Genomic DNA, 60948 nt, shown 5'->3' with positions numbered 1-60948 from the left:
ATCTCCATCTTATCTGCTTCTTACTTCTCTAACTATATCTCCGGTTTATACCCGACTGGGATTTCATAAATTGACGAACAAAAACATTATTTCTGCTTCAGGCGCCCAATGGGTCAATGGGTCCTATCAGGATATCGAGCAGAGAAAAAATTCACACGTGAATGATAGCCACACACTGTGGCGGCAGAATAACAAAATGCCCGAGCCCAGTTGTGCCTGGGCTTTCGGTGGAGTGGGGGTGGGGGGTGTTAACTTTACCAATGCCGCGTAAATTGGGTAAACGCTTTAACGCCACATGAGGTGTAAAACTAAAACGGCATAAACAATGCATTCTGGGCAATCAATGCGCTCTCGAATTGATCTCTTTGTTCTGAACTGCAGGAGAGGCCATTAGGGCTCGTTTTTTTTCAATGGTGATGATGCATGCGTGAAATCAAGTGTGACTTGGAAAGGAGGGTTGGTGAATCGCACAAGAGTTGGAACCCATGTGAGACACACATCTTGTCGGGCAATGGATGTGAAAAGGACTTTATCCAGCAGTGGATTGAAAGGGAACTGTAAATTATTTATATTATAATAGGCTGTAAAATGTTAGTAATTATTATTGTTACAATAATAATAACAATAATAATAAGTATTATAGTCTTTGCCAATTGCCACTACATTGGGGGAAGCAAAGGTTACAAGGCGAAAGCCTAGGTGTTAAACTGATAGGTCACAAGGTTCATCTGCCATGAGTTAGCCACTGTCTTTATTAAGAAGTGCATCTCAAATGAGTTCTGCTTTTGGCGTCCTCTGGTCGAACACCGTTTGAGACGAGGCTCAAAAGAAAGCTGTCTGGTGTGGACCAATCAGTTTCAATGACAATGCATATATTATCAGAGTATGTTTTTGTTTGCATTCTGACCACAAGTACTGTGGTTAATGCAGACATTATTCCTTGTAAAAAGGTTTCAGTTTGGTGTTTTAACAACTTAACACCGGTTTTGTTGCCAGAAAAAAGGGGAAAATCCTATTATTTAATTATGGATGTTGCCACGGTGCAATGGATAGTACACTTGACACCACGACTCTTTCCCTTAAGATTGGTAATAGGTATGGCACTCTTTACTTTTTTAAATGGAATTAAAAGAGCAATTTGTGATCGTGAGCTTCTGAGGCAGTTTCCATTTGCTCGGCAATCCACGACCACCACTCATTCTTGCAGCGCCACACAGCTCTCAGAACCTCTGAACGAAGATTAACTTCAGTCTCAGAAGTGGGACATTGTATGTGTGTAGAACTTCTTTCTTCGTACGTATGTAGTATTCTTGAATGAGGCAGAGACTTCGTAGAGGCCACACGCTTTTATTCCAATAACACTAGTCCTCCGGACTCACTGGGGGAACAGCCCAACCACACAACCTAGGGAGGTACAGCCTCCGGCTCTCTTCTCCTTACTCCCCTTCCCTAGCCTACAGCTACCCAGTTACTCTCCTTCCCTAGCCTATAGCTACTCAGCCCACTCAGTCCCAGCGGGGCGGCATCCTCGAGGCTTGGGGGTCCAGGATCTCCGGCCGCACCTCCTTCAGCTTCTCCTGAGATTGACCCCCTCCGCTCTCCGGGAGCCGTCTTATATCTCCTCCCTCTGAGGGGCGGGGGTGTCTCGGGGCCCTGGCTCTTGCCAGCCCCCTCCCCTCAGAGCGGTTCCAACCACCTCTCGTCCCTGCCGGTCCGGACCGGTCCAGACCAGTACGTACCTCTCCCCTAGCTTGTGTGACCTGTGTGACCTGTGTCAACCTTGGTGTCAACCTTGACCACGACATCACCCCCCCCTACACAGCACGCAGCCGTCCCGGCTGCATCACTATCCACATCCCAACCCTAACTCGCGAACCAGGAATTCTGAACACGACAAGAACAATGCGTGAGCCTCAACACAACAGTAACAACAACAGAACAGCAACCACAACCGTCCCCAATAATTTACCCCAACCCCCCTGTACACAAGAACACCGCGGACACACCACACCAACGAACAAGGTGACTCGAACACCCAGGCTCCGCGAGGAGGCAGTGTGTCTGCGACAGGTCTCAGGAGAACCTGAGACCCTTCGAACGAGTCCGTGTGGCGGGTCCATCGCCAGAGGCCAGCGTTCCTTGCGGAGGGTCAGGAGGGCCCAAATGACGGGCGTCCGGCACGTCCCGAGGCCCCGGGGACAAAGCCCGCGAGCCGTCTTCCTGCTGGACAGGCGGCCGGCTCGCTTCCCGCTCCTCCGGTGAGGCCACCCTAGGTGGACTCACACCTGCAGCATCCGAAAGAGTGGCAGGGGGTGTCGGAACAACAAGGGGGTCGCGAGGCCCTTCCCCCAACCTGCCGGACACGTCACGCGGCCGGCCCCTGCGAGATGAAGATGTGTGAGTGCGTGGTGTGACATAGGGCTTCAGGCGCGAGGGGTGCACGTACCAAGAACGCCGTCCGCACGCGACCCTAACACACTGGTCCCGAACGACCCGAATAATGTCGACCGGCCCCCGCCAGGGCCGCAGCAATTTCGATGACGTTGACAGCGGCACCTGCGGGCAGTGCAGCCACGCCTTATCCCCTACCGCCCATTTATACCCCGTAACCCGGCGATCATACAGACGCTCATTGGCCCGTTGCCTTGCCCTGGAATTTTCCTGCGCGGCCACCCTCGCCTCGACCAACTTCCGAATATTGAACTGAGCGTGTTCGGACAGTTTCGAGCGAGACGCCGCCGACTGGACCCGCAATTGCACCTCCATGGGGGGGTCGACATCCCTGCCGTACATTAAGTAGAAGGGCGAATAGCCCGTGGCCGCGTGAGGCGCCAACCTATATGCGGCCAGAACTCCGGGAATCCTCAGGTCCCAATCCAACTGTGTGTCGTCTACCTGATGACACAACATAGAGGTAATGGTCCGGTGTAGACGTTCGACCATACCATCGGTCTGCGGGTGGTAGGGGGAAGTCCGGACCTTCTGCGTGCACAAAAGGTCACAAACCTCCCGCAGAAGATTGGACGAAAAGTTCTTTCCCTGGTCGGTTAGCAGCCGTTCCGGGGCGCCCTTATCCAGGACGTAGCCCTGGAGAAACGCCTCCGCAATGGCTGCCGCCGACTGGTTGGGGAGGGGCCAGGCCATAGGCCAACGGGTGAAATATTCAACCCCAACCAGCAGGTACTTATTACCCCGAGCGGTGACAGGGAAGGGACCCAGAATGTCAAGGGCCACCAGCTCGTTAACCCGGGACACCTGAATGGACTGAAGGGGTGGGCAAGCCGCCCTAGCCGGGTGTTTCCGCCGCGCACACTGCGTGCAACTATTCAAAAGGTCGGCGACATCGCGCGCCATTCCCGGCCAAAAAAAATCCAATTGCAGTGTAGCGAGCGTTTTGTGAATACCCAAATGCAGGATGCGTTCGTGCGCCGCCCACACGGCCCTGCCCCGCAGAGCGGTGGGGACGACGATTTTGTAACGCCCCGAGCTGGCGTCCCATGACATGAGGAGACCCTCCCGCAAGCTGACAGTACCTACCTTTCCCTGACAATCTCCCCCTCTCTCCGCACGACGGCGTAACCTGAGGAGGGAATTGTCTTCCATCTGGAACCGTCCCCATTCGTCCAGAGGCAGATCGAGGAGCGAGTCGCGAGCGACCAACACCTGTGAGTCCCCCTCGGTGACAGGTTCCCCATCGACCACCCCTGCTGCCGCCGCCAAGGGGGAAGCCGGAGCGGTACTCGTGGCCGATTTGCATCTCCCCGAACCCATAAAACATGCGCACCCATCACCCGGAGGGAGGCGTGACAAGCCATCCGCGTTTGAATGTTGTGTCCCCTTCCGGTACACCACCGTGAACGTGTAGTCCTGTAGGACCTCAAGCCAACGTGACAGCTGGCCGGACGGCTGGTCTATTTTCAACGCATACTGTAGCGCGGCGTGATCTGAACGAACCGTAAAATGCCTACCGTATAGGTACGGTCGATATTGTTGAACAAACACGACAATCGCGAGCAGTTCACGGCGGGTGACGCAATAACGTTGTTCTGCCGGAGACAGGACTCTACTGCCGTAGGCAACGACCCGTTCGGCCCCGTTGACCACCTGCGAAAGCACCGCGCCGATGCCGGTATTGCTGGCATCGGTGTCCAGGATGAAGGGCAATGTGAAATCGGGATAGCATAAGGGAGGAGCTCGGACAAGGGCATCGCGAAGCGCCCTGAACGCCCTGTCTTCCTCTTCCCCCCAATGGAATTTAGCCCCCTTAGCCGTCAGAGCATGAAGGGGTTTGGCGATCGTCGCAAACCCCTCAACAAACCGGCGGTAATAGGACGCAAAGCCTATAAAGCTGCGGACTTCCCCCACAGACGTGGGCGTGGGCCACGTTCTTACACAGTCAGTTTTAGCAGGATCGGTGGCTATACCCGTAGAACTGACAACGTGGCCGAGGTACCGCACCGATTCACGCAACAGAAAACATTTCTGAGGCTTAAATTTAAGGTTAGCCGATCGCACTCTGAGAAATACAGCCCGCAGTCTGTCCAGATGTTCCTCAAACGTACGGCTGAAAATAATCACGTCGTCCAGATATATAAGACAAGAGTCCCACTGCAGGCCAGCGAGGACCAGTTCCATCAATCTCTGGAACGTCGCTGGAGCTGAGTGCAATCCCATGGGCAACCGATTGAACTGATAAAGGCCCTGTGGCGTACGAAACGCGGTCTTAGGTTTGGAAGCATCATCCAAGGGCAGTTGCCAAAACCCCGACAAAAGGTCCAAGGTTGAAAAATACCGTGCCCCCGCCAAGGCATCGAGCGACTCGTCCATGCGAGGGAGCGGATACGCGTCCGCCAGCGAAACCTTGTTAAGCTTCCGAAAATCCACACAAAACCTCAAACTGCCATCATGTTTTTTAACAAGCACAATCGGCGCACCCCATGGGCTGTTGGAGGGAGCCACAATGTCAGCGGCAAGCATGTCATTCACTGCCAACCGGACATGTTCCTTCTCTGCCGGACTCAATCGGAACGGATTTTGCCGAATGGGAGCGGAATCTCCCGTATCAATGTGGTGTTTCAATAGATTAGTGCACCCAACATCGAATTTGTGTTTGCTAAAAACATCGGGAAATTCACGAAGCAACATGCGCAGCTTTAATCTTTGTGACTCTGAAAGATTTTCAGCCCCTGAACAGAGAGAATCCATCCATGCCTCATCGACACCCACCTGCGTCCCGAACGCCGGTGCCTCACCGACATGAGCCGCGACGGAGTCAGTGTGCAGCGGCAGCGACGCATGTGCAATGACAGCCCCTCGGTGCACGACCTTCGTCCGCAACCCCGCATTCAGCACCTGAATGAAGGGCTGTCCATCTCTAGGCACAAGCGTTTGTGCACCCACCAGGTCCAACCCTCGCTCGGTCGTATTGGAAGGAGACAACAAAACCCCCGACGTAGCGTCTGCCTCCAGTGGTTTGCGTAACTGAAGCGGTATTAGCATCTGCGCACCCGGCGGAATCCGCACGGTTTCAGACGCCATAGCCGGAACAGTCGTGCAAGCTGTGCGCAGCCGGTTTGGTGAGGGCAGAAACGCCATCCGGCGGCCCGAAGGAAGCTCGATGCAGCCTTTGTCAATTAAAATTTTGATGGGCATCCTCCCCAAGAAGTCCGTACCCAACAAACAGGGAACGGCCAAGGCATCGGAAACCAAAACGGGACCAGATAATTTAATGTCGCCAATACAAATTTGTGCAGTTATTTGGCCAATAATCCCCAGGGAACCCCCATTCGCCGCAAAGCAAGGGACGGAGAACGGGGTGAGTGCCTGACATCTCTTTGGTAACACGTTGTATATGAGGTCTGAAATTATAGTAGCCGAAGCTCCCGTATCGACCAGCAATCGAAATTGAATTCCCTCAATATCCCCGAGAATAACCGACGAGCCCGTCGCCGCGGCCACGACCCTGTGGGCCAACTCGGACCACTGAACAGCGCGAAGTGGCCCCCGAACATCAGCCGCGTTCCGCTCCCCCCCCCTCAACGCAACGCGATTTAGTGGCGCGCCGATTGGCGGTGTATGCGGTGTATGAGATGCGGGCAGGGACCGTGTGCGTGAGGTGTCGCGACATGCCTGGGGTTCTTGTGGAGCGGCCGGTGGACGGGCGGACGATGGTGGACGACCCGGAGCTCGGCGCCGGGGTGCTGGGCAACCCGATGCCAGGTGACCCAGCTGGCCACAGTTGTAGCACGTGACGCGAGCCCACGCCCGCGGGGATCCGTGTCTCCTCCGGGTTTCCCCTTGGCGAGGCCGGTCGGCCCCCCTCCAACTGGCGGCCCGCTGCGACGCGAAGGCCTGGGTATCCGGGACCTCGTCAACTCTTGCAGCGGCGCACGCCGCCACCTGCCCATCCCGCTGGAGGAGCAACTCTGTGTGTAAGTAATGTGCCGCCCCCAGCGAGGAAAGGTTAGCTTCATCTTTGACGTGGACGGCAATCCTCAGTTCCCGAGCCAGCAGCAGCAACTTCTCAAGCACTATGGAGTCCAGGCCCACATCGTCCATTCGAGGATAGGCCGCTTGAGCCAACGCCATCAGTGCACTCTGATAGGCGAGGGGTGTCTCGTCCGCCTCCCTCCTCCGACTGGCGAAACGATGTCTTGTTTCGGATGGAGGTCCATACACTAAGGCCATCCGATTGAGGGCCTCCTGCAAGGTGGAGCGCTCCCTCCGTGGAATAAGGAGGAACGTGGCCAAGGCCACGTCGTCCAAGGCGGAAGGCAGGGCTCGGAGAGCGATGTCGGCAGACCACCCAGCCGTCTCGGCATTTGCCACGAAACGGCGTGAAAAAGCAGCCCAGTCCCCCCCCTTTGCCGCGAAAACCTGCAGCGAAGGCAAGCGCTGTTGCAGCGCCGGGATGTAGTCCCCCCTTGAAGACAGCAGCGTCCCAAGTGCAGTATTTGAAGCATCTTCCGGCGGCAAAATATCCGACCAAATCGGCGGGCACCTACCCGAAAACTCTGCTTCTCCCGATGTAAGGCCGCCGATGCCGGATGTGACGCGAGTCACCTGTGCCCCATGACCTCCTGGGCGGGTGACGTCATTTCCCCCGGAAGCGGTGACCCCCCCGGCGGAAGTGACGTCATCTCCGGCGGCCGCATTCCCAGCGGAAGTGACGTTTCCCCCTCCGGAGGCGATGTCAAAATTTTGCGCGGGAATGGCGCGTTTCTCGGCGGGAACCCGTCCCATCCTCCGGCCTGGTTCTCCACCCGGTGCTCCCGCTCCCCCCAGCGTGAGCTCGTCGAGGATGGAGGCAGCGGCATGGAGGAGATCGGCCAGCCGGGCATGGGCCGACTGGATCGCCCATCCCGACGTCGGCGGACTCCTGGAGGGCCCCGGAGAACCCGAGCCCGCCCCTGCAGACCCGTCCCCCGGAAATGGCGTTCCCGACTCCGGCTCAGCGTCGCCCTCGACGTCCTTCTCCTGGCCCCTGGTGAGCGCTTTCTGTCTTGTTTCCATGTTGGCGAGGTTCGTTGGCCGCTTCTGACACCAGTTGTAGTATTCTTGAATGAGGCAGAGACTTCGTAGAGGCCACACGCTTTTATTCCAATAACACTAGTCCTCCGGACTCACTGGGGGAACAGCCCAACCACACAACCTAGGGAGGTACAGCCTCCGGCTCTCTTCTCCTTACTCCCCTTCCCTAGCCTACAGCTACCCAGTTACTCTCCTTCCCTAGCCTATAGCTACTCAGCCCACTCAGTCCCAGCGGGGCGGCATCCTCGAGGCTTGGGGGTCCAGGATCTCCGGCCGCACCTCCTTCAGCTTCTCCTGAGATTGACCCCCTCCGCTCTCCGGGAGCCGTCTTATATCTCCTCCCTCTGAGGGGCGGGGGTGTCTCGGGGCCCTGGCTCTTGCCAGCCCCCTCCCCTCAGAGCGGTTCCAACCACCTCTCGTCCCTGCCGGTCCGGACCGGTCCAGACCAGTACGTACCTCTCCCCTAGCTTGTGTGACCTGTGTGACCTGTGTCAACCTTGGTGTCAACCTTGACCACGACACGTAGACAACGGTGCGAATCGAGGTGCAGACAGTGGGAGTGAGCCTGTTGCTTTCTCAGCTAGCCGGAAGACCTCCTCTGTCAGCCAGGGTCTCTGGTGTGGTCTGAACCGCATACCTAATGCAGCCTTTGCAGTGACATGAACCACAGTCCTGAACCTCACCAATTTCCATTGGCATTCGGAGGGGGGCAGTGCCGGATTATCCTAGTAGCAGAAGTAGCACTTTCAAGGGCCCCACGCTAACTGCTTTCAAGCTATCAATTCAGGTTTAGTGATTCTGTACTTGCTCTATTAATATAGTACTATACTGCCTTCGACTTTTATGAACTACTGGGTGTTTAAGGTTAGCGATTTGTCGTATTATCTGGCTGTATATCAAATGAAAAAATACAATTACTTTACTGTGCAAATACAATTTTTTTTTATATTTACGTTTTCTTTTATTTAGGGCCCCTTTATAACATATGTTACAGGACCCGCACTAGCTTAATCCGGCACTGGGGGGGGGGGGGGGGCGATGCAAACCCGTGCTGCAAACGATAATTACATTTTCATCAGCTAATCAAGACCAGGCAATTTTGGGTTTGAGCAGGGTGCTAGGTGGGTGCCCATCACCGCAAAGAATATCAGGCCCATCTTACAGCTGACAAGCCAAATGTCAGTGGGCAAATCCGCTCCACGGAAGGTTCTGGTGTCAAGGACATCGGCCCACATTCACGCTTCCATCACTATAGATTCCGGCAGATGTTCTTGCTTGAACCTGACAGCCATCAACGATGTTGTGTGGTTGCGCAGATGCCCGCAGAGCGTGTTGGTAATCACAAGCCCATGGGCTGGAGAGATGTCGAACAGCTTCCTACCGTTTGTTATTGACGTGATCTGGTTCATGCCTTCCAATCACTCCAACTTGTACATTCAAGTCACCCAACACTTCTTCTTGGTTCTTTCGGTAAAGTCACGTAGAATGGAAATAATAAAATAATAAAAATAAAACATAATAAAATAATTCTCACGACGTTTCGGCCACAACGCAAGCAGCCGTCCTCAGAAGAACAGGTCTGTCGAGAAGACAGAGTTTGAATGACACACCCCAGGCTTGGAGCGTCTATTTAAGCTGGGTTGGAGGGGGGGGGGGAGAGCGCCTCCCCCCCCTCCAACACTTTCAATAGCACAGAGGACAGGTCAGCTTGACTACATCCCTGCACTGATGTTCGTCTTTGGTGGAGGCATAAGCCACTACCACCATCACCACCAATTCCCCGCCTCCCATTGATGGAAAGAATAACCCATAGTATCCTTGGACTCAGTTTCCCAGACAAGTTATACTCACAGTAAGCCCCGGGCACTTCGTTTACTCACACAGGCTGTGTAGCCCGTTGGAGCGACCGGCTGAACATATATTTTCGTTAATAGTACTCCCAGGATCTTCTGTTCTCTACGGAGGCACTGTGTTTTTTTAATTGTCCCTCCATGGGATCAATTCGCTAATGGGCAACAACACCACTGGTCTCACCACATCCACCTTCCCCCAGCCTTATTGGCAATTACGCTAAGAAACAAAGGAGCAATAATGGCAATGGGCGCACACTCCACCAGTCCAACCGCATGCACGTGCTCCTCAGCCTGCCTTGCAATTCCACGCAGTTAATGGGGTAATTGGGATTTTCGGCTGAACATATTTTGGGAGTGCAACCTCTTCTCGACAATTATACTTAACCCCCCCCACCCCAATGGCCCATCTTGTGTAGGCCATTGTTCTCACGGCGAGGTGCCAACATAAGAGAACCCCGTTCATTCAGCTTGTATTCAGTTTCCTTAAAAGGCACCCGGTACAGTTAACGACACCGGTCTACAACACCCTGGATGATTACTGGGTTGCTTCTAATAGCCAGCTCGAGGACCACGGATGCTGAAACCGTGTCTATTGTTATTTCACTTTTAGGGCATTGATATGACGAATGTATTGAGTTTTTGTGAGGTGTGCTTATGCACCACCGCCAATGCGATATTGCAGATGCACGTTTTTTTTTCGCTACAGTACATATCGCCCATAAAGCAGCATCGTAACTCTCATCCATGAAGCAGCGTATGGTTGAGCCACTCTAAAGTGGAGCGTGTGCGGATGCATGCAGTGTACACGGAGCCGAGGAACCGCAATGGGACACGGGGAGCCCTGGGTCTCTCAATCAAGAGGCAACAAAAAACCGCTTGCGTCGCTTGCCACAAAGCCCTCGGCTAAACAATACAGATATAATATATTAGGTGCAAATTTTTTTTTTATTTTAATGCACACACTTTTATTTGCACTCAAAAGTAGAAAATAAATTATTTGACCCCAGAGTTAATCAAATTTGATGTGCTGAATAAAAGTGAGTGGTTTCCTTTCGATGTGATTAACTTTCTTTATGCAAGCCGTCCACTTTTATTCGGCACATCAAATTGTATTAATTTTGGGGTCAAAATATTTTTCTACTTTTGAGTGCAAATAAAAGTGTGCATGGAAAAAGTTTGTTTACCTAATTTATGACACAATTATATATTAATCTTGTATAAATTATTTGTATATGTACTTAATTCTAACATCTCACTCCAGACAATAACAATAGTTCATTTGTCTGGATAATTGTAATATATTTGAAATTGTGCAATAACATTTTCAGTTAAAAAAAGAGACCCAGGAAAGGCACCGATTCTTTGAATTAAATCTTGAATCCTCACGCGATAGGAGTCAGTGGACAAAAATTCAGCTCGTTAGGCTTCATAGATCTGAATATATCAAGCGTCAAAGATTTTAAAAAATATAAAAAGGGCAAGTTCAATAAAAGTGTGTAAAAAAAAAAGTGTGCGATACGGTGGCACCGTTTGTTCATTGGCAGCAGGGGACACCGAGACATGAAACTTGGCCAACAGCGATTTTTATCTTCAGGACTGACGGATAGAAGTGACCTGCGGAAAGGCATGGCCGAGTTGAAGCTAATTAACGGAAAGGTGGGTGTGGTTGGTGGTGTGCGCCTGTAACCGAGCAACTTAAATAAGCTGCGATGGTAGATCGTCCCGAGATTGGGCGTGCAAGACACAAAGGCACAGGCCAGGGAGGTGGTGTTTCGTTTTAAGGTGTGAAGGATGTTAAAGCTGCAGCCCGATAATTTCCTCCCAGCGTCGCATTTCCCAAGTCCTTGCTCAATGCAAGAGAATCATACTTTAATATCGGTTTTTGCGGGCTGCTTAGTCTTTTAGGTCTGTGCTCAGCAAATCAAACCAAACATACCTCACATGTATGACTCACAGCTTGCATGTGGGGTACACACACGTATAGACTGAAAACTTGTAATACATTTTACACCATGCCTGCTCGTTGGTCATGAACCTCAAGGAGTCATGTCCAATTGCTCAATAATAAATTGGTGAATCTGGACACAGACCACACGTGGTCAAATCTGCGAGGACGTATCCTGGGTTATAACATTTCAGACTTGTTTAGTAATGTCGGTAATGGCTGGCAACAACTTCAGGTATCTGCCTGCACGCCTTCTCTGGCTTTCACCAATGTACACGGGCAAGACAGTTTCTGCTGAAGATAAAGGCACACCACATTGATCATGGTAAACATTCACTCACATCTCACTTAGTCCCTGCGCAAAAGTGGGGCTTGGTGTGTGTACGGTATGTGCAAGTTCTGCAGCAGCTGGGATGCACATATTTGTTTTACCAGTCACAACGCTGCTTTCGATGATGTCTGCTGGAAGAACAACAAATGCTCTCAGAAACCAAGTTCTGGCAGCATATGCATAATCTACCCACCGTTGAATTCCATTACACCAGACTGCCGTGTGCGGTGAAATATTAATATTGTGAGAAAATAAATACATTATAGATCGCATGGGGTGAGCAGCTAAAAGTATTTTTGGATCACTGGGGCTATCGTATGCATTTTCAAGATGCAGCTTAACGGAGCGAGGTTGAATGGGTGAGTGGTCTTTAATAGTTGTTTTATAGAAAAGACAAGCTAAGCTTTCCTTGTACAGTAATTTAAACAAGTTCAGGATGGACAGCAGTAATGTTCGTAACTGCACGAACATTTGCTCAATTTTAGGTCATACGCTACTCTTAACGGTAATATTTAGTACATTCTTGAAAACTGGGATGTCATCAAAGTCCATTATTTAACCAGCATTTCCTCGGGTTGTGTAGTATTTTTACATGAAGCTGATCTTATTTGCGATTTCAATTTTTTGCAGTTAATGGCATACAAAGGTCAAAGATACCAGTGTCCGTATGTTGATAATTCTCTTGCAGATATAAGCAGAGGTTTACAAAAATCAAACCATAAAGCTTCAGCCCTGACCCAGTTGCAGATGAAACACAAAACAAATCCAGCCACCCAGGCCGATAACAATTATTACGAGTTACTGTAAAAATTCAAGACACTACAGCAGCCAAATATTACACTCGACTGAAGAGCACAATACGTGCATCAATACACATGTTTGGAGAATGACTATTAGCCATGATTTGTGAGCAGCCCCAATTCTGCCAACTCCAGCTCAACCTAAGATCCCATCAGTTCCCGTGACACTTAGCGTGGAAAATTGGCCACGAGATGTTCAGCAGGTTGTCAAGTTCGTTCGTTTCTCAATCCGCTTGCCCTTGAGGGTCGCGGCGGCATCATGTTGAGTAGGGCGGTCCAGACCTCCCGTTTCCTGGCGACAGACTCGAACACTACATTACTATCCACTACTACACTATACACAGACTCTAGCTCTTCCTGGGAAATTCCCAGGCGTTCCCAGGCCAGCCGAGCGACATAGTCCTGCCAGCGTCGCCTGGGCCGGGGGTCTTCACACGTTGCCAAGTACACCCATTGATTGCAAACATATACTGGTGACAAGTTCCTTTAAATTGAAACATAACCCAACACAAATGCACTTGTATAGTTTTTACTACAGGTTTACTTCAGCCACTACAAGACTTCAAAATACACAAAACACAATGCAAGCACTTGCATAATACAAAGCCTACGTGTTAAACTAAAAAAATACTACAAGTTCCACTAACATTTAAGCAAATACGTTTTAGTGATAGGGCACATATGGTTTAAGTCGGTTGGTGAACACCATATTTAGTCTAGTGTTAGCAAACACATGCATACAACCTTACGTGTTCAACACACAAACATGCAAATTTCATGGGACCTCCTCTGCCAGTACCAAAATATGAGAATAGGATTTCCCCTTTTTTCTGGCAAACAAACAAGTGTTGAGACGTTAAAACACCAAACTGAAACAATACTTGTGGTCAGAATGCAAACAAAAAACTCACTGATAATATATGCATTGTCTTTGAAACTGATGGGTCCACACTAGGTGAAACTGATTAAAAAACAATGCATATATTATCAGAGTATGTATTGTGTTTGCATTTTGACCACAAGTCTCGTGGTTAATGCAGACATGATTCCTTATAAAAGGTTTCAGTTTGGTGTTTTAACATCTTAACACAGCTGTTTTGTCAGAAAAAAGGGGAAAATGTATTCTCAAACATGCAAATTGTTGCGGCTATGATATTTCTATTCCAGAGCTGCAAAACGCAGTTGATTTACTTGATGTTGCAGGCCTTAGGGTGGTGTCAAGTTTGCCAACACCACAATGTAGTCTACAAGTCATTTGAAATGCACAGGAAGCAGGCGGCGATTCATTTTCAACTTCCTGGCAACACCTGGTGCTTGAAACTGCTCCTTTGGCAAAAGACACAGAAGTAACGTTACAATCCTGCAGTCCATTGTTATTACCTTTAAATATGTGAGTATACTCAATCATGGCTATGTCTAAACACACAATGTTTAAGAAATCCACCTACTTATTACGAAGTTTAAATGATTAAAACAAAAACCACATTCTTGAGTTAAACTTGAATCGACTGACATTTCCAAATCAAGGTAAAAAGGTCATTATGCACAATTCAATTGATGCCACCGCACACTGCAATTACCTCCCTCAACGCTAGAGCATTCAGCTGTTACCAAGTATTACACCACCTGGACATAGGTTTCCTGATCACCCAATAAAAAAAAAACCTCTGCAAGCCATTAAAACAGCAGCAAAGGGGCACAGAAACACAAAACACGCAGAAAATGACATCTTAAGACCTTATTTTTTAAAATATGAAGTAACAAATTTTGACAAAACCAATAATACTTATTCGGTCACGCGCCAGAGCTAAACTCGATTACAATTATGACGAGGTAAATGGCTAGCGTTACTGTTTATAACTCTCTTCTTCACGATTGTGTAATTTCTTAAGCATCACGGGCGCCCTCCAGTGACCAAATAAAGCCACACAATGATGGCCAGAATATGTCGGAAGGGCAAGTCTGAAATGGATGCGAGAAACAGATTTCTTAACATAACGCCAATTTTCTGAAAGAGCACAAATTCAATTCTACATCGTCCTCATTCACCTAACAAAACAGTAAATGCAACAAGTCATTTGATTCGTGTAGTGAGACAGAATGGCATTGAAAAGGAGAATGAAGCCACCTATCACCACATTAATTTGGCTGCAAATGTAGGATTAATAAATTATCTTTTAGCAGTAATAATTCACATTTATAATGCGCATTCCATCCTAAGATCCTAAAGCGCATACCGCCTTAGCACTACCTGGTGATGAAATATAGGCGATTTCTAAAAACAATGTCAATGCATACTCCATCACTTCAAAATCAACAAAGCACAATACGATTTTATCTGCCATTTGCTGCTTTTCTCCTGGCAAAGCTTCAATATAAAAAGCATATTACACATTTTGTTAGGGCTCTGCAATTATAAATTGTAAAAGGTTATAAAAGCCTTTCTGAGAAATTGTGGGTGTAATTATAATTATCCAACTAGCTGCACAGTTGATAAATGCCACGTTAAAACATAACAATCACATAGTCTGCAGTTATGTTTTATGACCATGTTTCTGGATTTTTTTTCTCACTTTCAAAAACCACAAATCTGGCTTCTGCACACCAATAAAGATGACCATAAAAGCTATGAGAGGTAACAGTGCTGTAGAACAAGCAGGTTATAGGACTTCTTTTTGATCCAGCTCCGCTCACTTAATTCTTGCAATCTGTAAAATAAACAGAGAAAGACTCGCATTTAGCTCTTAATTAGCACTAAACAGGTTGTTCATAGAATGCAATTGACGCATTTACAATGACAAACAACAGCTTGTCTGTATAAAGCATCTAAATCTCACACCGTATAATTACAAACGTGGGTTTTTTTTCTGGGTTCTCTCCGCTTTCCTCCCATGAAAATAAACACTCGTTAATTGGCTGAAAACATCTTGATACAAATAGGACGACAGAGCTCGTACAACTGTTGACACTGGCTCACCGCCTGGCTGCCTTCGAACTTGCATGTAGTTCCTCAACAATTATGAGAAGCAATTTGCATGAACGACGCTATATACAAACAATTATTATTTAAATATGTGTGGCTCGACAATTTTTTTGGGGGGGAGGGAAAGAAGGGTAGAATGCTACAGGCCGGAAAGGTAATTCAGACAGTATGGAAGAGAGCATATGGAAATCCTTCAAAAACAGAAAGTTATATGCATGCAAAAGGGTATTTAACAGTACCCATAACATTCATTATCTAAATGTATTCTGAAATGTAAAAACCATAAGATAATTTGGCTTTCACAACATATAAAAAAAATAGGTGTATTAGAGGTTTTTCAGACACTTGTAACGTTAGCAAAAAAAATAAGTGTAAACATATATTCAACACTTGCACAAAATCCCTTTCTTCATACACAACACTTGCACACTGTTACGTGTTGGTATGCACTCATTAAAGGAAATGCTATTACGAGATAAAGTTGAGGCAAATTATCTCTTGCCACAATAATAACACATTGCTCGACTTTACATCCACCGTGCACAAAGAAACCCATTTCTGCAGATAGCACTGCCAGACATTGGCAAGATGCCGGAAGAAAATTCGGCGCGCTCCGAACCTGCGAGATTTTCACGCCGGTCAGTCTCTCCACGCTCTCGGGCAGCTTGCTCATGATGTCCAGCACCTCGCTCGTCAGCTTTGAGGCTCCCACCTCCCCACCACCGCTGGAAATCATCGTCACCTTCCTTGCCTTGCTCAGTGGCTGGCTCACCTCTGTGGCAATCTGCAGGCCATCGCCGAGTCGGAGGAAAAAAAAAAGATAAACATAATTGGCAACGCTGAAATGCCGATAAGAATAACAAACATTCCCTACTGCTGCTGCTATTCCTGGCAAAGAAACATCGTAATTTTTGGCAGCGAGGTAGAATGTCTATACTGTACTGGTAATACTCAAATGGTACAACCGTAAATCATTCCTTTATGTTATTGGTAAGGAAGTTGTAAAATAAATTCATAGTAACTATTATAAATGTGCACCCTCAGTTAAGTTGTAAATTATTATGGGATTTTCATAAAGCTATTCGGCCTAAAACATTTTAATACAAGCATGAATTTGATCTAGTATGTTATATTTAAGGTGTCACCAATGGGGAATTTACTACACGAGATCTCCGTGCGATCCTGAGTCAGTGTGTGTATGTACGTGTGCATGTGTGTGCGAGCAGTAGTGTAATAGTCAGCGTGCAGTGCTACGAACCTGACAACCTTAGTTCCAATTCTTGCTCAGGGCCAACGTCGGTGGAAAGCGATATCAGAAATGATCCTGTGCCTTGCTTTGGTCAACTCAGCCTTAAATAAGTAGCTGGTACTATGTGTGAACGTTAGCACTGGCTCTGGGCATGGTGCTGGCCATATCATCTAATTTGATATGCAAGCCTTAATAGGTTCTCATTAACCGCACTTGCCTTCCCCCCCCACCCCCAATAGCCAATGAAGGCTATACGGGGGAACTTTGTTTGTGGGAGAGAACCTTAGGCAATGTCTCCAGCAGCAGGTCGACCATGGCAGCCTCTTCATAGTCCTTGAAGGCCTGGGCCTTCTGCATCATCTGCTCTGCCTCAGCCTTGGCCTTGGCCTCAATGGCATAAGCCTCTGCCTCCCCCTTGATCTGTGCACACACACAACGTGACAGGGAGCAGAACACAATATGAAGACGTCAACCATCCACCAAAACAAGTGCTGCTGGCATGCTTAGTGCAGCTTGAGACAATGGAAGGGGTGGGCACACAATTTGCTGTTCAAATATTTACCAACACACACCCACACCAAATACACTGGGCACTAATTATTGCCTAAACGTATATAGGAATCTCAGAAATGATAAAAACGATGTGCAGTTATCTTTGCATATCTCAACTGTTTTATTAAAAGCACTGCACAAATGGTGAAGGAAATATGAAACCTCTTACCTTTATGGACTCAGCCTCTGCTTCCGCTTCCATTATCACGCGAGCTCTGCAAATAAATAATTCCCAAGGGTCATTAACACAAGCATGGTAGCAGGGATATGCATTGAACTGCCCATATAGGAGTCACCACTGTGATCTCTACATTGAGTCAAACTTAACATCTCTTAATGTTCGACGGCTTGTGCACCAGATCTTATTTATTCACGATGCACTTACAAAAAAATCCGCAGACTACCTGCTGGATCTCCTCTCTGTTTCGAAGAACAAATGTGGCCTAAGGTCTTCGCTCATTTACCAGCTTCACATTCCTTATTGCCGTACAAATACTGGAGGAAGGGCCTTTGCTATTGAGGCCCCCAGGGTCTGGAATGCTATTGCCAATAAACTGCAACTTGAAACACTACCTTTGAGATCTTCACTCAAACATGCTCTAGAGGAGTTGTACACCCCTAGCTGCCACTGCTATTCAGTGGCCTAAAATCAAATGTTTTCGTTCCGGATGACAGCTGCAACGTATGATCTTGTGTTTTGATTTAGTGTGCTGATCTTTAAAGGTGCATTTGAAAAATGTTGATACTCTTACTGATGCTCCTGCTGTGGTGGAGTCACTCATGCAGCCAGCTATGGCTACAGGGTTTGGTGCTACATGTTGTTTATGTCGTTTATTGTGAAATTTCGGTCAGTTCCTATGATCACTGTTACATTGCTTTTATGGCTTTATTTTGGCAATTTCGAAAAGTTTTTTTGGTTTGGCCATGTTTGTTTGTTGTTGTACGGAGTTAGAATGATGGCTTTAATCTAAGTTGTCTTCTGGTTGTTGTTGTTGTTTGACTTGCATCCCACTGGGATTTTTGCACAGCGTTAGTGTACGGTGCTATTTTTCTGGAAGACATGGCAGCTTTTTCCTGTATTTTTCTGTTTCAGCATAGTCACAGTCACTTTAAGATGTTTCCTTGTTCATGTTTTTGTTTTTTGTTTGTTGCGGTTTAACCCAATTCAAGAGCCGAATGGCTCACAGGGCTATACCAAATAAATGAAAAATGAAATGAAAAAAAACTTTCAGAATGGCTGACCTTTGTCACTTTTAACGCTCAATCAGCCCGTGGTGATGGACCGTTGAGATTTGATAAAAACTTGATACATGATACCAAGAGCTAAGAAAAAGTATTCGTGAACACAAATATTATCTAAATGAATCAAACACCCTTCAACAAAAAATACAAACTTAACCACTTACGGGACTGCCGACATATTCCACTAACACAATCGTTTGATCGACAATCAAGTAATACTGTATACAAAAAATTCATACGAGTAAAAAGTACCATCGTAGTACGTATAACCCATGTGAGTTTTAACATGCCAAATTATAATCTGCATTCCTTACACGTGAAGTGACAGAATCGGTCACGTAGCAGCATAGTGCTGGCTGCTGGCAGGGAAGGGGATCTGCAGCTTACAGCAGCCCTGACTGACAGCAGGCCACGTGATAGGCCAGAGAGGGGTCTAGGGGAAAGGTCACGGAAGGGGCACACCGAGAACCCGCTAGTAGGTTCCAGAAGGGGGCGTGGCCGGGGGTGGAGCCTGGCCAGGCTGACAGTATAAGAAGGGCCCCGGGAGGGGAGCTCGGGGCTGTCGTGTGGAGTGGGGGGGTCCCCGTCGTACTGCTGCTGGAGTCTTCACCGTCGTCTCAGTCGTCACCATCTCGGCGTCGCCAGTCAGGAAGTCTACCAGCTGTCTGGACTGGGAGCCGTAGTTACCAAGTGTTAACTGTTAAGGTGTGTAAATAAACAGAGTGCCTCCTACTCTTAGTGTATCTGAGTCAGTCACTACACATGCATGCAGATGGCCTTTTTAGTATATATTTTGGGGCACATTGGTATGTTAATTTCATTATCAAGCACAGCTTTACAAACATATTTCAACCTTGCCCACATCCCCTATTAATTGGATATGATTTGTTTTTATGAAGATAAATCATCTTCCATGGCATGTGAATCTTTAACATACACTGACAAAGAAAATGGACAAATGACGAAATGTGTGCAAAGAAGCGGTGCATGCTTGAAATGACACTCGGGATGAAGAACACACGTGGATGAGGAAACACAAAACATATTGACTCTTAAGAAAGGTAAGTGGACTTGGACAGGACACCTGAAATAGATGGCAGGTAATCAAGAACAAAAATGGAGTGGTAACCAGAAGATGGAGAGTGTCCAAAAGGATGTTGCACTGCAGAGATAGAGCAGTGAAATTAGCTCATGTGCAGGAGCTGGGCGGATTTAGCATGGCAAGACTGTGGCAAAGGCTTGGGGAAATCTTCATCCAGCAGTGGATAGATTACATTGAAATTTCGGGGCTGGTACTGTGCGAGAGAAACTGCTATGACTTACAATCACACAGGGCTGGTAGGGGTCATCAAAATACACACCCAGCCTCCTTCGTCTCTGCATTTGTGCTGCCGATACTATGCCAGGAATCCCAGTCAACCTAAACGAGGCCCCATATCATCCGAATACATTTGCGAATGAAGTGTGTCGCAAGCAATTAAATGCAGACTGGTGCAACTATACGTGTCGCGTGATAAACACCACGCAACTACTCTTCAAACACACGTACACACACACCTTCCTGCCTCAGCCAATTTCTCCAAACGATACTTCTCCGCCTCAGCCGGTTTCTTGATCTTGGCATCCAACTCCTTCTCGCGTCTCAGAATCTCCTGCTCCTGCACCAGGATCTGCTGGGTGCGCTCCACCACCAGGATCTGCATTTTCTCCTCTTCGATCTTCTGCTTGGTCTTTGCCACCTGCGATGGCACATGATGCAGTTCCAGAATTCATATCAAGCTAGCACGTAAATCATGCCTCTCTGCGCCTTGCTGCGCCTTCCTTTCCAATGTAAGAATGATTGATAACTTAAAAACTAAACTAACCACATTTTTAATTTACCAGAAAAGGCCCAAAGCTATATAGCTCTTTTCCAGAAGCGTCCTGGCTACAAATGAAAGCTCAGCGAAGAGGCTAATCATGTAAAAATGTATCACAGCCAAATATTCTAAACGCATGTTTCTAAATGTGGAGGGAAAACCCGGAGGAACCAGATAAAAATCCACGCGACCATGGAGAGCACATTCAAACTCCAAATACACGCATCAGGGTTGGGATCAAACCCAGGTCCTCCTGTATACAAGGCCAGGGAGTAAACATCTCGCCACCGCGGCGCATGCATGCCATCTTCAATAACATAACTTTGTCACAAATGTCTTTAAACCATGAAATTGTTGTCAATATTGTTAAGTTTCAAGTGCTGAAATTTTATGATCCAGCCCGGTGGCTCGGCGGTAGAACGAGCAGCTTGCAATCAGAAGGTTGCGAGTTCAAATCCTGGTGAGGTGCTGACTCAACATATTATCCTTTCCAGGTCGATAAAATTAATACCAACTTTTCGCCAAGTCAACAGCATTTGTCCTGTGGATTAAATCACCTCTGACATAAGATTGTGGTATGTCCACCATTGGCTCAGTGCTATAAACAGGAGAACAGCACTGCCTCAATGCTTATTGGGCAGAACTTTTAAAACAGTATTGTCTGTCTTCTTGGTTCTCTGTTCATACCCACCTGCAGCTGAAAAGCCAGGTCCGCCTGTGCCTTTTGGGTATTGACTTCCATGTCATAGGCAGCAGTCTTCAGCTCGAACTCGAGCTGAGCTTTGGCGATTTCAATCTCGTTCAGGTACTGGGCAGCCACTTTCTGCTCCACCGCCATGGCTTCCTGCAAGGGCCCATGGACGCGCGTGACTTGTGGCATATGCATGGTCAGTTATCAGTTATGGGCAACCATAAAAAAACCAACATGTTTTGCAGGAAGATGACGCACACACGCATTCATCACTACTATATAAAGACTCCCCCACGCCCCAAAACCAACTTGTGCCTTGACACGAATATCCCAACAAGTGCACACTCCCACAGTTTTAGCTTATTGCTCAGCAAGTAAACCATGACAAATGCCCATTTTGCAAGTCTTAAAAATGGACCAAGAATAACATTTTGTAATGAAAAACATGTACATTACATGATTAACAATGGTTACCGGTTGGCTACGTACGGCGCGAAAGAAGTTCAACATATGTACGCACATACGTACATACTGCAGCTTTCAATTCCCATTCCGTGGTTGTTTTCTAAGCTGCGCGTCTCTCTGGTAACGCGCTTCGACCCACCTTGATGCCGGCATCTCGCTTCATTTCTGCCTCTCCGATGCGTGCGTCTCGCTGCACCTGGGCTGTACGTGCTTTGCCCAGTGACTTGAGGTAGTCCTGTGTGCCATCACACAGGCAAGCACGTGTGCGCGTTTGTCACTCACGCAACTTTAAACCGCAAGTGTGGTATGAATCGGTGTTAACTATTTAATACATATAAAACAACTTGAGAATAATTAAACTTCACTCAAAATTATATTAGATTACTATAGAGAATAGGTAGGCCCAAATAGACTCTCTAGAGCAGTGGTTCTCAACCGGGGGGTAGATGGCGTTGTCCCAGGGGCAAAGTGAGGTGACTAATAAATGTGTGAAATTATATTATACACGAGAGTCATTGGTGAATGATCACGTATGAATCTACGAATATAAAATGACTACAGCATTTTAATCCATATGGTAACATAGAACGATATAAAAAAATACTTTTCTAAACTCAATGATCGTAAACAATATGGTTTCCAAGAGTAACCAGCGAGGGCGAACAAATTACGTCACGTGTGCAGAGCGTCCATTTAAAAAATATATTATTCGCTTGCAGTAACTAGCCAGTTAGGATACCTCACAAAATTGAGAATTGGTTCAAATATTGATGTTCATCAATTCACGAATTTATTCTCAGAACCATGTTGGGTCAGGCAAGGGGGTACTCGGTTAAACCAAAATTCAACAAGGGGTACAGGAGCCAAAAGAGGTTGATAACCACTGCTCTCGTTGTCCTGCTATTGGAGGCTGTTCCATCAGCATGAGCCAGAAATTGCAAAGCTGCACATTTACCTCGTTAAGCATCTCATTACATTTAAGGCAAAAAAATACAATAAAACTTAAATTAAATTCAACTGATATTACAATACTGTAAAACAGATCAGCTAATAGTAAATTATGTTTTTTACTGGAGTGAAATAAGCAAGGGATTAAAATAATGAAATAAACTCAATTACAGTTGAGTCACGCAATAAACATGCAAGAATGAGTAGATTAACATCAATTCTTACGCTCACGATACGTTCGTGGAATAATTTGCACGACAGTGTGTTATTTATGGTTCATGCAAAGCATGTGCGTTTCATTCCATTTGGGTTAATGGAGTTAAACTGAAACAACAAAAGAAAAGGAATTGTTCGAATAAATACAACAAAACTACATTTTACAAAAAATGTATTATTCTTCAATAAATGTGACTATTTACCAAATTGCTGTGGTAGGTTAAAACTTCATATGCCAAGTATGCATCGTAGTCAAAAGCTACAAAATGTACATAAGTGTTACGAACCAAAATTACTCAATGGACAGGAACCAGAGAGAGCGCATGTTTCAAGAACCCAGAAAGAAAATGCCGCACCCTTACCTCATCGTCACGGACATCCTTGAGAGTGTAGCTCACCACGCTGATGCCCATGTTGAGGAGATCAGAAGAAGCCACGCGGAACACCTCCTGGGAGAACTTCTTACGATCCTTGTAGATTTCCTAAAAGCAGGAGCCAGTTTAATAACACTGGTCAACACAAAAAACACATTTTTTTCTGGCCTGGACTTTTGCAGCTGTTTTAGACTAATTTCAGGGTGCTGATTCCAAATCTGATCTCAGATTTGCTCTATCACATCTCATTTTATGCTATCGGCATACCCCACTTTCATTGATTTTACCCGAAATTAACTGTCACTTATGATTGTAAGTTGTTGCGAGTCAGTGACTGCTTTAGTGTTAAAATATGGTGCTGTATTTTTAGGATAGTGTGTTTATAATATTATTTTATGTAGATATCCACATTTATTTAATATTTTTCTTCTGCAGTTTTTATTGAAAATGCAATATTTGATATCTCAAAAACCTGATGTGATAGACAAAAACTGATGCCAGATTTTGAATCAGCACCCCAAAATTACCTTACAACCGTTGGAATACGTTATGCCAGAAAAAGTGTGTTGACCAGTGTAATGCATCATGATGTGCACTCCAAATAAATTAAGACAGACAGGAGAAACACTTGCACAGAAGAATGCCAAATGAGAGGCCACACCATGAATGCGAGTCCCGTGCCCGCAATGCCGCGAAAAGTACGTGGAACAAAAAGAAGCCAGACTAAAAGGACAGACAGAATCAGCAAAGGAGTGACAGTCGACCTCGCAGATAACAACGGCGGTGGAACGGTGACGCAATTGGGACACGTCTCAAGACTATGGCAGATTACAGCTGCACAGCATCAGGAACAGAAAGATGGAGCAGAAACACGCAGGACAGCGTTTCGCGCTGCCGTGCATGGAAAATGTTCCCATTGTAAAAAAAAAAATCCCCTCATCTGTCATTTTACCTAAATGGAAAACAGACATCTTACAATACAGCTCAGGTTCATGGTTGTTAATTAGAAATGGCAAAATGGCAGCTCAGGCTATTGATGCCTCACTGGCGGTTAGAAGAACCTAGTCCTTTATTAAAATTTGCACTTTGATATTTTATTCATGCATAATTTGAATAAGATAACGGATAATGGTGATTAATAAAGTCAGGGATTTATTTTTGGCATTAACTGCAGCTTTTAAAACACAGACACGAGTAACCTAGCCTGGTGACGATGAAGCTAGTCTCTTTAAGTGAAGTAAACCCACCTCCACGGTCATGTTGCCCATGATTGCACGCTGGTGTCCTTCCAGTGTCTCCAAAGCGATCTGGCTTATCTCCTCGTCCCCTTTCCCCAGAAACATCTGGCAAGCAGCTGCTAACATATCCTTGTTTTGTCCTTGTATCTTCACCTGCGAGCCAAGATACAACAGTTGTGACACAGTTGAACCCATTAAAGACACGTTATCACAGCTCGGGAATGGGCATCGTAAAGTGAAAAGCAGAAAAGAGCAATGTTTTTTCTGTTACAGATTTTTTTCAGTCCACGTGATGTCACCTGTTATGTATACCAATGCAAAATAATTTTGAGCTCATTAATGCCAAATGCTTACAATATCCTTAGGTGTACGTTTGTATGAACAAAGGCTGTTTTTGTTTCAAATAAGTTGCTGTTCAGTGATGCTTCTGCAACCGTTTAATCCACGAGTATTTTATGTTATAGGAGAAAGGAGATAAGGATAGCCTATAGCTTGTGTGTATAGACTGCATTGTTCCATTCCTGCAATGGCTCACAATTTAATTCAAGCAATTGCCCAGGTGTACTATCCATTGCAAAAATTAAGGCCTGATGATGTGGTAAAAGTAACCGTTTGTCAGGAGATGACAAGACAAAAAAACAATCTTAAAATTAACACTGTAAAATAACCATTTCAAAGCAGCATAGACCCCCCCCCCCATGTTAAGTTGATGCATTCTAATAAGCTTTGCCTGGTTAAAATTGGACAAATTGGTTAAAAAACAAGTAACCAAGATATAAAAACCCATCATTGCATGATATCACGAATGTCAAGAACATTAATAATATGTAATGAGTCACTAAAACGAAGTATTTTCTTCAAAAACATTCAATGGGTGCACTGGCTTGATTACTCATAAATAGGGGGACTATGGTAATACTTAAAAGAACCAGTGTCTGCATCGAATGTAAGCCCAAGTGAATGTCATGGCTAAATTAACTTCACACCAAAAACCTCTTAAATGGCTCTCTCCAAAACAAACTATGCCTCTAGGAGATGTTATAATCGCATCACTGGTGAAACGCTAAATGCTTTGAAAGCCCACACTGTGACTTTGCTCTTCGGGCAAAGCATTTGCTGAAACAGGCACCCCATACATACAAAGCCAAGGATCCCTTCTTTAAAAAGTAGGTGCAAGTGGTTTTAGAAAGCACCTATTAAGAATGGCACAACACATGAGAGCGGTGCGGTAAGCACCATGCTAAATTAACACTATATAGGCAAATAAAATATCCCTATGATCTTAATAGACTGATGGGAGTAAGTAATATTAGCGAACTCCTATTAACCATTTTCCGTTCCGAGATGTCTGAAAGTTGCAGGGTGGGTCCCCCGTTCACCTCTGAATCTGAGGAAGGCACAAGTGGCTCAGCTTAAATTGTATTTAGAGGGGCATAGCACCGTTGCTTTTAAAAACATTGTAATCACCACAGAGAAGTGTAGCAACACGACCGTACTCTATGATAGCTGGCAGCAAAACTTTACCAAACGCCCTCCCGCATGGCCATTTACTTCCGATTCCATTCAGAATCGATGCGATTCCGCTCAGAATCGATTCCGTTCTGATGACAATAATTGGAACGGAATCAGAAGAAAAAAACGGAACAAAGAAACGGGTAAGCTAAGCCAAGCCACTTATTTTAATGAGGGTGGTGTGGTCAGAACGATGCCCAACCACCTTTGTCTCCCTAATGTTTGCACATCACACCAGGTACTCATTTAAGGCCGAGTCTACCTATGCATGGCACTGATGTTAGATGTGTCCGAAACTGAAACTCAGGTCAATGGGATCGTAGCATAGTCTACGTTTCCCTCACTTTAAGCGGGTTTGTTTTGTGCGATTGTGTATATGTGGCTAACCTATTTGTACCCAAATTTAGCAATATGCGGTTTAAATGTACTTATATGCGGCCGGACAAGAACTTTATTGTATGTACTTTATGCGCTACTCGGCAGCCAGCCGTCTCATGAAGTGCATTCTGGGTTGGGTGACTGTGCGTTCTATGCTACGCAAATTTGTTTTGTGTGCTTTTTAGGAACTCATCTACCACATAAAGTGGGGGATACACTCTCCACTGAAGCACCGCTCAGCACATATACAAACAAAGACAACGATCCCCCGTATAGCCTTTAACATACTGTTCGGGCAAGTGCTGTTAGCGAGCACCTATGAAGGCCGGCTCGGCACACGAGGGGGTGGGTGGTCAGCACCATGCCCAGCTGCCTTTGTCTCCCTCATGGCGATGTTAACAAACAGCACCAGGTACTCTTTCGAGGCAGAGTCAAACTAGGGGAGGCTCAGGACCGGTTCAGATAATCGCCACTGGTGTTGGCCATGAGCGGGAATTGAACTCAGGTCATCGGGTTCGTAGCGCAACGCGCTAACCACGACCCTACCACTCCACCACACATACACAAGCAGCCATAGACACACATGCAACTGCTCCATTATCACATAAAAACCCTCATTGCACATTTAAATACTCAATTACCTGCGCTATTCCCGTCACCGAGATGGGCACGCCCTGTCGCGTGTAAACTTTCTCGCTCCTCACATTCAGAGTCATGGTGTTGAGAGAAATCCTGCAGAGGTGGACAAGGCAACACAGTTTAAATGAATTCATTTCAGGAATGTTGAATTGCCTTTTACCTCTTCCTGTGCAAAATGATTTTATTATTCCGGAACATTAGACATGAAGCTTATCGTTCAGATATAGTAAAGGTCTTCTGTCTTATAATGTGGCAGCAATATTCCCAAGTAAACTATGGAGATTAGCACGATGACATTTTCAGGGCTCAACTTGTCATGGAATATTTTTTTAAGCCCCAAGACCCTGCCCCCCTCCTGACAGCGATTCACCTTTCATCAACATCTCCTCGCCCACCAGTATCTACGTTAATCCTCTATTAATTACGCACCATTACATACACCACTCCTAAAAAAATACTATCAGTATAATAGTATTTTTTTTCTCCACTTCATCAAAGCACTCTGCTTTTGATTACTCTTCTCTAATACATTATCTGATCTGCACATTGACAACAGTTTTTAGAATTCATGTCTGGGAATATTTTTTCAGAGCTCAGCCCTAGACATTCTACTTAAAAAACAGATTTTACTTGCCAACCAGGTCGAGCACAATATGCACCATAACAATGGTGTGTGGTGCAATTTGTATAGCTTGCGATCCAAAACCAGCATAGGGATAGTTTAATTTGAATATTATCAAAATGGTGCCTCTTTCAATGCGCCTTTTGGAATCATGTTTAAGCTATTTTGCTTTCAGATTACAAACGCAGCTTTAGACACCTGTACAGCCTCAAATACCACATAATACATCAGAATTAATACTCTCTCAAATAACATGGATGTAATATTTCTCAACATAAAAGGCAAACGATAACAGCCTCGAAGAAAAAAATTCAGACAGCCAAAAAGCTAAATAGGATTTTATCGTTGTATGAGACTAATATAAGTTAACAATGAATGACGCAGCTGAAAATAAAATGTGAAATCTTACCTTTGCAATTGCTGGATGACTGGCCAAACAAAAACTCGGCCACCTGTAATGGTGATGGGAGGGGAACGGCCACAGCCTGGTGATAGCACAGCAAAAGCTCAATTAATCACATATGCCTGTTTAAACTGATGGTTCACCAAATTTTCCAAGTACCTAAAACTTTTCAATAAATAAACTAACCCTGCGTTTTAACTATGATATTATAAATAAGCTACTCTTTTTTTGCAGAGGTACTCGCCAGTCAGCTGTAGAGCATTTTAAGTTGATTGTAGAGAAACAGTCAGGACTACATACTGAAGCTTCCGTAAACAACAGATCTATGATAAGAGCACGGCAGATGGCTGTCGAAATTTTTCCGGATACATTAAGGATTATATTTCCGTCTATGACAGATGCCGGTTAATAGAGCATTCTAGATGGTAAAGTGCCAGATAACAAAGCTTTTCATAATAAACGTTTTTGGGTTAGATCGCGTTATTTATAAATGTGTCGTAACCCTCCACCACCCAACACGGCCAATCAGTAAAAAAGTGTCACGTTGACAAAAGACAAATAGTTCACTACTTTAGCCCACCGGTGTGTTGAAGAGTGAATCCACAACATTTACAATTTTTGAGCATGACGTTTCGCTGGTAATTACATCCAGCATCATCGGGCAACTTGCCGGAATAGCGAAGCCCTCACTTGCTTGCTCCCAGTCTTAAATAGAGCAGCAGGGTGACATCATCATTTAACTCATTCACAAAGCTTTTTGGTGTAGCATCACAAGAAATGAAACATGGCCTCAACAGTGTGAAGGGGACTGTATGTCAGAGTTATGGTTTGGGTACATGTATAGATACAGTGGATGCGTAGGCATGGGAAACTGTACGGAGGAATATTCTGGAATGCACACGTTGAGTTGATTGAGAGAAGGTGGCCTGTCCATGTGGGGACACTAACTGCTCGAGGGCAGGGCCTACAAAGGGTATATAAAAGGGAGCCAGAACTCAGTTTGGGGCGCAAAACTGAAGAGAGACGACCAAAATGGGGTGCAGCTGGGCTGGGTTCAATGGAGCTGTACCAACTATCTACACCGAAATAAAGACTTACCCTTGTTAAAATGGATGCCTCCAAGCGACTCCTTTACACTGGTGGCAGCGGTGGGATGTCATCTTTGACATCCCGACAAAGAACCCGAAGAGGAGCTGAACAAGAAGAGAAGGCGCCATCCCTAAGCACCCCAGGACCCCGAGACTCGGATACCAGCGGGAGCCGGGCCCCGCTGGCTGCCACGTTCTCGGAAGAACCCGAGATAGCTCAATTGGAGAGCTCAGATGAAGGGTGAAGACACAGCTGGCAGAGAAAATAGATCGCCTCACCTTGTCGATCGATCGGCTCATAACGAGGATCGTCGACGAGAGAACTGGGCCGGGTCGACGAGGTGCAGTATGGGCAGCCACCGCCCTCGCAATGCAGCAGACTGACAGTCTAGAGAGCCGGAACATTCGCTGCTCCTTGCGGGCGGCGAGCTGACATCGACGGGTTGGAGCAGCTGCTGCTCTTTGTAGCGAGGAAAGCGGGGATTTGACCAAGCTGTACAGCAGGGGTCCCCGACTGTACCGCAGACTGCCGCCGCACCACCCGAGCCACCGCCGCCGCAGACCCATCGGAGCGAGTACAAAGGCTTGGCCCAATCAAAGAGTTTGCGGCCACCAGAGGCAACTGGGTGGCCTTCATCAAGCACTTCAAAGCGGCTATCAGGGTCAGCGGGTTGGAATGAAGAAGAGGCCCTCCGAGCACTGCCCACGGTGCTCAATGGTGGGGCTCCGACGGCCTTCTGCACCATCCCGGAGGCTCAGCGCGCCACGCTACAACAGGCCTATGAAGAGATCGCGGAAATTTTCTGCCCGCTATCCAGCGCCAGGCAACGGTTCTCAAACCGGCGGCGGGAAGAGAACAAGCCGCCGATGGCCTTCCATAGCGCCCTCGTGACAAATCGCTAAGGTGACGTTCCCCAGAATGGACGAGGCGGCCAGAGACGCGCTGGTGGCGGAGAAGATACGGGGCCTCCTCCAAAGAAGCGGAATCGTACTGCCCATCGCGCCGGAGAGCGACCCGACTTCGCTGTGGTTCACGAGATGCCTCCGGGCACATGATGAGGCAAAAGCACCGATCCTCATGGCGGCGCAGATAACGGAGACGACGGAGAATGGAGGAACCCGGGAATCTACGGAACAATCGGGAACAACATCGACCACCGGACCCAAAGTGGCCAGGGATCTTCAGGCTACCTTGGGGGAGATGGCGTAGCCATTCGCGAGTTCACCAACCCAAGGTGCAATCTACAGGTGCAGTGACCATGGAGGGGCCGGGGAGGAGCAATGAAGCGACCGGAGATCAAATGCTACCCAGGCGTGGTTCATCCACTCGAAGCGTTGGGGCGCCGCCTCACCAAGCAGCTGGAGATACTTTGCTACAAATTGTTTTGTTGTGTTTAAAATGTTTTAAATATGATTCCTTCAACGTGAACTGTATAATGAAGATAACATTTTAAGTGGTTTATATTAGAAACCGCTGTAAGTCTGATTTGTGCCTCGGGCGGCTGTGAAGGCGTACGAGTGAGAGATATCCCTTAATTATTTGTGATTAGCTTAGCATTTTAGCCACGCCATTTGAGACCCATTCAGTGCAGTGAAAAAGGTGCCCATGGCTGTAATTACAACGCTAGGTTGCACTGTACAAATATAGCAGGTCATGGCCTACACGCTCTAGGCTTTTGGCAGTGTCAAAGGAGTTGTGCAGTGTGGACTTGAGGGTCATGGGGACAGCATTTGAGTGGTTTGTGTTTTCGTTTCGTATTGTTTATAAATGCCTACCGTTAGTAAAAGCCAGTTATATCACTTTGACGGGAAGGCCAATAACATGACGAGGTTTTTCTTAATTAGAACACCATCTTTTCAGAGGTCACTCACAATAGCCGCATCTAGTGGAAATGTCCCGAGCCGCCACTGCAAGCTACCGCTGCGGGAAACCGGGCCATATCACAAGAGGATGCAAGGGTGAAGTCGACCGGCACAAGCAAGCTATCTCCGACCACCGACGCAGGACTTCCCAAGAAAAAATCAGGCCAGTCGCGATACCACGGGCACTCGGCCAGATGATGCACACACCTCATCATCAAAACCCTCATTACCATCATCACCAGCACCCCACTTGGTCGCGGCGATCCGGTGCGGCACAACGGGACATAATTGTCCGACGTCTAAAACTAAATGGAAAAGTTTAGCAAGAAGGGTTGTAGCAGCAGCCACAGGGACGTCCGTGTTAGCAGGAGCGGTAGGAGGAAATCCTGTAAGGGTGTTAGTGGATACGGAAGCCTCGGTCACAATCATATCCACGCTCGTGTTTGAAATGTTACCGTCGGCTAGCCGTCGCTTAGAGCCGGTGTACAGTAAATTTGTCGCAGCAAAAGGCGGCTGATACAGACTGAATGGATCCGCTTACAAAAGGAGGATGTCTCTCTGGAGTCCCTTGCCGCACAGGCAGCCGAAACAGCCAAGAATACACAGCCAGGAGCGCCATTTTACAAATGGCGATTGTTGATGAAATGGGACCCTTAACTGCAGCGTCGCTGCTTGGTGGTACCCACTCTCCTGTGCCACCAGTTGTTGTCAGAGGTGCACGCTGAACAGCTTATGCAACTGGGTCACCGAAAAACATTATGTACGTTGCAATCTCGTTATTATTGACAAAGGATGTACGGGATTCGGCAAATCGATGACAAGAGTGTGTGAAGAGCAAACCTCCTTCCCAACCTGGACAACCTCCCCTACAATCAATCTCAGTATCAAGGGTGAACGAGTTGGTTGCGCGAGACACTCTTGGTCCGTTCCCAAAAACGCCTAGAGATAATAAATATTTACTAGTTGGGATGGAAAATTGTACTCCATAGCCCATGGGATGGTCTCTGCCAGACCAGACGGCTGCATCTATATCATAAACCTTTCGCCACGGATATGCCTTGTACAAAAACCCCCCTGACAAACTGCTCACAGACGAAGGTCGAAATTTTTCGGCTAAATTACTGCATGATGTATACAAAATTATGGGCGCAAAGAAAATGTGAACATCGCCATACCACCTCCAGTCGAATGGACAGGTGGAATGGCTCAACCGCACGCTGTCTGCGATGCTGTGTCATGCCATAGCGGACAAACTGAGACTCGCACATCCCAGGAGTCTTAGGGGCTTATCGGAAAGCACCGCACACGTCGACCGGGCTCTCCCCCTTCTTTTTGATGTACGGGAGAGACGCAGAGCCAACAATTGAAGACAAACTTGTGGGTCTCCTGGCTAAACCTGTCACGTGGCCGGCTTCCCTCAGATTGCCACTGGAAAGGCTGCAGGAAGCTCGGGAGGCCACAATCGAGGAATCGGGTAGATCGTAATCAGCAAAGGAACGCGTGCGAAATAGAAAGGAAACGCCAGTGCCATTTGAAAGGGGGGATTCTAACCTGGTTACACTGTCCCCAGGTCCGTGTGGGCACATCGGCAAAATTGCACTGTCCCTGGCAAGGTCCTGTTGAGATCATCCAAATTCTCTGCCCGCAAAGTGTACGCATCTAGATGGGCAACCGGCAATGGGTGGTCCACCCGAGTCACTTGAAACCATATAGGGAACCATTGACACAAACGATCACCCAGGTTCATAAAGGCTGAGCCCAGTGGTGTCGCGACAAAAGCCGTGGGGGAAAAAGGTCTACCCCAGCAAAGTACTGCTTCCGCACTTTCAACCCCACTTTTCAGGCACGACCTTTATGAAGACGAAGAGGAAGTGGGCAACGGAGGGAGTCATCCAAGCACACGCGAGAGAGCAGTACCGGGGCGAGCGTGTCGTTCGATCGCGCGCTGATGGACTGAGATCTGGAGCGACAGTTGAGCTGCTGTACCGGTGGTTGTGTGTTGTGATGTAAATGGATGCTCCCCTTTAATCGCCGTACTAGGGGATAACCTGCGTTAACCATGTCTGCAAAAATCAGGGGCCATTGTTGGTCATGACGCCATTCTCTCCGTTTTGCAGGGGCCTGTGTTCAGCGTTGACCAACAACTATGTAAAATAATCCCATACTCCCAGATGATATCCCCTTGTGAAACTCGTACCTCAAACGTCAGAGAGAATATACTTCTCCCTTATGAAATCCTATTGACTAAGTTGTTCCGCTAAGGTTATTATATACATCCCCGAGTGTAAGATAGTTGTAAAGCCGGGACAGTTATGTTTTTCGTCGGGGGGGAGTGGGGAGGGTGTAGGGGACTATATCGGAGTTATGGTTGGGGTACACGTTGAGAGTGAACGCGTAGGCGTGGGAAACTGTACGGAAGAATATTCGGGAATGCACACGTTGAGTTGATTGCAAGCATGTAGCCTGTCCACGTGGGGACACTAGCTGATTGAGGGCGAGGCCGACAGAGGGTATATAAAACGGTGCCCGAACTCAGTTCGGGGCGCAAGGCTGGGACAAGACTGAAGAGAGACGACCAAGGCAGGGTGCAGCTGGGCTGGGTTCAACGGAGCTGTAGCGACGACGATCTACACCGAAGGGACTCCTTTACAAGTGTATACTCAAGGGAACTAACGGTTCCCTAATGACTACCTTTAAAAAACAAACATCAGCCGGTGGCCTCAGTGTAATCATAGCCACTTTAAATACCCATTTCTGCCTGTTTGAGGATCCAGATTTGTATTACTTAATCAAAGATGTGTTTGTGTTTTTGGTTTTAAAGTGTAATGTGCTGCCAAAGTCATGTAGCTAAAACATCAAGAATATTTCACGTACAAAAACTATTTGATTAAAGACTATAATGAAATCCATGATTGAGAACACACGCTATCAAAAGTCTGATGAATATAGAAGCACTAGGGAGGGTTAAAACGACCATCTTCAAACATTTCTTGTTTATTGCTGGAAATGATATTTCAGATTATGAGTCTTAAGGAACTGCTGCAAAACCCAATTATAATGGGTGTACATTTTTGGCCCAAGAGGCTTGCATTGCAATGTTGTTTTTGCAATGGCGTAAGCCAGCGTGTAAACCACTACAGCCTCATCGAACTTCCAACGTCATTAAATAAACAAAATAATTGGCCGATTACAAATGCAGTGATCCTACTTTACTGTGAGGGATACGCAGCACTGACATTAATGAAGTACAGTAGTGTTTTCTGGACGATGTCATGTTTTTTACAGTTTGCGTTCATGTTACTTTGTGTATTCAGAGCCAGGCTTTGTGACTTGAATAAAAAGAACACTAATTACATTTTGATACCGCTGTGGTTTGTTAGAAAATGCTAAGGTACATCAGGGTCAATGCATATCATAAAAAAACATCTGGCATGTGACATTTTTCATAGTAAGCAGACATTTGAAAGCAAATCCAATTTCAAATCCAATACATACAAGTTATATTAAAAAATGCAATTCTGTGGATGCGTTTATTTTGCAGAATTAGCGTATCCACGCGACACTATTGCATTTGTGCCTTTCATGATTAGTAAACGTTAAACAAATTCTGAAAGGCAAATTCTGAAACAGTGCATGAGAACACAACTTTAATTTTACAAGGTACTAAGCAAACAATTGTTTAAAATCTCACAAAATGTTCAACCTGATTTAAGAAAAGGGCCATCTGGAATGGCGAATAAACCACATTTCCTAATTAACGACAATCAAGCTGATCATCTACTCATATAACACACGAAACATTACCCCGCAAAAATAACGACCAATGCAGTTTACAACAAATGTGAAAAACTAGGCCACCTCTTGTCGGGTCACTCTTGCATACTAAATTTACGCCCCGGAATGCACCAATTAAAATAAAACAAGAGCTGTAAACACTTAAATAAATGCCATCTTGTGACATGAAAAATTTACATTAAAATGGCCACATGGGCGACTATACTTATCTATGACTTAAAACTTTCGTTACTGCAGGAATTCATATTCTATGAACATAAGGCAGATGTGAAACACGGTAGGACCAATACTTCTGCCGTGGTTGATCATTATTTTAATGCGGCTGGCTCACACGAAATTGATTTCTCTAAGACGATGGTACATTGCAAGCCTACTGGCTATCAACAAAGATTCGTTCATGAAGCCATTCATATATACAGACACAGAGACAATTTCAACCGAGAGGATGGTTATAGACTCCGCAATCATTGGAAAGATGTCATCAACCACTTTGGGTCATGACTTGATTTGTGTTATCTTGTCAACCTCCACCGTCAGTAGTGTGGGTGTATGGAGGAGGTGCAATGCTTTGATTGGTGTAGACCTACTACCGGCGTCAGAGCCTTCAGCCTACATTAACTTTAGCTGCCTCGCCCATCTCTAAAACCTTTATAAACAGCTCACCCTCAGAGGCTTCCCTGTTCCTGATGACGACCGCTTGTGTTGCGATCGAAACGTCATATTTTTATTTACTTAATTTTTATTATTTTATTGTTATTTTTTCGATCTACGTGACTTTACCGAAATAACCTTAGAATATACTTATCTAATGCATTCAGCGTGCTCCATCACTGTGGTATATTTTAAGAACTCGCGTACAGACACCCCCTGATTGCATTCCTGTTGCTGTACACAATTTTCTCTCCACGGTCGTAAAGATGACCTCTTGTTAAAGGTGTCGCAACATCAATACCTGCATGTTGGCATATCTGCTACAAAAAGTTAAGAATTGCAATAAAAATGTTAGAAGTTTGTCTTAAATTGAAAACTTAATTTCTTTAGAACTGTTCTTTGTGTTTAGTTTGTTGTCGATCACACGATTCGCTACGCACGGTGCAAACGTTCAATGATTTAAGAAATGGAGAATGATTAAGCAAAAGCATTCCAAACCTCGTTACTCCATGGACACTCAAGGCCTGCAAAGTCTTCCAACTCAACCAAATCTCCCCAGATGTCATGTATGTTGACCTTGTTTCGCACCGTACGTAGCCAACCGTGCTAATGATAGATCAGACTACACCAAGCAGTGATTAGTGCAAATGAAAACAACGAATGACAAGGGACAGGTAATAAGACCGTCTATGGGAGGCCACGCCCTTACCAGACACCACCATTGCCTCATTGGGACCGCACGTGTAGAAACCCATTGTTCAGAGGCCGATTCACTCCCACGTGAAGACAAGCGACTCTGGAAATATATGGACACACGGAAGAATACGCAACACCTGTTACATAAGGTACATAACCTTGCTAATCCACTGTGGAAAGGCCCTCTTGAACGTTGCTTAAATGCTGGTTCGTGAAGGCGAGAGAGCAGAGTAAACCATGGATTTTGATGCACAGACTTATGCTGCCCACAGCGTTGTCCCACACAGCCTGCAATAATCGATTCATTACATGGTGTGGTCGCCCATCGAAATCACTACCCAGTAAACATTAAAAAGGTTGGGAGTAACGTTGGTTGCTGGGATGTGGTTGAAAGCGTTGGTGCAACGGTTCCACGTTTAATGGGTATCCAGGCGTGAACTAGCTTAGCTTACACGAGACCTTATGATTTACTTGACAAGAATCAACACAATTCGTCAATATCACAGCATGACAAGGAAAATATTAAAACAGCCGACGTTTTGAGCAACGGACCCTTCAAAGTACATACATTATTCAGAGGATGTTACATGACAATGTTTTTATACGGATACGTTTAATTTGAAACGTCGCAATTTACTTAAACCTGTTGGCTGTTATCACGAACTAATTAACTAAACGTAGACATCATCAGCCATGTTCAATCCACTGCTAGATGAAGGCCTTCCCGAGCCGCCGCCAATGACCATACGATGCATAATAATCCACCTCAGCTTCTGCAAATGTCATGTTTTTTTACGTGATCGCTCCATCTCTTCGGTAATATCCTTTCCTAAATGTACTTTTGTTTAATTTCCCAAATGCCAGGCGAAAAAAATAAACCCTCTTACACGCGCAACGCGCAAGGCGACAGATCTGCCTCAAAATGTACGACCTATTGCAAGCCGCAAACAGGGTCATTTCAGCAAATGTAATGCAAAACAAGTGGCGTTGCTAAACTGATGCCGTGCTTCGCAGCAAAATTACAGAAAATTATCGCGAATTATTTGCGAAACACCGCGGACTTACCGTGCCCGCTGCAAGCAAACAAAAACGATTCGGATAACGTAGAGCGCACTGGGAGTCGCCTTATTGTTCCTAACCCGATTGGCTTATCGCGCACACGTGGGTAAGAGTTGGGCCAATCAGCGCGACGGGCACGAGCGCGGCGCTTAAGCGGTTTAGGAAATGTGATTACCGGGGTGTGTCCGCCGTGACGTCACGTGAACGCTAATGCGCATGCGCGGGGCACTTCCTATTATCCGCGATCCTTCCTATTATCCGTGACGTCACGTGAACTCCAATGCGCATGCGCGGGGCTCTTCCTATTATCCGCGATCCTTCCTATTATCCGCGATCCTGCGCCAATTCGTAAAATTCTTGCTATTGCAGTATTTTTAATCGCTAATATGTGGTGTGATGTCTATAGCACGACATGCACACATTACTGCGGAGGGAGCTGCTGGTAGGAACGTTGGGTTGCTCGGTCAATGGCCAGGGTCAACGGCGGCGTGGTGTATTCCGCAAATATGCCCGACTGTGAGGGCGGGCACAAGCCGGCGTGAGTAGGTTAAACGTTGAGTTTTATAAGGGCACCACGGTGTGACCAGCCCCTCCCCACTCAGCCCCTCCCCACCCAGCCCCTCCCCACCCTCCCCCACTCAGCCCCTCCCCACCCCACCCTCCCCCACTCAGCCCCTCCCCACCCTCTCCCACTCAGCCCCTCCCCACCCTCCCCACCCAGCCCCTCCCCACCTTCCCCACCCAGCCCCTCCCCACCCTCCCCATCCAGCCCCACTCTGCCCACCCAGCCCCTCCTCACCCAGCCCCTCCCCACCCAGCCCCTCCCCACCCAAACCCACCCTCCCCACCCAGCCCCACCCTCCCTCCCCACCCAGCCTCTCCCTGCACGACGGACGGACACAATAATCCCGTGGGCTGGTGTAACCAGGACGTTCCTACCAGTACAATTTTAAGTGTATTTTACACATTCCATCAGCTACGCGGCCTTTCTGGGATTCCAACAGCTGCTAGAACATGATAAGCCACTTCATTGCGCTATCATGTGTGGCCAGGTTGCTTGTGCAAAAATAAGCTCAGCGGGATGCACCTGGTAAAATAAAAGAAATAGTTGAGTTCTGTGTACTTTTAAGTGATTTGTTTACCTTTCCTATATTTTGCACTCCAATCGTGTTTTTTTTTCTGGACAGATGTGAAAAATAGCTTTATAGCTCATCGGATTCCTCCAGTACAGTATAAATAAACAGGAGAACGTCTAAGGAAATTATGGACATCGCTTGATAAAGCTGGTTGTAATCACCAGCGAAAAGTTGATCTCGAATTGCAAATGTTGTGGGGTTTACGCTCTCCAACCAACCGGTGTGCTGAACTAGTAACGAATTTACTAATAGGGTTTTTCCCCTTTTTTCTGGCAACAAAACTGACACCTTTTGAAATGAATCATTCTTACATTAACCACAATACCTGCAGTCAAATGCAAACAAAAGACAATACTCTGATGTTTGCATTTGACTGCAGGTATTGTGGTTAATGTAAGCATGATTCCTTTCAAAAGGTGTCAGTTTTGTTGCCAGAAAAAAGGGGGAAACCCCTATTAGTATATTTTGGTACTGGCAAAGGAGATCCCATGATGTAGTAACCAGAGGTGTGGACTCGAGTCATGTGACTTGGACTCGAGTCAGACTCGAGTCATGAATTTGATGACTTGCGACTCGACTTGGACTTGCATAACAATGACTTTGTCCCACCTCTGAGATGTCGACTCGAGTCATGTGACTTGGACTCGAGTCAGACTCGAGTCATGAATTTGATGACTTGCGACTCGACTTGGACTTGCATAACAATGACTTTGTCCCACCTCTGGTAGTAACGAATTGCCACGTTTTGTTGACGTGACACAAACCCTTGAGCTATCATTACTGATTGGCTGTCGGGTGGTGGCGGATTTAACGACACATTATTTTTTTATACGCGATTTAAACCCAAACCTTTAGTGTGGTGCGGATAATATTGGTGGCGAAAGCCTGTTGCGTGTTAAAGTAATAAATATTATGATTTAGCAAACAGCACAGAGTGAGAGATACACACACGGCCGACATGACGTCACCGTCAGCCAACAACACGATGAGCGCGCCGTGACGTCAGTATGCTGACAGCTACACGCCCCGTAGGAAGATGGCCGTCGTGACGTCACTACCACGCACCACCGCCGATAAAGCAGCGTTCGCCCCCTCTCCTTTCAATCACCCACACACCCCTTAGTAAGATGGCCGCCGCGACGTCACTCACCCTCACCACCACCGATAAAGCGTTCGCCAACGACACCCCGTAGAAAGATGGCCGCCGAGACGTCACTTCCACCCTCACCACCGTAGATAAAGCGGCGTTTGCCACCCACCACCTCCCAAACACCCCGTAGCAAGATGGCCGCCGAGCCGCCGCGCGCACGCCTTTAGAGCGAACAACTCCCCCCCCCAGCCCACATCGTCTGAACAGCGTGGGGCGCTCGGTAAAGACGACGACTACGACGAGGTGGTGGTGGTGGAGGGATGTGACACAGAAGCCTCCCCCCCCTCCCCAAAATCTCTCGCTCCGTCACCATAGCAGCGCGCTCTCAGTCGCGTACGGTATTCCACCCCCCCACCCACCCACCACCACCAACTCAACACCGGTCACCATCATCGTCGACAGCTTTGGCGGCGGTGTTTTTAGCTGCTACTAAATGGCGGCGTGGAGCGGCGACGCGCGCGAGTCCGAGGGCGACCGTCAGGAGCGCGAGCACTTCTGGCGAGTGGTGAACGCGTTCCGCTACTACCGCGCCTACGCCCTGGAGCGCGTGCGCCGCGCAGAGCGCGAACTCCGCGCGCTGCCGCCCGCGCATCGCCGCCTGCTGCGCGAGGCCGCGCTGCCCGGACACCTGCAGTGCGTGCGGGCACGCGTGGAGCACAACCAGGTGCGGTGGGGGGGGGGTTGTGGTGGTAGTTGTTGGTGGTGGTGATGGTGGTTGGTGGTGGTGGTGATGGTGGTTGGTGGTGGTGGTTGATGGTGGTGGTTGTGGTTGTGGGGGTGGTTGGTGGTGGTGGGGGAGGTGGGTGGTGGTTGGTGGTGGGGGGGGGGGTGGTTGGTGGTGGGGGGGGGGGGTGGTTGGTGGTGGGGGGGTGGTTGGTGGTGTTGGGGGGGGTGATGGTTGGTGGTGGGGGGGGGGGGGTGGTGGGGGGGGGGGGGGTTGGTGGGGGGGGGGTGGTGGTTGGTGGGGGGGGGGGTGGTGGTTGGTGGGGGGGGGTGGTGTTGATGGTGGTGGTTGTGGTGGTTGTTGGTGGGTGGTGTTGGGTGGTGGTGGTGTTGGTGGTGGTATGCACGACCCTGCAACACAAACGCTGCTGCTGCTACACGCCTCGGTCTCGCCTGTCTCTCTGGCCTATGTCCACTTCCCTGCTTGACTTGCCTGTGCTGTGTGACCTCTCACCACTTGTCTGCCTGCCTCGCTTGTCTCTATGACCTCTCACCACTTGGCTGCCTCGCTTGTCTGTATGACCTCACACCACCTGCTTATCTCATATGTACGGGGAGTTTTAAAAAGACGGACCCGATTTGAAATCGCCATATCTCTGCAACCACAAACCGCCCATGAATGAAACTCTTACCACTTGAAAGGGCGAGGCATAGAGTTTGAAATGACGAGGTATAGAGTTTGAAATCACGGAGCACCGCCACATTGACACCTGCTGGTTCGACGTTTTCTAAATGGCACACTGCCTCAACGTTGGATAGGTCGAACGGGACCCCAAGACTTGGCGCTACACTCTTGGCCCCCAACATCCCCAGACATCATCACACCCTGCCACTTTTTCTTGTGGGGATACGTCAAAGACCGTGTTGTTTTTGTGCCACCATTAGCGACTAATCTGGATGACCTCAAAAACAGAATCACGGCAGCGGTGACTTCAGTGGAAGAAGCCACTTTGAGAGGCGTTTGGGACGAATTCAACTATCGTCTCGATGTTGTCCGTACAGCAGGTGGAGGGCACATAGAGCATTTATAAATTGGTTAGTAAAACTTGATAACTCATTCAACTTTTTGTGTAATTGTAACATGTTGCCATCGTGAAATGTACTGCTTTGAAATTGGGTCCATCTTTTTGAAACACCCTGTAAATAAGGCCCTTCAAACGTGGCTCTAACCCCTCCACACATGTCTGCTTTCTTCAGTTGTGTACTGCATATAACCTCTCAACAAGGGCCTTTCGCAATCGCCTGCCTGAATTGTTTACATGACTTCTAACCACTTTCCAACCTTCCTAGTTTACGTAACTTGTCTACTTATCTGACTTTCCATTTGACGTGTGTACATGACCTGCCAACACTTGCATGTATGACGTGTGTACTCGTCTAAAACACTCCCCTTTCCACACAACATGTGCACATCACTTGCCTTATTCGCGTTTCAACACTTTCCCAGCTGCTTGGTGTTTTCTTTAAAAAAAAACATTTCAACATTTGTCTCTCTGCTTTGTCTGTCTTGTCTATATAACATCTGAGCACTTGCCCGTCTGCCTGAGTTGCGTACATAATATCCCAACACTTGTCCCCCCTGGCTGTCGTGTCTCTGTAACAGTCCCAGCAGCTGAGCCACCACTACTGCATTGCAGCATATGCAGACCTTGAGCAGACTCGCACGCCACCATGAAAAAACTCGGGTCTAAAATCAAGATGATGATAATTTTGCCACGTCTGCTTAATGTTACTCCTATTACGTATATTTTTTGCATAGTGATCGCTCAGAAGCACTATCCAGGCACAACCCTTGCTTAGCTTCTGAGGTTGGATGATATTGGGCACGTTGTTGGTGATTTTGGTCATTTATCTTCATTTATCCATGATTAATTTCACAGACAGGATGATTTAGTTTTGTTGTGGTTATATTTGTATAAAATACTATTTTACAATAGTGGCTGGTGCCACATCGTGATTAACAGTTTTACTGTCCCTGAACAAACGATGAACTATATTCTTGGGTCTTTCGATAAAGTTGCGTAGATAGGTTCAAAGAAAATAACAAAAAACTACGACGTTTCGATCGCAACACAAGCGGTCGTCTTCAGGAAAAGGGGGTTATAGCTTCCAAGGCAAACTGTTTATAAGGGGTTTGAAATGGGTAAACGCCGGGGTAAAAAAGAGAGATGACTTCGTCATCTTCTCAGCCGACAAGGGCAATGCCACAGTCATCATGGACTAAACCACATACAATTACCAAAATTCAGGACCTACTTAATGATGGTAGCTATACCAAAATTAAAAGAGATCCCACCAACCGCCTCGTTACGAAAACCAACAACATCATCACTGATGTTTTTTACCTCGGCGTCTACAAACTAAGCTGTGTCTGCGGCAGTAGTTACATTGGGGAAACTAAGCGACATGTCTCGGACCGTGTTCGTGAACATAAGGCAGATCTGAAACACGGTAGGACCAATACCTCGGCCGTGGCTGATCATTGTTTTAATGCGATCGGCTCGCACTAAATTCATTTCTCCAAGACGAAGGTACTTTGCAAGCTCACTGGCTATCAACAACGATTCGTTGATGAAGCCATCCATATATATTGACACAGACACAACTTCAACCGAAAAGATGGATATAAACTGAGCAATCATTGAAAGGACATTATCAACACGTTTAAGTCATAATTGGCTATGATGTTCCCATCGTATCGCCTTCGAATGTGGGTTGTGCTTTACGCCCATTTCAAACTTCACAGGGTTCACACTAACACAGCCACTTCACGCCCCGATCCGTGCGTTGCAGCTCTGTGATCTCCCATTAACATGCAAATTTTTACCTGGCAGCCCTTTGGTGGAAAACCAACCACCGTCGGGTTTGGCTGCCCACCATTTACATTATCATTGGCTGCTAACATTTGGCCTATGCCCATTTCAAACCGCTTATAAACAGTTTGCCTTGGAAGCTAACCCCCTTTTCCTGAAGACGACCGCTTGTGTTGCGATCAAAACTTCGTAGTTTTTTGTTATTTTCTTGGAACCTATCTACGTGACTTTACCGAAAGACCCAAGAATATGAATTCCTGCAGTCAAAACAATTAACTATCTTCATGTAAAAATGTTGAGCAGCCTCATTACAATGGAAATTATATATAACAGAAAATACCCTATGCCAGCAATATTGAAATATTACTGGACTGGAGTATGGGTAATGCAACTTGACAGGAGAGTATATGAAGGTAGTAGTTATAGACAATGAATATAATTAAGAGTTGGAGACTGGCAATGCAAATTAGCTACGAATACCGAGGGAGACGAATGGAAGTTCTCTCCTGAGTGCTGCATATCCATGTCTAGCAAATACAAATGTAAGAATGTACACATTGGCCAAGTTCATTAGCTCTCTGTGTCGGTCAATGTAATGAAGAGGGTACGCTGATGAACCTGATCAATGTGTTCCAACATCAGAGAGCTGATGGAACACATTGGTGAGGTTCATTTTCTCTCCACTTCATTCAATTGATCATCACTCCTGACCCTGTTTATGTGACGCTTCATAAAGTTGTTGTTTTAACACTGAATGCCCGAAACTCAAACCAGGAGCTGTTGCACGACATCATCCTGGGCACGGCCGAGCACATGTTCGAAAACAAGCGCTACCGTCCGCTTAACCTTGAGGCTGAACCCACCCCGGCCACAGCGTTCGACATGGACAAGTTGAAGTCGACGCTCAAACAGCTGGTGCGAGACTGGAGCTCCGAGGGGCAGGGCGAGCGCGACTCGTGCTATCGGCCCATCCTCAATGCCGTACAGACGTACCTCGGAGCTGCTAGCGGTGACAGTGGCAGCAGCATCAAGAGCAATGGTGACAGCTGTTGTGATGGCCACAGCAGTAATGGCAGCAATAACAGTGATGGATGCCATCAAAACCATCGCCACCAACAACATCCGCAGCAGGAGAATGAGCAGCAGCAGCAGCAGAATGAGCAGCAGCTGAATGAGCAGCAGAAGAATAATCACAAGCAACAGCAGAAAAGCCCCCGAGTGTTGGTGCCCGGCTCGGGCCTCGGTCGCCTCGCATGGGAAATCACGCGCCTTGGCTACAGCTGCCAGGGCAACGAGTTCAGCCTCTTCATGCTGTTCACATCGCACTACATCCTGAACCGCTGCCACGAGGTGGACAGCGTGCGTCTCTACCCGTGGGTGCTGCAGTTCAGCAACACGCGGCGCGCCTGGGACCGCGTGCGGCCCGTGCTTGTGCCAGACGTGGACCCCAGCGCGCTGCCGCCGGGCGCCGACTTTTCCATGTCGGCGGGCGACTTCCTGGAGGTGTACTCGCTGGACGTGGACGTGTGGGACTGCGTGGCCACGTGCTTCTTCCTCGACACGGCGCACAACGTCATCGCCTACATCGAGCTCATCTGGCAGGTGCTCAAGCCGGGTGGCGTGTGGATCAACATGGGGCCGCTGCTCTACCACTTTGAAAACATGGTTGGTGAGAGCTCGCTAGAGCTGAGCTACGACCAGATCCGCCAAGTGATCGTGCAGGTGGGCTTCGTGTTCGAGGAGGAGAACGAGTGCGTGCACGCGACGTACACGGAGAACGAGCGCTCCATGCTGCGCTACATCTACGACTGCGTCTTCTTCGTCGTGCGCAAGCCGGCGCTCAAGAGTGAATGCTCGTGACAGCTGGCAGGCGCGAGCCCAACACGATCGGGGAAAAACGAACCGGATTTCAATTTCGTGTCCCTCCGCCCTTGAGGCACGTGCGTGAGCTGGCTTTTTGTTGTCATTATTTTGTCCTGATATTTACTATTGTTTTAATGCCATTTGTGCTTTTGGAGACGCGTTGTGGAGTGAAAGCACGCCCGTTGTGGAACACCTTCCCACTTCGCGTCAGGGAAGAGTCATCTAATTGAGCCTCTGTCACCCGGTGCCGATTTAAAAAAATAGTTCAACGCATTCCCGGTCATCCTTTCTGTTACCGTTTTGTGCTTGGACCTGGGCTATGTCAAGTAAAACCAATTCTGTGTGATGTGTTGCTTCAGTCATTGGTGACCAGGTTGAGCCAATAAACTTGCCACACTTGAGAACCTGGTTTTAGTTGTGATTGGCTGCCTGTGATTTGAACCCAGTGCCGTTGGTGCCAGCTCGTTGCTATTGACATTAGACCCACGAGCCAGCTTGGCCACCTCAGGTCTTATATTAATGTAAAATCACAGTGTGATGGATTATATTTTTGAACAGCTGAAGCCATTTACAAGTAAATTTGCTACTATATCCCTTGTCTTCATGATAATCATGGTGAGATTGGTTAGTGGTACAGCAATCGGAGGTAGATGCCGCATCCTTTATTAATGTCTGCCAACTGTTAATCTTCTGTAATGTTTTATGAAGGACTTTATAAAACACCTTTAAAAAAATGTATTATGATTGTGACTACTTAAATTTCTGCATGCCACTTATCTCCCACTACTGTTGGGTTTTTTACTTGATGTACGTACATCTCTTGGAATCCTTTTTGCCGTCAATCATGAGACATGACCAATTGAATGGATTTTGTTCATGCTGAATTATTGCACTAAGTTGTATTGTGCGTGTGCTGTGGTGTCATGAGTTCAATACTGTATACTTGCCTTCTTCACATATGGGTATCAGAGGCATATGGCAGCAGTGGACATAATCGGTGTTTTGTAGTCTCGTTTCACTGCTGCCAGTTGGGATGATCACATTCCAACTATGTTTGAGTTGGCAGTCCAAACGCTACGGCCGCACATTCATCTCTTGAGGTGGTGGTCTGGACAAGGCTGAGAGTGTTGTACATGCAATGTGATGGTCACGTGACATGCATGCAAGGCATGTAGGGAAGAGTACCTTCCTGCTGCTTGTGAATCCACATTGGTGTATTATTAAATCTATACACTGCCATTAAATTCTGATTTAAATTGTCTTCGATGCAGCACATTGTATGCATGCACAATGGAAACCTAAATATGGCTTGGCATAGTGTGGGTGATTTTTTTCTGTCAAGGTAATTTTACTTACATCTAAATATGTTGTATTTCATATTCAGTTTTGCATTACTTTAATTCAGTCGGGTGGTTTCAAGTTTCATTTATTAGGTATAGCCCTGTGAGCCATGCGGCTCTTAAGTCGGGTGCAACCACAACAAACAATATTAACACAAAACATCCCAAAGCGACGACGCACAACAGAAACATCCTGGAATAAACCAGCAAATATTTAAAAAAACGTATTAAAACGCTGGTGATGGCACATGCCTGCAATCCATCACTGCGGAGCGAGGGTTGGTGAATCGTACAAATGTTGTGAAACTCCCTATGTGTGTCGAGTTGCCATGTTCCCTGACTCGCCAGGAGAATTCGGTATACAGAATGTGTGGAATAAGCTCTATCTGTCCCATGTGGGATAGTGGTGCCCCCTCGAATATGTTTTGTTTTTTTCCCCCCAGGTGTAAAAACACTAATTGGCTAAAAACATCTACATGGTGTTTGCGGATTGCATAGCATTGTGTAATACAGGTGGATAAAAGATGCTATATAAAAGCTTGTAATACAAGAAAAAAGTGACATTTTCACCCGATGTTTTTTTAAGGTAAAAATCATTTGTGTACAAAGAAGGCACAACATTGTGTTGAACGCATGTACAGGTGTAATGGGTTCCGGAGACACTTGCAGAGGTAACTTCTGTATGACAATACAACACTCGAACAGTCCTGATACTCTGTTACAGCCTAGGTACACAGCCTACATACACTGCCTAGATACACTACTCTGGCTACGCTCTGGGGTCCTCTGGCTACAATTACCCTAGGGGAGGCTATCTGACCCAACCCAGCCAAGGTGCGGGTCTGGACTCTGGCTTCCTCGGAACTCGCCCTTACAAGGACGTAGAGCCGGGAGTTCCAGAGTCCCACCACTGGCCCTCACAGCATCCCGGCCCTTACAAGGACAAGCGGGACGAGGGGGTCCAGGGTCCTAAGCTGGCTGGTCTTGGGTCTTGGGTCTTGAGCTACAACTGGCCTCGATCGGCCAGGGAGCTGCCCTTTTATGCCTCATCCCCAACGAGGTTGGGTTGTGTGCGCCCCCAGATATCCCACAGAGCACACACAGCCCCCCCCCCCCCCGTTGGTGGCGCCAAGGGGCTTAACTGGCTGGGGTGCCTGGGATCCTAGCGCCTGGTGCCAAGGGGCTTATCTGCATAGGATCCCAGAGCCCCCAGCAGCCCCTCCCCTCTTATGGCACTACACATGTAAGGTAATTAGGCAATTGGTTGAGGATGCGTTTTAAGGAATGTAACGCAGTCCAATAAGATATCCATGGAGGACGGAGAGATGAAGTTGATTCACGTGGAAGTGCTACGTGGATTATCACATAACAGGATCATGAGAAGTGGTGGCGACTTGAAGGACTTCAACAGTGGATTGAACATAGCTGGTGGTGATTGGTACATTTTAATGGTAGGGATTAGAAAAATAATGGCCCGAGCATATGTCAAAGTAGGTGCTATCTAACAATTCCCTGAAAGCAAATCTTATTTAAAGGAATCTTACTGGGTACAGGCAGCGTGTTTTGGTCAGGTTCAGTTTAAATCCTTGCCATATGCTAAACTAGCTTTACTACCCGGCTTCGCCCGAGACTTGGATTCTTGTCTTGGATTAATACACGGCCGACGCGGAGGGTTGGAGGGGGGATGCGTGACATCAGCAGGCACACTGCGGGACGTCAGCAGGCACTGCGTGACGCTGCCGCATGCGGGTGACATCACAGATCAAGTATGTGATGTCACTGCTCACTTGCGTGCAAAATATATCCATTATTGCGCCCCCCCAAATACAACAGTCTATTTTTATACTTTATGCATTGTGTACAGTCTGGAAACTACCCACATGCCAAATTTCAAGTTTGTTGCATGGCGGGAAGTATGCTAAACATTTCGAACAGAGACACACATTCACAAATTTCCCTTTTATATATAAAAGATGTTATTAGTTTAGGACTGTGCTGCTTTTACAACCAATCACCTTTTTATGCTGATATGGCCACAAGGGGTCATGAGTAAGCATTTTTTTAAATTAATGTTCAGCTAAAAACCCTTGTTAAGCGGCACTTGTATTGCATATTGTCATCCAATGACGCCACTCATTGTGGGGAAGAAAGGCATATGGAGTCTAATTTATTTCTAGTCAGACTTCCTATTGATGTACGGCAGAAAATGATCATTGTTATTTTCCACCATTCAGGCTATTCTTTGCAGCCACATGTTGAAAAGTGCTTTCCTCTCATTAAGTGAAATTGGTACATGTCATTTGTATGCAGAAAGTCCAGCCGGTGTTTGATGATTAAACCACAAACAGTTATAGCATCAGGAACCTTTGTACCTATGTAATAATAAATATGATGTGTAGCGTACACAAGCTTCGTGTCGCGAATCGCAAACAGGTCCGAGGCCATAGTACATGTGTATGATAACCAATCTCGAATAGGTCTATCAAACAATGAAATAAATTTTGATTTAAAGCTTTCGTGACTGCAGGGATTCATATTATTAAAAAATAATTAAAACGAAATAAAAGTAACAAAATAACACTGATGTAGACTGTAGCCTTGTTCTTAAGCTGAGTGAGTGTACTAGCAATCTATAGTGTAGATCGTAGCCTGGTTATTAAGTTTGGTGAGTGTACTGGCAGTCTATAATGTAGACTGTAGCCTGATTTTTTTTTAAGCTGATGAGCGTATTGGCAGCCTATGATATAGACTGTAGTAATGTTTTCTTTTTAATTACTGAAAGAACCAGAATACGTCTACATTATAGACTGCCAGTACATTCACCGAGGTTAAGAACCAGGCTACAGTCTACATTATAGACTGCCAGTACACTCACCCAGCTTAATAACCAGGCTACAGTCTACATCAGTGTTTTTTTATTCACTTTATTTTTTTTCTTGTTTTTTTCGGTAAAGTCACGTAGAAGGGACGCTGTCTTTCCAACAACTCTGTTGTTCACCTGAGGATGGCTGCTTGCTTTGTGGCCGAAACGTCGTGAGAATTTGTATTTATTATTTTCCTTCTACGTGAATTTTACCGAAAGAACCAAATAATAGTTTGATCATTGTTTATAATTTTAGTTTTTTTTCCTCCAAAGTTTGACAAATTAAACTGAATGTTGTCACTTTGCTATTCGTTACTCATGGTTTGTTTGTTACTTAGACACTTTCATCTGACGGCAACACGCCTCCTGAGTTGAATTCTCAATGTTGTATGTCACTATGGCAACACTTGAGTTGTACCAGCATCTTTACATCAACAAAAGTAAATGTTGCAATAACCTTGCTTGATAAACATGTTATCACATAATCCACTTTTATTAGCCATGGACAAACTGATGATTATCACCGAATTATGATTTGGCCTGTGGACTCTAAGTGGTGTGGTTAAATTAGCGATGGGTGTAAATGCATCCGTATGGCTTAAATTGTAATGAGCAAAGGCCATGTTGAGTATAGAAGCAAATGATATATTGTTAAAATACTACATAAGGCTAATGCATAAAAGCAAACATGGCCCAATCACTACTTGTGCAACAAAAGGTGTCACGTGTTTGCTGGGCTGCTGGTGTGCGTTAGCAAGAACACAAAGCCAAGATGTGGACATCCAATCTGTTATAGATTTAGTGATTGTGGTACAGAGAGAGTTTAACATACCTTCCAGTTTATGGTGACTTTGTAATCTCGACAAAGGCTGCAACTGTTAAATAATATGGCATTAATATTCTGGCAATATTTTTAAGAAAACATCGAGAATTCTGTAAGAAATAAGAAGAGTGCGAGATGCCTAGATATGCTTAAGCGGTTGGGAGCAGTGGTTCTGTGTTATGAAGCCGGTGACGTAAGTTAAATTCCTGGCCACGGCTATCATTCGTGGCAAATAAAATTGCAACCAGTCCTTGTCCCCACTTCACCCACCCACTGGTGACATAAGGTCAAACAATACCCATCACAAAACATGGCTTGGAGCCTTCTTTATGGCCTCGTCTCACTACCCAGTGTCTCACTATCCAGTGTCTCACTACCCAGTGTTTCACTACCCAGTGTCTCACCACCCAGTGTCTCACTATCCAGTGTCTCACTACTCAGTGTCTCACTACCCAGTGTCTCACCACCCAGTGTCTCACTACCCAGTGTCTCAATATTCAGTGTATCACTACCCAGTGTCTCACTACCCAGTGTCTCACTACCCAGTGTCTCACTAGACAGTGTTTCACTATCCAGTGTCTCACCACCCAGTGTATCTGTATCAGTGACTCACCACCAGTGTCAGATCAGAGGGGGGGCTTTATCCAACTACGCTACGCATGTAAATACGACATTGCTAGCTGCAATATCTATCCACTACAAATATTGATTTCATGCTTTTTCTTAGTTCTCTGAAAAATAAGATTGCTGTAAATAGTGATGTTTCCAATCATGCCAATTGTCAAGCATGCACCTTTCAGTAACTGAGCTACCTGTCCATAGTAAGGTGTGATCAATACACCATCGCTGGCTGTACTTTTCAAGGATCTTCATTCAAACCCAATTGCCTTGGCACTCGGCACACCAACGACAGTCGTGCGATTGCGCTTGACTGGCAAAGAAGAGTTGTAGCGCTCTCCACGCCAGCTGGTCACTCACAGCAGCAGCAGTCCATGGCTCCAGATCAGAGATGCCCGTGTCCGTCTCGATCTGGCGCCGCCAGGCGTGAAGACTGCCAGGTGTCGTGAGGCGGGCCAGCTGGATGCATCCCATCGCTGCTCGGTCTCTTCTCCGGCTCAAACTTAACGCGTGGCTATAGGGCAAAATAGTCCTGCTTCTCCAGCATCCGGTCTAACGTGGCCAAACAACGATAATTGCCTCGGCTGTCACACAATTTCCAAAACACTTGGACACTTTGGCCGCTTCGTTTTAATGGCTCTACATTTATTTTCCACTGTGCTTGGCTTTTACCTTCAACGATTTAATTTGCCTCTTGCCATATGGGACCGATGGCTGCTTTTGAGTGTCTTTCGCCGGTGTTTGTACAGGAGTCCTGTTGTGTTTCCACTTATCTGAAGTGCTTCGGAAGAGTCCCGTGGTCCACATCGTAAATGTGTTCGGTATATAACGATCCATCGATGGATCAATAAAAAAATATTTTTATTCTCGCACGCATCGAATCGTGAAATCCGCTTTGCCGAGTGTCGAGAGTTGATGGTCTGAGCCCGGTCACCAATTACTAGCACACAGACATACATTTGACTAAGTGTGATGTCTGAGAATTAAAATGATTCGAACATTTCAGTTGGAAGTCTGGTCAGGTGACCATCATTACCCTCACTTCCTGGATTCTCATTTTGTGGCCCTGATCATTTATTTGGTGACGTTTGGCATATTTGTAAATGAAATGTATCTGTTGTTAATTTGCTTGTGAGAATTGCGCTGTACGTTACCGGTGAGCTGAATGCATGTGGCAATTTCATTGGTTTGGCTGTCGGGTGGAGGAGGGTTTACGGCACATTTGATCAGATCATTACATTAGGCCTAATCAAAAAATGAATCGTAAACTGATCAGTTTGCCTGTCATGCAACGCACATTACTCTGTGGCAGAGTGGGTGGGAAAGTACTGCTCCCGACTGTGTGGGCCAAAAGTCAAGGATTTCAGAGGTCGTTCGCTTTCAGCCACGAACAAGATGAGGATTGCGCGGCTCCGTGAGAGATCATCTCACGACAAGGCACCAATAGCACAATCGAGATGAAATTACGGCAAGAGACACATTTATTGACTTCAAATCTAGATTATTGACATCCCTTTCGTTGCCATCACGTGCTGTCGTTACGATACTATATCCAGAGCAGGCATGCATTTGGAGAGCCTCACAGGGGCGGTAAATGAAAGCGGTGCCTGCGCTTGAACAATCCGCGCATTTTCACTGCCATGCAGCAGTCACTGCTAGTTGTTCACATATTTTTGGAGTGGAAGATGGAAAGAGCCGTGCAATTTCCTGGTGAAACATGCTCACCGCAGCGTCGGATTATCCACTCGGGATGTGTTTTGCATTTAAAGCATTCAGAGTTTCAATTTTTGATTCTCGGATCATGTACGGTACGTCATGTAATGAATGTATCGTGTCTTCATGCTGACAAAAGTGATGTCGGCTTAGGCCACGTGATGCCACTTTTATTTTACAAAGCACCCAAGTGATGCGATGTAAGTAATGTCATTACTTACTTATGTAATTGTCCCTTTTAAGGATATTTGTTTTAATCCAAATAATGGGAGCCCTTCCCGAGTGTGTGCCACGCGATGGTATGTTCTCATCTATACGTGGGTCTGTTACGTGTGCAACGTCTTGCCTTCTATCAGCTGATTGCACTCGCTCAATGTTTACGAGAATCCTACAAATGCCATACACGTCAGATAATCTTTTAATGTTTTATATGAACCCCCTCCACATGGCTTTGATGTTGTTCAGTCGCCGCGAATCTACCTGACACAAAGCCACCAAGCGTAGGTCAGGGAACACTGTCTCTGCTTGTTAGGCTCTGTCTTTCACCGTGGCTGGTGAGATCAAGAGTGTCCGCTACAAAATGGGATTGTTTCTTTTTTTACCTGCGCACAACCTTCTGCACCTGCAATAATGTGTCATGGTCAATTAATGGTGTTTTGACTTTGCACGGCCTTGGGAAGTGTCTTCCAATGCTGCCGACGGCTCTCCAGGTGTCCACGGTGTGTGAATGTGTACTTTTCTTCTCTTTTATTATCCTTCTCTGATTCGGGATTTTGACCTTGCAGTGACACTGCTGCTATTGTGTACGTATTTGTAATCACTGTACAATAATTTCCCAGCTTCGTGATGGTGATTTGTATTTCCTAATGGTGCTACTATGGTATTCCCACCGATTCGCAGTTAATAAATACATGACTGTACATTGATCATGTGTGTTTAATAGTATGGCAGTGCAGTATCCAACAGCGTTCACCGCAATGTTAGACATTACTATAATTACAGCTTTGTTGATATTTGAACGTGTTCTGGGACCCACCCCTTTACCATCCTGTAGTGACCAGTGTGAAGTATAGTATAGTGAAATCCCATGAGCGGCAGTGGGGAGTCCTTCATCCAGCAGTGGGTTGACACAGGCCGAAATTGGAATTGCAGTATGCAGTTGGTTCACATGAACAATGCATCCACTACATATTCCATGGGAAATTAATCGAATCGTGGTTACTGTCCACCTAAAATGCCAAACATTTAATGGTGAAAAATATATGAAGACCGGCACATGCATTACACAGTACTTGTCATATTCGGACGTTATCGTGCAATGTTACAGAAATGTTGTCAATCCGTCGCTGGATGAATGCCTCGAGTTGGTGTGTGGGCCATCACATGGTCTCGTGTGGCTGTCTCCACGAGGTGGCGCCTTGCTCTGCAAATGTGATCTTTCACCTTCAAGCGAGTCACTTGTGTGTGTGTGTTATGCCATGTTTCCTGCTGCGCCGTTATGCAAGTGTAGTGTTGTACAGACGGACTCTTGAACGTCTTTTGTAGCACACACTTTTATTAACACGATCCCTATGCACTGAGGGATATACGGTCCCCTCACCCGTTACACTCAGAACATACAAGCCCCTGTACCCTACAGGCTACTCAATATCCCGCTCTTTCAGTGTCCTCTGACTGAACCTAGGGAGATGTCTCCCGACCACTGGTTACACTGAACCCTAGCCCTGATAAGGGCTGGAGGGCTTGGTCCAGGGTCCTAAGCTTCTTCCGCTGTCTTGGGTCTTCGTGAGGTTCAACTCCCCGAGAGCTCTGAGCGCTTTGGCTTTATACTTGCTCGTGGCCGGGTTGTCCAATCCCCGGCCACCTTGTGGAACCCTGTGATTGGTCGTTCCCAATATGCTTTTCGATCCCAATTCACCCTATCTGACCCTGACCGTTTGGTCGCGCGGGAAAACCTTGTTTACGGTCAGCTCTCACAGCTTGTGAGACCCTGACCGTTAGTTTGAGCGGGAAAACCTTGTTAACGATTTGCTCTCCGAGTTTGTGAATATCGAGTGGGTAACTCTACTACACAAGCATGTGCGTGCTGTCATCGCCAGGCATGTTCAGCCCAACGCTGGAAGAAGGCATAAGTCATTCACGGTGGATTAGATAGCATAATCAGTATTAAAGAAGTAATTTCTACTGTTTTAGAAGTGGCCTTGGGCAGGACACGTTTCTGGAAGGGATGATGGCTCGTGGGTGAGAATACTTTATCTGCTGAGTGGTCGCCGAATGAGAGAGGGCATCCAAGTGGATATCCACAGTTGGAGATGGAGAATAGTAGAGAAAAACAGATTTGATTTCATCATTGAGGCCATGGAGGGAGATGTGTTTGGAAAAATCAAATAAGATATCAGAGTACATATCTGACTTTCCGAGGAAAGTGAGGTTTAAGTTAGGATGGACATTTTGCCGGGACATTGGTGTCGAGAGAGGATTTTTGTTTTAATAAGGCCATGACAGCACCAGTCTTCAGAACTAAGGGGAACGATGCCGGATGAGATTAATGTCGGAGGCAAGGGTGGATAGGCAGAGGGATGAGTTTGGTGGGCAAGAAAATTGAGGTTGTAAGACGAATTGTTTTAGGTTGGAGATGTAGTGAGCTTGTGACGGATTAAGCTACGCCAAGGGCTGGATGTGGGAAGACAGATCGGCAATAGGAGAGAAAGACGGTCACTGAATCGCGCGTTTTCAGATGCGTTTCTGCGGCCGTCTGTAACGCTCTTCGTTCCAATATTAGGAAGCCACTCGGGCTATGCACTTTTGGATCTAGATTGGAAACGCATTTTTTAAGAACTGTGTTTTGTGTTTAGTTTGTTGCCCCCCCCCGCACCTCCGATTAGCACGCTTGGCAGTGTATGGTGCGAGATAATTTCACCATACAGACATACCAGTCGGTCACTCGACCGTAATTTCTGATTGCATCGACCTATACGGAGAAAGAGAAAGCGATTTCTCACTTGGCTACTGATGGAGGAGTGGAGGAAGCTGAATTTCTGGGGACTCAGGAGGAAGTATGAAGTGTCTTGCACAATGTGTGTGATTGGGGGCAGAGTAAATGTCCGAGTTGGATCTTGCCGAGCCAACTCACAGATTTCGTAGCAGTTTGAAATGCAACAAGTTGTTCACGATTCAGGGGTCACGATTTCATATCCGAATTTTAAAAAATCACGTGGCAGTGGCTCTAGCAGCTGCAGAGGTCACATGTGTAGTGAGCCCAAGGACGAGAGGGAGACGGTAGTGGACTCGACACTTTTATTCAACGACACTAATGTACAGGGTCCCTAACACAAAGGGGTAACGGCCCCTTTTACACCCGCTACCTGTGGAGGTATGTCCTACGGGCTATCGTGTCTTGTTACTTGGGACCAGGTACACTCAGCCCTCCGGCTAAGGGGTCCCTAGCGGAGGCTATCTTGACCCGACCCAGCCAAGGTAACGGGTCTGACCACTGGCCCTCTCAGCCCGGCCCTTAGAAGGACAGCGGGTCACGTGCACCCATGACGTACACCCCGGGGTTCCGTCGCTCCGTGTGCACCTCCGATGAGCACGGTCGGCTCCGTATGGTGCGAAAGAAGTTCCAGTGTACATATGTGTATTTTGAATATGCGTTTCCAAAAAAAAGGGAGCACAGCGAAATTGCGGAATGCAGACCACACAATCACCCAACCCACTATGCACCGCACGAGACAGCTGACTGCCAAGTCTCGCATACAGTGCACACACAAAAATATCCCACGTCCAACCGTGTAACCGCATTGTGGGTTGAAATTATTACCCCCATATAGGCTAAATCGCACAAATTGAACCCGCATTAAGCAAGGGAAATCTGTATATGCGAACTGAAAGCATTGAAGCTTGCATGATGGATTGTATTTACTGTGATATTAAGAATCCGTATTAATTGATGGATCATTTCATTGCTACACACTTACAGTTGTGTCTTTGATTCACTGCTGCCTGTTGGGATGATCACATGATCGCAGCTCTTTGAGTTGGTGTCCTAGATTTAGCAACACGTGCATTGCAAGTACCCTTATACAGACCACCGGCTCAAAATAATTGCTCGTGTGATGGCCACGTTGTCATTTTAGACCGACTCAAGAGTTGAGAAAATGTGACCTCCAATCAACAGACAGCAGTGAAACCAAGATAATTAATAATAATAATTTAATTTTATACAGCGTCATTCATGCAACTGCACCCCACAACGCTGCACATCAATTATTCAGTTCCGTACAAAAAATACCAAAATATAACCCCACTACTTAGCAAATAAAAAAATGAACAAATAAGTAACGAGAAAAAATGCACGTAACAAGAAAAAATAATTGCAGAGCAAATAAATAAATACGTTCGGTCTCCACACCGCAGACCACAATCCCAACATTTCGCCGGATTTTGGAGAACCTTCACTGGAGGAGTAGACCGGTATCGTCATTATTAGGACTCATCAATAGTCATCAGCATTCGCTCCTGCTGTATGTCTCTGGGAACCTTATAAGCGTATGGAGAATGCTTACCTCTGTACAATATGTGAACCCCTTTATCGCTTGCCTCCATGCAGCAATTTAAAAATCTGCAAATGATGAAAAGACTCATCGCAATAGAGCAATCAGTGCGGTCTTTTGAGTTGATGTTTAAAATGACAAAATTGTAACGCATGCAGTTATTTTGAGCTGGTGGTCTGGACAATAAGGCAGGCTGAGAACATTCGTACATGCAATACTTGCTACACAGCTTCGTGTGTTGGTGAATCTAGATGAGAGCTCCTCAACATGCGAAATAACTGCCATGCTGTATGCAAAGTCGGCACCCTTATGCACCAACAGCATTCTGCCGAAACGAGTTGAACTCCCCTGTGGCTTTGCTCTTGTCATTTCAACGGCAAACAAAACACGTTTCATTATAGCCCCTGAATGTATTTATGTTCGACAACGTGAGCGGGAAGCACACACACGAGAGGTCATCGACCTGAAAATAATTTCGACACGGTACTATCCCAGAGTTGGGGTTTTCCACGCATTTGTTTATTCTCAACGCCATAACCAAGCAAAGAAGTCACCTCGCTTGCACCCAGACTTATCAGACATCGGGAAAGCTAAACAGGTGTTAAACCTGGGCAACATGCACGTACATTCAGACGCTGTCTTTCCGACAGACCTGTTCTTCACCTGAGGACGGCTGCTTGCGTTGTGGCCGAAACGTCGTGAGAATTATTTTATTATGTTTTATTTTTATTATTTTATTATTTCCCTTCTACGTGACTTTATCGAAAGAACCAAGAAGAATGACAATAGTTTAAAGCGATTTGAAGCATACTTTATTTGGGGGGGGGGGGGGGGTCAGAGCTGTATGACGTCATATTTGAGGGGGGGGGGTCTGACTTTTTGTGACGCCGTGTGACGAGGGGGGGGGGTCAAAAATGGTCCAAAATCGCGTGACGTCATTTATGGACGGCCCCCAACTGTGGAAAAACGTTTCAAGATTCTAAAATAGTGATGTATGCAGCGGTGCACAGTGCGTATTTGCTACAGTGGAAATGAACACGAGTCAATGAAGCTTGTATTGCGGCAACTGTGTTAAATGCAGTCGTAATGTTTTACATGTAAAGTTTGAATAGTCAGACGTATTTCACGTTTGAAGAAACTACAATGAAAAGCAGTCGTGCCACGTTTGTAATGTGATTATGTGTTCAGCTGTTGCCATCGTCAGCCATGATCGATGTGTCAACTTTCTTAAATTCCCCAACCTCTGTCAACCCAGAAGTTTAAACGGGTGCGCCACATTCACAGTTAGTTTCTTTTGGGTTAGATCGTGTCGAGGCATAATGCCAATTTTAACGAAAACCCTCCACCACCTGACAGAATCAATGAAATGAAGTTGTCGTGTGGGCAAATATGCCAATTGATTTGATTCGTTAGCAAAACCGGAATGTTGAAAAGCAAGCTAAAATTACGACACAATTTGTTTACGCGAGGTTTCGCTGTAGATCACACCCAGCATCATCAGCTGTTAACAAAAGTAAGCAATTGCAGAGCTGCACCTTGAATCTCTTGCTATTTATTTGTTAAACAATTGTGTGACAATTGCAAGGGGGTTCCTGCTGCCTCGCCTTTTCCGAACATGACTACCACTCCCTCGTGTGCGCATTCTGCGAATGAGTGTCACCTGTGACATCATTTCCACCTCTCTGGCCTGGAAGGGCGCAAGATCGCAGCTCTTGCGGGAATACCAACCTGCGGCATGGATACAGTGCAAGACACATTTCAAATGTTTGTGGGGAGCATCAGCGGCGCTGCTGAATGAGGGCCTCGCCGTGTCGTGTGAGTCATGGGATTTGTTAAGCCATACTTCACCACGCTGGCCATTGCATGTTGATGGAACTATTGAAACTATGTAAAAACTATAAACTACGATAAACTATAAAACTAAAAAATATGAAACTGTTAATTTACCAGGCAGGGCCTACTGAGCTATATCGCTTTTTTCAAAGGCCACTTGGCCACAAATGATAGCTCAACGAAGTGGCTTATCATGTGGAAATTTATAGCAGCAGCCAAACACTGCAAATGCATGTTGTTTGTTAATGTGAAGAGAACGCACAAATTCCAAATATACAGGCGTCAGGGTCAGGATCGAACCCATGACCCTGTATACTGGGCGAGGTAGTTAACATCTCGTCACGGTGAGTGCCACGGTGGCGAGATGTTAAGGGGTGAGACCCTCACTACCGATGTTAGTGGTCGCTGGGAATTTAATTAAGGTTTCTGGATTTAGAGTGCAGTGTGCTAACACAGCACTTCGTTAACATATGATGCAGTAATGATAGTGGTTATCACTAACTGGCAGGGCAATCAGTAATGTCACGAATTTGTCTCCCACACAATACACTGCACCAATACGTATAGATTTAAGTTCGTCTTTGTACGTGTGTTTGTTTTCAAGTTAGTATCCTTATACAGATGTAATGACAATAGAGCCTGCATGCAGTGTGAGGGGACTAGTGGCCACACGAGGTAATAACAGGGGAGGCAGCCTACAGTGCGAATGCACTAGTGGCCACGGGAGGTAATGACAGGGGTATCAGTTGTGAGTGTGGAGGGACTAGTGGCCACGGGAGGTAATGACAGGGGTATCAGTTGTGAGTGCGAAGGGACTGGTGGCCACGGGAGGTAATGACAGGGGTATCAGTTGTGAGTGCGAAGGGACTGGTGGCCACGGGAGGTAATGACGGGAGTCAGTTGTGAGTGCGAAGGGGCTGGTGGCCACGGGAGGTAATGACAGGGGTATCAGTTGTGAGTGCGAAGGGACTGGTGGCCACGGGAGGTAATGACAGTGGAGTCAGTTGTGAGTGCGAAGGGGCTGGTGGCCACGGGAGGTAATGACAGGGGTATCAGTTGTGAGTGCGAAGGGACTGGTGGCCACGGGAGGTAATGACAGGGGTATAAGTTGTGAATGCGAAGGGACTGGTGGCCACGAGAGGTAATGACAGGGGTATAAGTTGTGAGTGCGAAGGGACTGGTGGCCACGGGAGGTAATGACAGGGGTATCAGTGAGTGTGAATGGACTGGTGGCCACGGGAATGTTCGAGAAGGGGGCGTGGCCAGGTGACAGAAGAAGACGGTGGAGTCTGCCGGTGGAGCGAGTGCCCAGAGTCAGCAAGAATGATCGAGAAGGGGGGCGTGGCCTCGTGTTGGTATATAAAAGCGAGATGCGCAGGAGACTTGGGGCTGTTGCAGTGGGGGTCTCCGCCTGATGTCAAGTGAACGTGTCTTCAATAAAGTGCCATCTCAAGAGAAGTGTGTCAAGTCGCCATGACACAAAAACAAGTTAGAGATGGTGCTCGTCTCCTGGCAGTCCTAAGTCAGGGGTGGAAATTCCACAATCCTATGGGCAGGGACCGGTCTGTTCATTACACAACCATTGTTGACATCTTCTTGGTTCTTTCGGTAAAGTCACGTAGAAGGGAAGTAATAAAATAATACAAATAAAACATAATAAAATAATTCTCACGACTTTTCGGCCACAACGCAAGCAGCCGTCCTCAGGTGAAACCAGGTCTGTCGAGGCGACAGCGTCTGAATGAAACTGCACACGTGCATGGAGCATATATATAAGCTGGGTTGGAAGGGGGGGGGGGGAAGGGCGTCTTGACAAAAGAATTTGCATATCAAGAGGCATTTAGCATATTTATGGGAAATGCAGGTATGTGATTAGTTCTACTTATGTCCGTGCATTATGCAGGATTAGCAGAATCCAAGGGAGGGGATATGGGAAATGCAGGTATGTGAATTAGTGCTACTTTGCCCGTGCATTATGCAGGATTAGCAGCATCACAGGGAGGGGATAGGGGTAGCATTAATAAAGGGAAGAAGTGTTAATAGTATGTAGCTGCAGTAACTAAAACCACCACGTAAACAACTAAAGTATAAACTACATAGTATCATCATTATACTAAATATACTCTACAATAAGCTGAGTTACTAACAGTAAGTAATACATTACAATTCTACGTCGTAAAAAATATAATATGCTTCCATCTAAACTTTATTCTCTTACATCACACGAGTCTACACCGTACTATATACTGCCATAGACAAACCCAACATTAAATTATATACTGTATTGGTATAAACCACCTTATACATTGGAATATTGCACTATGTATTATTCTACCCACCCTAATGTATATCACACTGCTGTATATTCACTATACAATTACGATATTATATATTACTTTGTACATTGTATTAAGCATATACATTTTTATACTATTTGTTATTATACATTGTACCATTGACCATCGTGTGAAAGATACTAAGAGGAAGAAACAAGATATGTCAATGCAGCGGAGCAAAGAATCCATTCCCTGCAGAGAA

At 46.5% G+C, this 60948-nt stretch overlaps 2 protein-coding genes across 3 annotated transcripts; one reads left to right on the top strand and one right to left on the bottom strand.

The window, feature by feature from the left end:
• Nucleotides 1-12974: 12974 nt before the first annotated feature.
• LOC144728652 (flotillin-1-like) lies at nt 12975-37100 on the bottom strand. Its single transcript, XM_078608226.1, has 13 exons — nt 36989-37100; nt 35937-36023; nt 27837-27912; nt 26808-26898; nt 24286-24429; nt 23027-23146; nt 21640-21735; nt 21036-21188; nt 20043-20224; nt 17413-17458; nt 16974-17111; nt 16062-16226; nt 12975-15167 (listed from the first exon to the last, which is right to left on the bottom strand). Exons 2-13 carry the CDS (start codon nt 35980-35982, stop codon nt 15150-15152), a joined length of 1275 nt encoding a protein of 424 aa, XP_078464352.1. The 5' UTR covers nt 35983-36023; nt 36989-37100; the 3' UTR covers nt 12975-15149.
• Nucleotides 37101-39369: 2269 nt separating this feature from the next.
• Nucleotides 39370-52944, top strand: CARNMT1 (carnosine N-methyltransferase 1). 2 transcript variants are annotated; one of them, XM_078608225.1, is made up of 2 exons: nt 39370-39932; nt 43582-52944. In XM_078608225.1, exons 1-2 carry the CDS (start codon nt 39702-39704, stop codon nt 44662-44664), a joined length of 1314 nt encoding a protein of 437 aa, XP_078464351.1. In that variant the 5' UTR covers nt 39370-39701; the 3' UTR covers nt 44665-52944. The 2 variants fall into 2 exon arrangements, with proteins under 2 accessions (XP_078464351.1, XP_078464350.1); XM_078608224.1 differs by having other exon boundaries at nt 39375-39932; nt 43579-52944.
• The last annotated feature ends 8004 nt before the right edge of the window (nt 52945-60948 follow it).

The sequence above is a fragment of the Lampetra planeri genome, chromosome 29, assembly GCF_965212315.1.
Source record: "Lampetra planeri chromosome 29, kcLamPlan1.2.h2, whole genome shotgun sequence".
Taxonomy (NCBI): Eukaryota; Metazoa; Chordata; class Hyperoartia; order Petromyzontiformes; family Petromyzontidae; genus Lampetra; species Lampetra planeri.
This window is presented reverse-complemented; position numbering and strand designations above follow the sequence as displayed.

Coding starts and splice junctions, on each gene's coding strand:
- LOC144728652 (XM_078608226.1), bottom strand. CDS start 35,982: ATGGGTTTCTACACGTGCGGTCCCAATGAGGCAATGGTGGTGTCTG. Junction 20,225..21,035: donor ACCTGGCTTTTCAGCTGCAG/GTGGGTATGAAC, acceptor GTGCCATCGCAG/GTGGCAAAGACCAAGCAGAA. Junction 17,112..17,412: donor CAGAGGCTGAGTCCATAAAG/GTAAGAGGTTTC, acceptor GTGTGTGCACAG/ATCAAGGGGGAGGCAGAGGC.
- CARNMT1 (XM_078608224.1), top strand. CDS start 39,702: ATGGCGGCGTGGAGCGGCGACGCGCGCGAGTCCGAGGGCGACCGTCAG. Junction 39,933..43,578: donor CACGCGTGGAGCACAACCAG/GTGCGGTGGGGG, acceptor AACTCAAACCAG/GAGCTGTTGCACGACATCAT.